Raw genomic sequence first — 72,089 nt, 5'->3', positions numbered from 1 at the left:
GTGCAACACATATATAGGCTACATACACTGCTACAGGCAGAGCCTCACGTTGTCACCAACTGTTCTCATCTCGGGTAATTGTGCAACACATATATTTTATTATTTATAAGTAATGCGTGCTGCTGATATAAATGCTGTTTAGTCTGTGTTTCAGTGACTAGTCTACTGTAACGTTATTTGCTCGATATTATGAAACTGGCAGGATCTGTAAACTACAAGCACTACTGCTAGCAGGCCTAGACTGTAGAATACTGACGTTAGCTAACCAATGCATATCACGCAGATCTTTCATGGTTTAATTTAATTATAAAATATATAATTTCATTGTTAATGTAGCAAATACTGTTACAGTGCTGTCTCTCAACAATGACATGAAAGCAGAAGACAGCTCAATAACAACTACCCGTATACTTCAAGTGGTTGTGGTTTTTATTGTGTGTGTGACTGTGTATATATAATATATACTTTTTAATCTGGGACATTTTCAAAGAGTCATCCTGTAATGCCTTCTCTCTCTCTCTCCCAAGACGGTCAAGATCTACCAAGTCTTCAAGATCTTCAAGTGGTCATGTTTGTAAGTGATGTATACAATGTTTTATTGTGTGTGTGACTGTGTATATATATATACTTTTCAATCTGGGACTTTCATTTCAACAGCTGGAAAGGGTCATCCTGTGTTGATGGATGCTACAGTATGTAGATGTGCATGACATGGACTAAATTAGAGGTCCTAGATATGCAAAATAATATTGAGAATCACTGGCCTTAGACTATCTACTAACGAATTCTCGCTCTCTCTCTTTAGGTTCATGGCCACTAATGACTTCAGAGCTTCAGAAGGACAGTATGCTGGATGAGGAAGGTCTTGGCCATGCTGCGATGGCTCCTAGAAGACAAGAACGGAGAGGTGCTGGACCTGGCTGTCAAATGGTTTGTAATGCTACAGTATTATTGTATGTAGATGTGCATGACATGGACTAAATTAGAGGTCCTAGATATGCAAAATAATATTGAGAATCACTGGCCTTAGACTATCTACTAACGTATTCTCGCTCTCTCTAGGTTCATGGCCACTAATGACTTCAGACCTTCAGAAGGACAGTATGCGTGTAGCTTATTGCCAGCGGAAGAGTGCAAGAATGCTTCCGCATTCGTCACCGCACGCCAGTACGGTAATGCGCCTTTCCTTTCGCCCCGCTCAGACAAATGCATGTAGTACATTGCAACACAACGCAGCATTTCCGCGTACATTGGAACGAATCACTTGGAGTTTGAAAGTGATATCAGAAGAAACTACTCAACCTCGGCTGTCTTTAACTAGCAGGACGCTAGTGGGCTAGTCGCTAAAATATATATCGTTTTATATATAATTGTACCAACACAGATATTAGGCAGTGCACACATTGTCCTGCAATACATACAGTGAATGCACAGCTACATTCGCCATATATTTCTATCGCTGCTGCGGTCTACAGTGAAATGCAATATTATTATTATTATTATTATTATTATTGTAAAGATTATCATTACAATCGCAGCCTGGAGAGGCAATGTTACAAGTGTACGAGGGTTGTGTGCAAAGAGCACAGCCTCTCAATTTGCACAACGTGCACAAAATAATAATTGTAATGATCTTTACAATAATAATAATATTGCATTTCACTGTAGACCGCAGCAGCGATAGAAATATATGGCGAATGTAGCTGTGCATTCACTGTACATGTATTGCAGGACAATGTGTGTACTGCCTAATATCTGTGTTGGTACAATTATATATAAAACGATATATATTTGAGCGACTAGCCCACTAGCGTGAAGGGGCTCCTTTCCTCAGAGCAGCCCGCTTGTATCACCACGCTCGGCGCTGCTGCGATGGTGCAGGAGGTTGCCTCGCTAGTGGGCTAGTCGCTCAAATATATATATCGTTTTATATATAATTGTACCAACACAGATATTAGGCAGTACACACATTGTCCTGCAATACATGTACAGTGAATGCACAGCTACATTTGCCATATGTTTCTATCGCTGCTGCGGTCTACAGTGAAATGCAATATTATTATTATTGTAAAGATCATTACAATTATTATTTTGTGCACGTTGTGCAAATTGAGAGGCTGTGCTCTTTGCACACAACCCTCGTACACTTGTAACATTGCCTCCAGGCTGCGATTGTAATGATAATCTTTACAATAATAATAATAATAATATTGCATTTCACTATAGACCGCAGCAGCGATAGAAATATATGGCGAATGTAGCTGTGCATTCACTGTACATGTATTGCAGGACAATGTGTGTACTGCCTAATATCTGTGTTGGTACAATTATATATTTTAGCGACTAGCCCACTAGCGTCCTGCTAGTTAAAGACAGCCGCGGAAATGCTGCGTTGTGTTGCAATGTACTACATGCATTTGTCTGAGCGGGGCGAAAGGAAAGGCGCATTACCGTACTGGCGTGCGGTGACGAATGCGGAAGCATTCTTGCACTCTTCCGCTGGCAATAAGTTACACGCGGACAGTATGCTGGATGAGGAAGGTCTTGGCCATGCTGCGATGGCTCCTAGAGGACAAGAACGGAGGTGCAGGACCTGGCTGTCAAATGGTTTGTAATGCTACAGTATAAATTATTGTATTACATCACACTCACCATCAATGACTCCACCATCACCCCCTCCCCCCTAGTCCGCAACCTCTGTGTCATCCTCGACCCCACCCTCTCATTTGACCCCATGTCCGCTCCATTGTCAAAACTTCATATTTTCACCTCCGCAACATTGCCAAAATCCGTCACTGCCTCTACCCCCTGCTGCTGAATCCCTCATACACGCCTTCATCTTTTCCCTCCTGGACTACTGTAACTCCCTCCTCACTGGCATCACCTCCCGCTCCCTCCATAAACTGCAGATGGTCCAAAACTCAGTTGCCCGCCTCCTCACTAACACCCGGTCCCGCGAACACATCACTCCTGTCCTCCACTCCCTCCACTGGCTCCCGATCAAGGAACGCATTAACTTCAAAACATTACTCCTCACCTTCAAAGCCATCCATAGCCTGGCCTCACCCTGGTCTTAAACTTTTTACACCAAGAGAACGGTGGGGAGAGAATATATACATATGATGGGGAGAGAATATATACATACAGTGGGGAGGAGACTGTACATTAGGAGGGGGTGGTTGGGAGAGAAATATACATATAATAGACAGTCTCCTCCCCACCGTATGTATATATTCTCTCCCCACCATATGTATATTTCTCTCCCACCCACCCACCCCCTCCTAATGTACAGTCTCCTCCCCACCGTATGTATATATTCTCTCCCCACCATATGTATATATTCTCTCCCCACCATATGTATATTTCTCTCCCACCCCCTCCTAATGTACAGTGTTCTCCCCACCGTATGTATATATTCTCTCCCCACCATATGTATTTTCTCACCCGCCCACCCCCTCCTAATGTACAGTCTCCTCCCCACCGTATGTATATATTCTCTCCCCACCATATGTATATATTCTCTCCCCACCATATGTATATTTCTCTCCCACCCCCTCGTAATGTACAGTCTCCTCCCTACCGTATGTATATATTCTCTCCCACCCCCTCCTAATGTACAGTCTCCTCCCCACCGTATGTATATATTCTCTCCCCACCATATGTATATTTCTCTCCCACCCACTCCTAATATACAGTCTCCTCCCCACCGTATGTATATATTCTCTCCCCACCGTATGTATATTTCTCTCCCACCCACCCCCTCCTAATGTACAGTCTCCTCCCCACCGTATGTATATATTTTCTCCCACCCCCTCCTAATGTACAGTCTCCTCCCCACCGTATGTATATATTCTCTCCCCACCATATGTATATTTCTCTCCCACCCCCTCCTAATATACAGTCTCCTCCCCACCGTATGTATATATTCTCTCCCCACCATATGTATATTTCTCTCCCACCCCCTCCTAATATACAGTCTCCTCCCCACCGTATGTATATATTCTCTCCCAACCGTATGTATATTTCTCTCCCACCCACCCCCTCCTAATGTACAGTCTCCTCCCCACCGTATGTATATATTTTCTCCCACCCCCTCCTAATGTACAGTCTCCTCCCCACCGTATGTATATTTCTCTCCCACCCCCTCCTAATATACAGTCTCCTCCCCACCGTATGTATATATTCTCTCCCCACCGTATGTATATTTCTCTCCCACCCACCCCCTCCTAATGTACAGTCTCCTCCCCACCGTATGTATATTTCTCTCCCACCCACCCACCCCCTCCTAATGTACAGTCTCCTCCCCACCGTATGTATATTCTCTCCCCAACGTATGTATATATACCGCCATCTTTCTCCCGGGTTGGTGTGATCACATGACTGACAAAGCCGTGCAGTGATAGGCCAGAAGTCAATTCGATTGCATCCAGGCTCGATTGCTTATCCTGTCTGGGTAGCCCGGATGATGGTTTTTTACATCGAATTTTATACACCGCAATTATGCATCGAATTTTTTTACATTGAATTTTATTATACATTCGAATTTTTTACATTGAATTTTTATTTCACATAGGTAAATTCGGAGCAAAGAAATTCAGATACATGATTTTCAAAGTAATTATTTTCAATGCTATAAATTCGGTGTCTGAAAAAATTCAGATACATTTTTCAAAGTAATTATTTTCAATGCTATAAATTCGGTGTCTGAAAAAATTCAGATACATGTTTTCAAAGTAATTATTTTCAATGCTATAAATTCAGTGTCTGAAAAAATTCAGATACATGTTTTCAAAGTAATTATTTTCAATGCTATAAATTCGGTGTCTGATAAAATTCAAAAATCAGATACATGTTTTCAAAGTAATTATTTTCAATGCTTTAAATTTTGTGTCTGAAAAAATTCAGATACATGTTTTCAAAGTAATTATTTTCAATGCTATAAATTCAATTCAGATACATGTTTTCAAAGTAATTATTTTCAATGCTATAAATTCGGTGTCTGATCAAATTCAAATACTTCTGTCACTCATTTGCTTCCATACTGGCTCTTGTTGTATTTTGTTATCTTGCTTTCCTTCTCTCTCTCTCTCTTCTCTCTCTCTCTTCTCTCTCTCTTCTCTCTCTCTCTCTTCTCTCTCTCTATCTCATACTCTTCTCTTCTGTCGTTGAATTTGTGGTTCGTTCTTTTTATTTGCCTTTTTCACTTTTCGTGTAGGGCAGTGAGTGGAAGTCCCGTCCCCTCCACGTCGGGGACCAGCACGCCTCGCCGTGGCCGGCGACAGCTCCCCCAGACCCCCGCCACGCTACGCCCCCACGTCACCTATTCCCCCGTTGTCCGTAAGGCTATGCCCACGCCTCCTGGGGTCCCCCAGGGGCGCCTCCCGGCCCGGCCCCCTGGCGCTTTTCTCCGGAGCCCCCCCCCCCAGGGGCCTCCCCCTGCCGGCCCCCCGCCACCCCACCATGGCTCACCTCGTCAGGGTCGCCACCCGCCACCTCGCTGGGGTGACGCGGGAGGAGCGGGGTCTCCATGGAGGGCGACGATTGCTTCTACAACCAGGACTACGAGCCACGCCACGAGCCGCCCGCCTATGAGCAGAGCCCCGCATAACATTGGGGTCTTGTGCTTGGCACTCCGAGCATGGCACTAACACTGTCACGGTTAGGAGTTTGATTCCTGCTGGGGCGACCCGTTGTGAATGATGTATACAGTCATTCCAAAGCACTTTATGTCCTAGTAATAGAGCTGTGCTATAGAGATGCTGTCATTCATTCATAACTAAACCAAAAGACATTTATAAACAACGTCTTACTAAATGCAGGCTTTCATTTACAACTGAACGGCCATATCACTCGTTTTTGTATTAATTCTCCTAAAAAATTTTGCTAAGCTAGACTAACATGAAAGTTTAAGTGAAAGTACACACTTGAGTAAAAGTCAAAGTTTCTACTTTTAAATGTACTTAAGTAGTAAACAGTGAACTTTTTTTCTGACTGTCTATATTCTTCTGATAGCAGGTGTTTAATCAAAGATCCCCTGTGGGAGAAGCTGTTGCAGGGGAACAATGGGTTAATTTCATTGGAGGCTTTGTCGTTGGGTTCAGAGAGGAGGATGTGATATTTTTTTGTTAATAAATGTTTAAATATCTATTCAAGTTGTCATTTTTAACTGGAAAAGGTAGCATGTATGGGGGTAATTGTTACTTTACTTGATATTTGAGCTTCACTGCAGAATGGTGTATATTGTGTACAATGTGCACATACACTGAGAATATATTTCAGTGAGGTAGGAGACGGCATGTAAACTTCTGAATTGTTCAATGCGGGACATGCCAATACTCCATTGGTAAAGGGAAGGGTCCTTAAATATGTGGCATTGTATTACTAATCAACCATTTCCTACTGTATTTCCGGTAATGTATGGTCATAGGCAGATAGTGGAGTAGCTCTGGCAGAATACTGGGTACACAGTAAATTCCGCAAAATAAATTTGACTCAAACTGAGTACATTTCACTCAAACTGAGTAACATTTCTTTACTCAGTTTGAATCAAATGTACTCAGTTTGAGTCAAATGTACTCTGCGGAATTTACTGTGTAGTACCATTGCATTGGCAGTGTCGGCTAGGCTTCGGGCAACCAAACCTGGCCCAGTGTGTGTGGGTCGCATCTGGGCTGCTTTAGGCAACCGGACGTTCACCGCTTCCGGCAACCCCGGACATGGCCCAGTGTACTCGGGCCGGAATCGGCCAGTCAGTCATTGCCGCCTACTCGGCCGATCCGGACGTTCACCGCTTCCGGCAACCCCGGACCTGGCCCAGTGTACTCGGGCCGGAATCGGCCAGTCAGTCATTGCCGCCTACTTGGCCGACTCTGGCAGCCGGACTTGGGCCGACTAATTTCTTCCGGCCTGCCGGATACAGGCCATTAATGGGCCGGAACTTTTTGGCCACCTGGGCGACCTCAAAATCCAACACGGAGACGCCTACTTTTGTGCTGCAGCCAACAGAGCGATCTGCCCAGACCTGTCCTATGTGCAAAGGTAGACGTTCGTTCAGTTATAAACTACAGTATAAACTATACATTTTATGCAGTTACAATTACACCAACTAAAATTAGTGTTCTTTGCCAGATTATTCGCAGCGGAGTACAGGGTCCAATTTGGCGCCCAGAGTGGCCCGAGTATGGTGGAAGCCCTCGGTCAGCAGGTGGACGCCTACAACGCCATGTGCCAGGACGCGTGTGCTGTCATGGGAACCTCTTCTCGGGGAGCCCCATTAATTGCGCTGTGCTCTCCTCTCATGAAGAAAGTGCACCACCAGGTATTCTGGCTATCTTTTTCATGGTGTTCCATTTAAGTAACTAAGTAACACACTAACTAACACTAACTATGCCTGCCTGCCTGCCTCTGTGTGTGTCTGTCTGTCCGTCTGTGTTTGTCGGTCTGTCAGCTGAAGCACAGTGGCGAACTCTGCTTCATTGATTCCTCCGGCAACATGGATAGGGAAAATATCAGAGTTTTTTTGTTGCTGACGCACAGCCCTGCCGGAGGTCTACCATTGGGGATCTTCTTGTGCCAGTCTGAGGACGAGGAGACGATTTTTGAAGGGCTACAGCTGCTGATGAATCTGATTGGAGAGAGGGCCTTTGCTGGCAGGGGAGCATCAGGCCCACAGATCTTCATCACAGATGACTGCGCGGCAGAGAGGGGAGCCTTAGGGAGGGCATTCCCACAAGCCACTCTTCTCCTGTGCTCCTTCCATCTGCTACAAGCAGTATGGAGATGGTTGTGGAGCAAGGCGAGTCTGGTGGCGTGCAGAGACAGGCTAACTCTGTTCACTGTGGTTAAACAGATGCTCTACTCCAAGGAGACAGCAGAGGTGGACAGGCTGTACTTGGCGGCGAGAGAGCACCCTGTTGCAGTCAGGTTAGTGCTTAGACAAGTTTGCTTATGTTTAGCTGTACACAGACATTCCCACAATCACACAGCACAGCAGTCTTGCAAATTCGGTACAAGAAAGTCAGGAGGCTTGTGTTTGCATACTTCATATATGTGTCTACCTCTCCTTGCTGTCATTACATCATGTATGTGCATCTTCTGTGTTTGTTTCCTTATTTGATCAATTGCAGGTATGAAAAGTTCCTGCGGTACATTGAGCGCCTCTACAGTCGCAGAGAGTGCTGGGCACTCAGCTACCGGGCCGCGCGCGGTCTCCTCACCCGGGGAAATAACACTAACAATTATTCGGAAGCAGCGATGCGGGTCCTCAAAGACGGGATCCTCCAGAGGACGAAAGCCTTCAACCCATGCCAACTCTTGGACATCATGACCTCGAGGCTGGATGTCTACTATGAGGCCCGCATTGTGGATGTTGCCCTCGGACACTGGATGGCGTACCAGAAGAGGAGATTCCTTCCCCAGGATAGCGACATCATTCCATCTCAGATCCAGCAGGTACTATATCAAATGCATACTTTTAGAGATTACTGCAGTAACCAGTGCAGATTTAGCCATTGTGTAATGTCCCTTATTACATGGCGTTTTCACATTCGCCGAAATGCTTGCTTGTGATTGGTCAATAGCCCCCGACAGCGGTGAATTATTTTTCAATAACCACCGGTGATTATTGTTTTTCGCAGCTGGAGTAATTAAGCCCCACTGACACACACTGTTTCAGTGCAGCCAATCAGACACACCTGCCGGGCTGCCCGCGATAATAATAATCACTTTATTTGGGCTGACAGAGCCACAGAACAACTGCGATTTGTAAATGAATTAGGTATATTGTTAGTAAGTTAGCCATGTAATAAGCGGGATAATGTATAGCTATACTCGGTCATCATCGCAAAAGAATTGACCTTCACTGACGTTTAAAACACCTCGCAGAGGCGGCTCGGTATTTTAAACTCTGTGTCGGTCAATTATTTTGTGACAATGACCTCGTAGCTATACATTATCCCTTACTTGTATGACTTATGATTTGTATAGCTTGGGGACAACAGGTACGAGGTGAAGGGCTCAGTGACGGAGCCATACATCGTGGACATGGAGGCGGAGCTGTGCTCATGCCCGGCAGGACAAACTGGGGCCCCCTGTAAACACCTGGCAGCAGTGGCCAAGTTTTACACTGTGGATATGTCCAGCACTTTCCTCCCCACAACTCCGGAGATGAAAGCAACACTGCTCAAATTAACATCAGGAGGTAAAGCTAATACCTTTCTTTTCACAATAATAAACCATAATAGACCTTTCCTACACTGAACGCAAGTCCCGCCCCCCATTGTTACTGTTGCTTTTGTTGTGGTGGGAGTGATTACAATGCTTAGATATCGGAATCCAGCTTTGGACCATTTGAACTTGACCTCATCCTCTAGTTGTGATGGCCACACTGTCATGTCTTCTTCTTATATTCTGTATAATACTATAGGAGGAACCGTCTCCTTGGACTTCCTTCAACCCCTGAGACTTGCTCAGCCAGCATGCCAGTCATTCCAGGGTAAGTAATACCACCCTTGCACACACACACACACACACACACACACACACACACACACACACACACACACACACACACACACACACACACACACACACACACACACACACACACACACACACCATAAGATGTGACATACTGTAGTTGTTGAGTATGCGGTGTCTTTGTGTCAACAGAAGCCATCGCCATCCCTGGGCCAAGCAGTATGCCGATGGACCAGCTGCAAGACACCAGCGGTCAGTTATGAACTTGTCTTTTTTTGTCTGTCACTTTCTCTCACTCACTCACTCACACACACACACACACACACCATAAGATGTGACATACTGTAGTTGTTGATTATGCGGTGTCTTTGTGTCAACAGAAGCCATCCCTGGGCCAAGCAGTAGCAGTACGCCGATGGAACAGGATATCAAGAAGATGATGTCAGTTATGTGGCAACACAGTCGCGACCCCCTCTTCACTGCTGGACTCGCGGCCATGTCAAAACAGTTTCTGCTGCTGACGAGAAACCCTTCCGCATTGTCGTCAGCCTACCACACATTCGGCAAGTCCGGGAGCCTGTCGACGAGGGCTGGCGCATTACGCCGAGCTGCAATGCGGCAAGGCCCGATCATTGGCTGCCAGCCAACTGCAGTGGCACGCAGGAAGTTGCCAGCCGGCTCAAGGAGGCGAGTTCAAGCTGGGCGACCTGCAAAGCGACACAACCTGAGCGCGTCGGTGGCTTTGAACATTAGTGGGGCAAAAAAACATTGAAGCTCAGTCTCCCAGTCCCTCCACTCTGCAGTAAACAGATATAGAGTGTCTGGTCAGTAACATGGGTCTCCCAGTCCCTCCACTCTGCAGTAAACAGCCATCACTGATATAGAGTGTCTGGTCAGTAACATGGGTCTAGAACCCACCTCTACTGTAATAGAGTTGCAGAGGTTTGAACACACTCAACATTGATCCAAAGTTGTTTCTGTCAGTTTTCTATCTGGGTTGGCAGTCCAAACTACAGAGTTGAATGGAGAGCTAAATTCAGTAATCCCCTGCTCCTGTAAATGTGTCTTCATGGTGGTTACTGTGGTTCAACAGTTTTTTTTTTTTTTGTGACCAACTTTTTATTTTGTCTTTTTTTAAAACAAGTTCAGAGGAAGGACATTCACATCAGCATTTCATATTAATTCACACAGTGGCATAAAAAGTGTCTTTTCAGTATATATTGTCCGTCAGTATATTCATATACTGTGTAGCCTGCCTGTTGCAGTTGTGACAGTCTTTTCCTCCGTTCTGGCGGTCCTGTGGCTGCGAGACAGCCCAGGTCGCTTCTTAACCCCACTCCCAGCCCCCCGGGTTTGCATAGACATTTTAGGAGAGGGGGAAACCTTGATGCATACATATATAGGATACTCTTAATTAGAAAAGAAATCATAATTATGTTTGTTAGATAACCAAGTAATAGGGAAAAATACAATACAATTTAGAAACAACCACAACAAATTATAGCAGTAAACAGAAAAGGAAAAGATAAATGGAAACAACAGCAACATGATTTTTGTTCATTCTCTGGTGTCAAGGTACAAGTGTTCAACCTAGTGGAGTACTGATTTTACCTTCTGGGCCGCAGTAAGTAATATTTGGATCGATTCTGTCCTTGCTCCCTGTGCTCTAGCACTGGATGCCTCTAATCTCAATACTTCGTAGAAGGACAGTTTCCAACGGTAAATATTGAGACTATGGGGTGGTTTCCATCTCATTACGAGCATTTTCTTTGCTGCCGTTAAACCGGCCAGAAACACTCTCTTTTTGTGAGGTGTTAATTTTAGAGATGAATCATCATTTAATAATAAAATGTGTGGCAAACAAGGTATGTTTATCTCTGTTATATTAGTGAGAAATAATGCAACCTTGGCCCAAAAAGCGAGTACTCCTGGACATTCCCACATCATATGTATGTATGTTCATATAACTTTTTGCGGACATAAAGCACATAGAGGACTTTGTAATATTTTTATTTGACAGAGTTTCCTGGGTGACAGATAAAATCTGTGTATCATTTTGTAATCAGTGTGATAATTGCTGTACTTATGTCTCTATTAAAACTCCCTTTCATAATGGCTTGTTGGAACATCTCGAGTAGTAATGGACCCAACTCTTTCCAAAAGGTCAAGTACAGCTCCGGTGGGATACCATCGAAACCTGGTGATTTCCCCTGTTTCATTTCTTTCAGTGCATCGTAAAGTTCCTCCAGGGTAAAGGGAGAATCCTTTTACTGTGGTTCAACAGTTTTAGTAGCAGTGCACAGAACAAGAGCATTTAGACCTTTTACTGTGGTTCAACAGTTTTAGTAGCAGTGCACAGAACCAGAGCCTTTAGACCTTTTACTGTGTTACTGACATGAAGATGGAACACATTTTTGTTGTTAATATTATTTATATTACTGGTAGTTCATACAAGACTTTCTTTGTAAAATGTGTCATAATGACTGTAGCATTTGTGTGTGTGTAACGTACACTGTAAAAAATTAATGTTTTTTCACAGGAAATTCACTATTATTTTACAGATTACTTTTGTTTTTCTACTTTAAGTGTAAATGCCATACAAATATAGTAAATTACCTTTTATCAAACTATTAACCATTAAATAAAGGTTGTAATTCCTTCATAGTTAAATACAGTAGAGGTTGCATACTTCATTATCTAAAGATGGTAAGTTAGAGTGTTGTGTTCACTCATAGTTAAAGACTGTAGAGGTTGAGTACTTCATTATCTAAACATGGTAAGTTAGTTAGAGTGTTGTGTTCAGTCAGACAGTAGACAAGTAGAGGTTGAGTACTTTATTATCTAAACATGGTTTGATTGATTGATTGAAAAGTTTATTAACAGATTGCAGAATGGGTACAGTACAGTACAGCTCAATACATACAATTGTTAAGGGGATGCAGACCAGAGAAAGACTTGTCTTGTTTACATCAGGGTCCCCCATTTTCAATTCATATATGACATACATGACATACAAATAGACAGTACTGCTACGCCTATACATTTATGACATATCAGATTTGCAAATACAGTACTGTTTGTGATACAAAAGTGTCCAGAAAAAGGAGTGTATATACATTTGGCGTAGAAACTGTACATTGGTGAGTTAGAGTGTTGTGTTCATTCATAGTTAAAGACAGCCGAGGTTGAGTAGTTTCTTCTGATATTCCATAGTAAAGTACACGTTAACGTTACAATGTGTTGTGTTCACAACACTGTTTAGTTATAGACAGCTGAGGTTGAGTAGTTTCTTCTGATATTCCATAGTAAAGTACACGTTAACGTTACAATGTGTTGGGTTCACAACAGCGTTTAGTCCGACGACGCGTCGCGATAATATACTATATTCGCGAAGTACACGTTAACGTTACAATCGTCGCGGTAATATACTATATTCCATAGTAAATTACACGTTAACGTTACAATGTTGCCTTGTGTTCACTCATAGTTAAAGACAGTTGTGTTCACTCATAGTTAAAGACAGCCGAGGTTTCAAGTGATTCGTTGCAATGTACGCGGAAATGCCATAGCATTTGTCTAAGCGGGGCCTGAAAAGAAAGGCGCTTTACCGTACTGGCGTGCGGTGACGAATGCGGAAGCATTTTTGCACTGCTTGCTTGTCATTAAGGAAGACGCAGCCTGTTCGCCTCTTAAAGGCACAGTGCCGCATTTTCCTTATTTCCTTGACTCTAGTGTTTTTGTGTTCTCCCCTGTTCCCCTCTCCAGTGCCCCTGGTCCTGGTCCTTGACATTTAGCCCTGGCCCTGTCCTTTAGCCCTAGTCCCTTAGCCTGTTCGCCTCTTAAAGGCACAGTGCCGCATTTTCCAGTTTTCCTTGACTCTAGTGTTTTTTGTCTTCTCCCATAAAGGGACTGTTCCGCCTTTTGTTCTATAATAAAGATTTGCCCTGTTTTGGCTTACTCTCATACCTGTCTTGTGTTGTGCGATTGGGGTCGGTTACAAACCATAACAAGCCTGGATTCAAACATCGGGTTAATTGAATCTGGATAATGGGACTTTTGATCAATTTAGTTGAACCAGGTACGGGGATTAGGGCCCTCTATGTGTTCATTGTGTTCAACCTTTGCTGACTGTGGCTATCATTTTGCATCACATGAGCTTCAATGTGTACATTTGATCAGAGATTTTTGCAACATGTGTTTTAGCAAGACAAAATGTGTTTAGAGTTGTGAGAGAGGAGATTGCGTTTTGTGATGTTTTGACAAATGGGGGCTAGTTTTATTGAATGTGTTTAGGGAACTGGTCATGTCATTTGGTTTAGGGTATTGGGTTTTGTGCTTTAGCAATCGTGAAAAACTGTACTACTTTTAATAACAATTTTTGACCGCATACAATTATGCGCATATGTTCTATGTTATATGTGTAAATGTGGGCCTAAAGTCAAAACTCGACAATACTGAACCTGAAAAAATATTTAAGAGCAGATTGTTTGCATGATTAACAAACAATGGTTCGAAGGTCCGTTCAAAAAACCCTGCCGAAGTTCGAATCCCAAAAACAGGCTTCAGGGACAGCTCTAGTGTGTTGATATTGTAGTGTGTGTGTGTGTGTGTGTGTGTGTGTTTGGATGTTGTAGAGTGTGTGTGTGTGTGTGTTGATGTTGTATAGTGTATGTGTGTTGATGTTGTAGAGTGTGTCTGTGTGTTCTGATGTTGTAGAGTGTGTGTGTGTTTTTGTGAGGATTGGTCCGATTCCGCACACTTCCAGGTACCAATTGTGTTTCAAATCAGCTCGGTGGAGCCCTTATATACTCTTGGGTTCTGAACGTTCGGTGTCGGGTCGTTTTGGGCTTACCACTAGCTGCTGCTTGTTTTCCTCCCGTGTTGTACCTCGTCTGTTTTCTCCAGGACGTCTATGGAAGTCGCCGCTGTTGCTCCTCGCTGCCATCCGTTGGATCTCTGCCTCGTAGACCGCTTTGCGCAATTGCAATTGGAACGTACTTTTTGGATACTCTGTTTTTCCTCGCATTTTCCTGGACTCGGGACCTTTCTGTTTTTTGTGTGTTTGGGTAACACTGAAGAGGAGCCGCTTGTGTTAGTACTGGACTCAGCTAAACAATTCTGCACTGCCTCGTTTGCCATACGCCCGTTTGTTGACATTTCTCTCTCTCTCTGTTCCTTCCCGAGCGGACCTCCAAGTAGCTGCAGAGCCGCAGAGTCAGAGGCGCAATGCTACAGTGCCGTCTCTGCTCTGAGCCAAGCTGCGGAGCCACAGACAACTCTGCCCAAGAACATTCTCCCTTTGTGTTTTTGTTGTTTAGCTCTTCTCTGTTGTTGGAAATAAATACGCCCTGGTTTTTGGCTAACTCTGAACTACCTGTCTGTGCCGTGCTGTTGGGGTTGTTAACAAACCATAACAGTTTTGATGTTGTGTGTGTTTTGATGTTGTAGACTGTAGAATGTGTGTGTTTTGATGTTGTAGTATGTGTGTGTGTGTGTGTGTGTGTGTGTGTGTGTGTGTGTGTGTGTGTGTGTGTGTGTGTGTGTGTGTGTGTGTGTGTGTGTGTTTGGATGTTGTAGAGTGTGTGTGTGTGTGTTGATGTTGTATAGTGTAGTGTATGTGTGTTGATGTTGTAGAGTGTGTCTGTGTGTTCTGATGTTGTAGAGTGTGTGTGTGTTTTGATGTTGTGTGTGTTTTGATGTTGTAGACTGTAGAGTGTGTGTGTTTTCATGTTGTTGTAGTATGTGTGTGTGTGTGTGTGTGTGTGTGTGTGTGTGTGTGTGTGTGTGTGTGTGTGTGTGTGTGTGTGTGTGTGTGTGTGTGTGTGTGTGTGTGTGTGTGTGTGTGTCTGTGTGTGTGTGTGTGTGTGTGTGTGCGTGCATGCATGCGTGCGTGTGTGTGTGTGTAACGGGCATCATTATCAACTGAGTAAATAACACATTTTATTCTGTGTTAATTACAAGTTCAAGTTCAAGTTTCAAGTTTCTTTATTAGTTGTCATAGTAAAAAATACAGAATACTTTTCCACTAAATGCTTTTTTCTGTATGAGCTCCTGGGAGTGTGCTAGATAAAAATAGATAAAAAGTATAAAATAGAAAGTCAAAAGTATGTAAACAAAAAGTGTTCAGTCAATATACATAATATATACAATATACAATACAGAGTAAAAAAAAGGTAACAGTGAGTTACAGTACAATACGGTATATATGCAGAAATGGGATGCGGTACAACTTAGGGTAAGGTGCAATGAGGTATGAATTGTAGTTTATACAATGGCATGCACATTTCTCGATTCTGATTGGCTGAAACAGTCAAGTTACACGTGGGTATTTGTTATAACGATAGGTTATGTATATAACCTAGTTATATGAGTACTGACTGAGCGTCCTGCTCTTCGCCATCGAGATATACCTCATCTCCAGTACCTAGTGTACTCCATCAACGAATAAAAACAATACACCCAGCACCTGCCAGGCCCCGCCCTAGTGATGTACTATATAGCACTAGGCGTGGTCACCACTCGCTCTTCCTCGGAAAAAAACGTTTCCAAAGAAAAGTTTCCCCAAGGGACCTCAGGGCAAGCTAAGAGCAGGACGTTCAGCCAGTACTCATATAACTAGGTTATATACATAACCTATCGTTATATTAGTCGTACTGGCGAATCGCGTCCTGCTCTTCGCCATCGAGATATGGGGACAGAGCAGACGCGAGGACCAACAAATGCACCCCCGAGGACCCGAAAGCCCACATCAGGGGGGAGGGGAGTCCCGTCACCCCATCCTTCCTAATGAAGAGGGGGCGGCAGTCAACTCCACCCGAGTGCGAACAAGAGGGAACTAGAACCTCTTGAACGCACAGCACAGGCGGAACCACGTGTGACACAACACATCCCACATGTGGCCCACACCCACACACCCCTGCTACCCCACCAAAGGACGGGAAGCAGGAGAGGTTCCAGACCTCAGAACCGCCTGGGAGACAGAACCCCCGGTCATGTCCATGAGGTAAAACCTTACAAAGGGACCCGGTGAGGACCATGAAGCCGCAGCACAGATATCCTCCACCAAGGCCCCACCCAGCAGGGCGGCAGAGGCCGCCACCCCACAAGTGGAGTGCGCCCTGACGCCCCCAGGGGGAGCCAGCCCGGCCAACGTGTAGCAAAGGGTAATGCCCTCGCACAACCAATGGGACAGGCGCTGTTTCGACAGTGCCTTACCAGCACGAGAGCCACCGTAACAGACAAAGATCTGATGGGTAGCCTTGAGGCCCTGAGTACGGCTGAGGTAAATCCCCAAAGCCCGGACCGGACATGACAGGTGAAGGCCCGCCTCCAACTCACTAGCGTGAGGAGGCGGATGAAACGCCTGAACCATAATATCCCTGGAGCGGAAAGAACTCCGGATATTTTTTGGCACGAAGGCTGGATTAGGCCGCAGAGTGGCACCGCTATCAGAACGAATAGACAGGCACCGAGAGAGCACAAAGCTCACCCACGCGCTTAGCGGAGGTGACGGCCAGCAGGAACGCAGTCCCAAAGGCCTTGCTCAAGAGGCTCAAACGGGGCCTCGGACAACCGACGAGGACCAATTGAAGATCCCAACTCGGAGCCAGAGAACGTTTCACCGGCTTAAGGCGCAGAGCGCCAAGCAGTAAACGCTTCACAAGAGGGTGGCCTTACACCACTCTTGGAAAATATGCCACCTACCCGCGTAACCCGCGATAGTGGAGGGAGCATGCGCGTTTTGGATGGTACCAACCACAGAAGGATCCATCCTCTCCAGACTCACCCTCTCACCAGCCAAACCATCAGCGGCTGGCCCAGCACAGGGAACTATCACAAAGACCTGTGCGCTTGAGAGAGGGCCCGCGATGACCAAGGAACAGGCCACAACGGGGCTACCAAGAGCTGGATCAGGACCGGGAACCACACAGCTGCGCAATCAGGATCAAGGACCTGCGCTCCTCAACGTACCCACCCCAACAACTGACCTAACAGATGTATGGGGGGAAAGAACCCCAGGCGGCACGGCATCGGTCCCAGACCTGCCTGACTATGGCCGGACGTAATCCCCACCCGTCAGGGTGAGGACCGCCCCGCGACATTACACCTGTACCCACATTCACCCTGCCGGGGATGTGGAGAGCCCTCAGGCCGCGCAGAAGGAGAACACCCATAGCCAGCCGCCCGCCGCCCGGTGCAGACGGGGGGAGCGTACTCCTCCCTGTCTGTCGATATACGACGCTGACGTCGTATTGTCCGTCCTGATCAAACACCGTTTGAGGACCAGAAGGACCGCTTTCAATACCAACACATTGAACGTAGCGCAGACCGGGCAGCATGGCTTGCCAGCTGCCCCCTACTGCGTTGGCCCGACGCGTCTCCAGCGAGGGAGGCATCGGTGAAAAACATGATGTGTGACAGCCTACTGCCCATGGGGACCCCCCTGGTGAGGACCCCAGGCCCTCCCCAGGGGGCGAGGTCCCCCAGTATTGACACGGGAACCTTAGCCGCTTCCACTTGCCTCTCACCGGGTCTATTTCCATACTGGAAAAGAACCACCTCCGTAACCTCCTCCTGGGGTGAAGAGGAGGCCAAGAGGGACCACGGAATGAGCAGATGCCATCATACCGAGCAGGCGTATCACGGACAGCGCCGTAACCGTCCTAGGACGGAACCTCCCGTGCGTGTCGACAACACGCTCTGAGAGGGATGCCCATGGCACTCCACCCGTTGACTGGGAAGAGGAGTACTCTACTTCCAGTCTACAGCAACCCCAGGCTGGTAGGAAACCTGCCTGGTATGAGACCTGAAGATCCACCTTGACCGCCAAGGACCAGACCGTCGTCAGGGCAGAATACACTTCATAACCCCTGACGACGCAGAGGCCCCAGTGCGGCCTCCACACACTTGGTGAAGATGCGGGGAGCCAGAGAAAAGCCGAACGGCAGCCTCTGGTACTCATACGCTAACCCTGCAAAGGAAGCGTAGGTAAGCCCTAGGATGGAAGATCGGGGATGCGAATACGCATCCTACAGGTCTATGGAGGAGAACCAGACCCCCACCTGACAGTGTTCAACAGGTAAGAGACGATCCAAAAAATGCTGAACCTTCCCATGGGACAGGTCCAGCATGGGTCTGACACCCCCCCTCCCGATTTCTCAGGCACCAGAGAACACCGGGAGGAAAACACCACGACGATGGCTTGCTTCGTCCACAGAGATTGGATCTCGTTGACCAGAGCTGTCACTGCTGGTGACCCTGACAATAGGGTCTGTACCAAACCCGAAAACGGGTGGGGTTGTGTAAATACAAGTCCCCGCCTCAGCGTTCTCTCCATCCACCTCGACATATGGTACTGCTGTAGCCATATGTGATGACACTCCCAACGCACCCGCCGCCATGTGGCGCAGGTCCGCTAGGAACTGTAGATAGGCGGCCCGGTCCCACCCACTGTGCGTAGCCAACCCTGGACCCGTGCGAGCAGAGCATTCCGTGTCGGGACATCTGACCCTGACACTACCCACGAGGCAATCGCACCCAAGGGGGGACCCCGACAGAAAGGGCCGGTTTGATACGGGGGAAGCTGACATCAGTCTAGGTGACAAAAGCTCCCCCACTGAACACCCCTGCAGAACATGCTGAGGAGTTGTTCTGCAGCCGGACATGCAAGGTGTGAGGCCTCATGGGTTCCTACACACCATAGCCCTGCAGTGATATTTCTACCACCCAAATCACGCGCGCCTGCGAGACCACTGCCAATCTTTCAGGAGTGGGAGGCACCAACATGATACCCAGCCTGGCGAAGGCGAGGTCGGGGAAGCCCGCACTGTGTGCCTCAAAAAGGTTTCGAGCCCCCCTGCTGACAACACTTGTAGTTGACAGACGTAACACCAGGCTCAACCAAACACAGCTTATGGTGTGGGAGCCGCTTGACAGCACAACATTCTCACGGACAGACCCAGGCTCAGCCATCAACTGGGTGTCAGCCCCTGTCCCCATGAGAAGCTAAACGTGGGGTCGCATGCACTTCAACGAAGGCTCGCGGCCCGCAGCCAAAGGAAACAAATCAGAGCCCCTTTTCCGCTGATGTTGGGGGAGGGAGTGATCGGAGAGCGGGCTGCTTGCGGCAATGACGGCGACGGCTTGTATATTCCAAGCCGAGCTCATCCAACATGGCCAATCCCTCGGCCGCCAAGGCTGTCGGCCTTGTGGACACCTGTTGATTCAACGCCCAGGATACCTCTGGCGGGGGAAAACATGGCCGCCTGTCGAGGGCCTCGCCATAGCCGCTGACGAGGCTGTGCTCTCACCTCAAGGCCCCGCCACCAGACAACATTTTTGACAGAAAAAACAGCAATTCGAACACAGTTACTAATCGCTGCCAATTCTATACCGTGGCGGTACAGGCTTTAGCAGCCCACCAGCCACTCGCCGGGCCGACCCACCTCATGGCGTCGGCCGGGCTGGGCACTGTTTCAACATGTCAAAAGCAAAGGACTGATGCTAACACGGAGCACCAGTAGTGGTTGCAACCAGCAACCTCCACTGTTGTGTGCACCATGAAGGGGTTAATGAATAAATGAACTAACACCACGAATATACTGTAGAATGGGCTAGCCCATGCACACAACGTTAAAGGGATGCGGACCAGAGAACCAGTCCCACGTTCATTCATAATATTCACAAACAGCACACCAGCCCTAGACCTCAGCCCATTTACCCATGAAAAGGTAAACAAAGCCCCCCCGCAATACTCCCCCAGTAGACACCGATTGACCGTCAGCATGAATGGTAAAGAGGAGGGAAGACTGTAGTGTAGACAGACATTCCCGCAGCAGGGAGACAAAACAGAAACAGTAGCCCAACATAGCATAGCGTTAGCCGCACGCTCCAGGATAACAGGGAAAACAACAACATTTACCCAGGTATCCCGCCGCTTGCGCCAATATACAACTCGGTTGTCTCCCGGGACAACTCGAGCACATCACAAACGCCAGCATTGTCATGCCTAGTGACATCCCACAGCGGGGAACAGTAGAACAGTGACCCAGCATTATAGCATTTAGTATTAGCAGCGCGCTCCAGGACAGCCTGGGAAACATCCACCTCAGAGGGACGTTTACCCAAACATCCTGCCCCTGGCGCCGATATACAACTCGGTTGTCTAACAAAACAACAAGCAGCATTACTAGCACCAGCGATAATGCCTAGTGGCGCAGGTCCTACCTTGTGTGAGGTAGATTGATAGCTACACCTCACACGCCGTCCCTCTGTCTGCTGTCAACAAGACGAGGAGACTACAGACTCGACGCTGAGATGCATCGAAATGCATCCCGCTGCTTGATTAATTGCAAAAAAAAAAAATTAGCAATCAATCAATCAATCAATCAATCAATCAATTCAATAATCCACGCTCACTTAAAACAGCACACCTCCCAGCTGCTTCTATAGAAAGTATTCCCTCCTATAGGGCAAAGAAAACTTCATTTTTTCCCCTATAGGGCAAAGAATTTTTTTGTTTTTGTTTGACCTACTTTCTATAGAAGCATCTAAGAATGAAGTTCTATAGAAAGTAGGTTAAAAAAAAGAAAAGTTGGATGTGTTAGTTTGTTGGATGTCTTAGTTGAAAGACAGTTGGATGTGTTAGTTTGTTGGATGTCTTAGGCCCTGTTTAGACGGAAACGCTAGCAGGTGAATCCGCAAAAATATTTTTTCGGATGTGCCTTTCGTTTATACGGAAACGGCGTTTTTACGGGGTGAAACCGTAAAAAAGTGAGACCACCTTCCAGTGTGGAATTCCTAGAAACGATAAACCTTTGCGCTATCATCTAAACTGCATAAACCGCATAAAACGATGACGAAAGGGTTGTCAAGGCTCTCGTCGCGCGTACTGCTTACATCACAGGCATGCGCCAGTAGCCTAGAAGCGTAAACAAAGCATGTCTGATTCTATCCATGGCGATCACCTGAAGGCTACATTGGCAGTACTTTTAAATACACAAGAATCTGTCCCGCGGCTATCACAACTATTAGTACTGGACCCACTGTCTGTGAGTGACTCTGCTTTGGTCCAATCACATTCCCCACCCACAGTCTGCGAATCAGAGGCAGAGTAGGGCGGGTCTTCACAGCACGTCATGTGACATATGCGCCAATCGTGTGACAGTGGGGCTCCGTCGTCTCGAGTCGTTACAGCGTCGTCTGCACGCAGAATTCCATCCCAAAACCGGAGTCTAAACGCAAAATTAAAAGTGAGACCGCAAGACGACTTTTGCGGTTTCTGTTCAGACTCTCTCCGTCTAAACGTAGCCTTAGTGAGAACAGTTGGATGCACTTCCGAGCTGCTTCCACATGGAGGCAACTTCTCTTTTCTTTTTTTTTGGAACTACTTTTTCTGCGGATGGTTTTTTCAGGAAATCTTCAATTAATGTGTGTTTATTGTATAGCAATAAGGTTGGATGACATCGGCCATTGTATAAAAGCCATTACACCACGTGCAGTCGTGGGTTATGAGAATTAGACCATGCCTAGGGGGGTCTAACGACCCTCGGCTGCGCCTCGGGCCTAACAACCACCCGTAGGCATGGTCTAATTCTCATAACCCACTCCTGCGCGTGATGTAATGCTTTAGCACATCTCTTTACCAATAAATATAAAGTGTGTTCAATTGTCTAAAGTGAGTAAAGTGGGTGTTACGGTGCATGTTCATTTAAAGTGAGTGTGTACGTGTGGATGTGTGTGCTGTGAGTGTAGTTGATGTTTTGTTACATAGTGTCATTGTCGTTGAGCATCCTGTCGTTGACTCCTTCTGAGTCTCTCTGTACTGGCCATGAGACTCCGGTATCGCTTGCCTGACCGCAGCAGTTCAAAGAGGCAGTTGTTTGGGTGGCTGGAGTCTTTGATTATTCTCTTAGCCTTGCCCCTGCAACGCTTGTTGTAAATGTCCTGGAGACATTTACAGTCCAACAGTCCAAAATCCCCCAAGTAGAGATATGTATTTATTGGTATTATTGCCTTGGGATCAATCAGCATTATGTCTAATGGAATTATGTGGGCCTCCAAACTCCATAACACATATTTCCAAGAGCTCAGCATGGGGGAAACAACATGACAGATACAAATACCACACTGACCTTATCCAGCTTCAGACTTTCATCCTTTTCACCAGAAATAACTGTTCATTACCGCTTTAATTTGACACTCCAGTGGCTTGTGGCTTAGTGAACTTCTCGTTAGAAAATCATAATTAATCGTAGTGGTGTGTGTGAGAGAGATAGAGAGAGAGAGAGAGAGAGAGAGAGAGAGAGAGAGAGAGAGAGAGAGAGAGAGAGAGAGAGAGAGAGAGAGAGAGAGAGAGAGAGAGAGAGAGAGAGAGAGAGAGAGAGAGAGAGAGAGAGAGAGAGAGAGAGAGAGAGAGAGAGAGAGAGAGAGAGAGAGAGAGAGAGAGAGAGAGAAGGAGGGGGAATGGTGTTCTTGTTAAAACAGTAATCTGTTGCCCTGTCTTAGTGAACTTCTCGTTAGAAAATCATAATTAATCGTAGTGGTGTGTGTGAGAGAGATAGAGAGAGAGAGAGAGAGAGAGAGAGAGAGAGAGAGAGAGAGAGAGAGAGAGAGAGAGAGAGAGAGAGAGAGAAAGAGAGAGAGAGAGAGATAGAGAGAGAGAGAAGGAGGGGGAATGGTGTTCTTGTTAAAACAGTAATCTGTTGCCCTGTCCTACTGTATATGAACATGTGGAACTGTAGTTAAAAGTACATAATTATTCAGCTGGCAGGACTAAAGAACACAATTTTCCTAGAATATCCTCCCCCACACTTTTCCAACAACAGGTTGACAAACTCAGCAGCACTGCAGCTACAGAGGAACTAGATAGATGGAATTTCATTTGAGAACATCATCAGACCGTGCAGATTGATTGATTGAATGAAAGTTTTATTAACATATTGCAGAATGGGTACAATACAGTATGGCTCAATACACACAATTGTTAAGGGGATGCAGACCAGAGAAAAACCTTCGTCTTGTTTACATCAGGGTCCCCCATTTTCAATTCATAATGAATTGTAAGTAAGGGTGCAACTTGCTCCGTGCAATCCATTCTTTGTGGATCTTAAGTGTCTGGCTCAAGGACACTTCGCCTCGCTTCCGGGAGGAGCCGGAAACCGGGAACCTTCCGATTACCAGACGACCACTCTACCTCCGGACCCACTGTCGGACAAGATGAACTTCTAAGTCTCTAAACCTTGTCTTTTCATTAGCCATTTCTGTCCCCGGGACATTACATGTATAAATATGCATGAAAATTAACTGTCGAATACATTTGATTATTAAGCAATAATAAGAGTCCAATTGCAAATTTAAGAAATATAATTTTAAATATTCAAATAAATTACCTAGAACACTGAAAAATAGCCTAACTCTACACTTTACCATGAAATATAATAATTAAAATCCTTCAGAAATCGTATTTTCTTTTTATGTGAAAATCCCATTTCCCATATCCCATTTCTGCTTTGTATAAATCCTATTCACAAAAAGGCCCTAATATATTAATTCAAATATACATTCTAGTTGTGTCCCCAGGTTTCTTTTTATTTTCTTTCTCTGAAAAAGTACAACTTGCATGCATATATTTAGTAATATTTTGTAAAGAAAATTGTTTTAATAGTTAAATGTGTATGTTCTAAGATTTAATGTTGAAAAAAGCAAAACGTTTCATTTGGAATACAACTAGCAACTGGCACTCGTTCAATAGATTATCTCACATACAGTAGCTGTTGCAATCCTGCATTTATCTTGACAAGTAAGCATTTTGTTTATGACAGAATAAGTGTGGACATCAATGTTAAAAGTACTCTGGACTCCTAATGTACTTCACAATGAAAAGATGTTAAACAAAATCTTAAGTACTCTAAAGTTAAGTAAACTAAAACTACTTTGGCGCATCCAGATTGTATCCAGATTGATTTTTAGAAACGTTAGACCGCAACAAACCACATGAAATGATCCAAACCATATCTGGAGGTGGTTTGAAATTAGATTCCAATCTGATTTCTACAGGTGCGTCTCAGTCCGGACACTCTGGCCGCTCAAAAATAGGATTTCAAAGTGTCTGTTGACTCACTTGCAACCCAATTGAGATAGGCTGGTGATTTCTCGACACACAAATCCCATCTGATCACTTGCAAATAACAAAATGATTTGAGAAACAAACAAGATTTGCCTGCAGTCTGAATAAAGTCATAGTTCCATGGAATGAATATAGAATATAGAATATCAGGCCTATAAATTACCTTATTATGGCCAAGTCACACGGATCGGGCCAAATCCTCTCTTTCCAATGGCAGAGTTCAATCTGGATTTAGTATCACCAGGCTCCCCTGACAGAGCAGCAAAAACCGTGAATGAAATCTACTGTAAGTACAGTTACTTTTTTATGATGTAAATTGCTCCACCATTTTTCATCAGATTGCAACACGTTTTTTAGCTAGACGTTCAGAGAAAGATAAAGAAACTGGAGAAGGGTCGGTGTCATGGAGTAAGGTCGCACATCACAACTACTCCCCTAACTTTTACAAACTAACACTTTTAATGCCCTCACTAGTCTTTGTTTTTCTTCTTTTAATTGATGATTTCGACAGTATAATACTCTGCTGTTGACATAACAAATTACCATATAATAAATGAGTAGTTTGATTATGTCTTATGGTGTATATATGTGGAGCACTTCTGTGCTATATGTATATATATTAACTGAGGGGTTACAAAACCCTGACTGTATTAAAGATTGTGATATATTAAACCACTACTAGTTATGTACTTTAATTACTGGCCAAACAGTACATCAAATATTGATGGTGAACACCCACACAAGAATACGGCATTGACACATAAATTATATTGGAGGGTTATTTATTATTATTAAGCAACGTTAGGTTACAGATTGAGAATTAGAGTCGCGCTTGTATGGCGAAGAATATACGTAAAGTCAGTCAAGAGCATAAGTCAATGAGAATAGTAGGAATACTATGATGGGTCTAAGCGGACGCCACCTGTGGTATAGCAATTATATGGGCCACACCGGTACCAACTGGAGACACTGGGTTCCCTCCGGGGTGTAAAGCCGGGAGGGGTAGAGGAATGTTCGGGTACCCAGTCTGAGTCAACGAGGAATAAAGAGGCTCCAGATACAGGAGCCGGTGCTTGTACTCCCTTGATCAGCAGACAAAAGCAATAGTTGTAATCCAATATGCTCGATAGCATTGACGACAGCTAGCCAGCCCCTTCCAAGAGGCGGGCCCGAGTGGTGATCCTCACGAGGTTAAATCCCAAACGACAGTGGAATCAACGGTGCTCTTCTCCGGTGGTCACGGTCCCAAAGCAATATAATCCAACCAGAAATGGTTCTGCAATCGCCGGTGCCGATTCTCCTGTGCACTATACTTCACATTAAACTAGGTCGAACTTGACGTTACTTCACTAAACTCTGACACTTTTACTATTCTATTCGCACACGTTCTTAGACGCAAGGTTGCTCACTTCACTGCACGTTGACTCGTGGTGAAGGCTGTAGGTTACTGAACTGAAATTACGTTGAACTACTGCTGTTTACACCTGCACCGTATTTATACTTAAGTGACAATCTAGTACCAAACCTCAGTTCTTGTCTGGTATTACTACGCTGACTCTGGGCATGTTCTGACATGCCCCAAACTCGCCCATTGCACCTGTCTGAGTGCGAGACTGCCTGGAGCCTGGGGGCACTGTCCAATAGGAGAGCGAATATTACTCTGGTCTGTACGCAGGTAAAGGGATATTCCGTGTATATATATAAATAATATACAAAGTATATCAAACGATACATATATATATTCAGTTTAATCTGGCCCTTCACAACAATATATATATATATTTTTTTTTGTACACCTAGGGTGTTACACTCCCAGACCAGCCCAAGTCTGGGAGAGTCAACACCACAGACACAGTGTGAACAATGCGTCTCACTGTCCCAGACAAGGAACAGACAGTATGAATGATGTGAACAATGGTCTCATACCACCCTCTAGTGGTCACCCGCAGACGGTGCAGGCCAGCACAGTAACCATGTTGTTGACTAATGTATTGAATATAATTAATAGTATGATTAATGTGGTGTCATGGTGTGTGCTGTTAACTTTCACTCCCCTTGTTTGATATGGGTTCCCTGTCTGGTTGTGTTTTGGTTTATGCTCTTGTGTCCTTGTGGTTGATGTATTGTTTTAGACTGGCTTGCCAGCTGTGGTCAATTGGTAATTAGTCTTGTTATTTAAGTGTGGGTTGTCCTCACCTGGTTGTGGAGTCATTCCTCCTTAATAATAATAATAATAGATTCAATTTGTACCGCACTTTATATTCGCGAGAATCCAGACCCGGCGCCATGGGCGGGCATTAGGGGGCCGGGCCCGCCCACAGAGTCAGCTGTGCCCACCCTGGTAAAAAAAGATTTAAATTTTTAATTTCTTTTTTGGTTAATCAAAGTCAACTATCCAAATCCTTAGTCGGGGACAGCCCTAGTGGGCACTGATGTCAACAACAACACTACTGAAGCTAGCACGGCACTATGTGAGAATTAGTTTTCTACCCTCAAGAACGTCTTTACAGAACATCGCCTTAGTATGCTTCATCGACGTAAGGCAAATTTAATTCAGTTGGCATTTGAGAAGGACTTAACAAAACGTTCAGGAATAAGGAGATTTCACTCTGTCCCCAAGCGCCGCTTGCCGCTCTACTAATGATGGTGAGTAGCCTGTGGAGGAATTGTGTTTGCTTTTTTATGCACCTTATTTTTGTCAGTTCAGTTCAGTTTTCAGTGAATTCAGAAGTGTTAATTATATGGAGACTTTTCAAAGATATGGAATAGAATAGAATAGAAATGTATTATCCTGAGGGAAATTTGACACTGCAAATCACTCAACATTAAGCATTTAGACAGAACAAGTCACGAATAAGAATAACAAAACAAATGGCCTAAGAATAGAATAAAATGAAATAGAATAAAAAAAAATAGAATAAAATATACAGTAAATAAATGAAGTAAAAATATACTGAAGTCTACAGTAGGTGTAATATTGCACAGTGCTGTTTAAAAAGTAAGAGTCCAGGAAGATGGTAACTGTCACTCTGTGCTCAGTGATGCAGTGAGGCACAGTGATGCATTCTATAGTCTGATAGCTGTCGGAATGAAGGACTTCCTGTGCCGTTCAGTGCTGCATTTAGGTAGTGTGAGCCTATAACATGCTCCTCCTGTCAGCCAAGTCTGTGTATAGTGGGCGGGAGGGGTTTTCCCTGATGGCCTGGAGCTTAGCAAGGCTCCTCCTCTCCGCCACCCTCACTAGAGTCCAGCTCCACCCCAACCACGCTACTGGCCTTCCTGACCATCTTATCCAGCCTGTTTGTGTCCCCTGCTCTCAGTCCGCTGCCCCAGCAGGTCTGTTATATGTAGCAGGGTGGATTATCCCTGCTTCATGGGAACTGGGGTGCACGGTCACTAGGTAGCGAGACACAGTAGAACTCTGGCCAGCTGCACCTCCGGCTTTGGGGTCAGGAGCGTCAACTGGAGGCTGGCAGTGGGAGTGTATGAGGCCCAGGATTTACAAACCTAGTCCGGTACTCCGGTCTTCCTCCCTCTCTCTTGGGCAGTCAGCAGTACTCCCCAACACGCCCTCACTCTCCCCAATTGTCCCCTAGCACCCCCCCACACCTAATGACCGAATGGTAAATAAATAACTTGGTTCCCCCCGCAAGCAGTACCCTCCCTCATTAACACCAGAAACCTTACAATGGAAAAGGGAAGGTTGAATAGGAAGGGGTTAATAATGGATATATTATCCGCATCAAAGGGTTAGAATTAGACTCAATAAAAGACACACACACCGTGCTCCCGTTCAGTCTGAGTGTTATTATATCAGGGGCCTAGTTACAACATTGCTACGTCTGGTGATTATTGCACCATGGGTATCATCACACAATGCTTACAGTCTGGTAATTATATAATTACACCTAGGCACCAAGTGCTCTCACGGTAACCGGACTAAGTGCTGTCCACTGTACACAGACTAAGTGCTGCCCACGTCTGGGCTAAACACAGTATCCACCTTCCCTAAGGGTTTACATATACTGCTCCAGGTCGGTAATATGGGGAAGGAAGGGGGAACATAGGGGAGGAAATAGAAGGGTTCACCGAATGGGAAATATTAGGAAACACACATATTATCACGCTCAAAGGAAAGGAACGAAAACAAAAGAGTGGGCCCACAAAATACCAGTAAAGTCCTATCTTAATGCCGGCATATATTGTTTGGGGTACCCCTATGGAATGGTAGTAGCAACGTTACTTTTGCCCGCAGGCTGCACCACACTGTGTACTGTATAATAACTCGGGAGCATCAATGCTCATTTCTACTCATCCGAAATGGCCGCCTCGCCACGCCACTGTTGTCCGGGAGGCAAGATGGCGCCGAACGCTCTCGGTGAGGATGTTAGCAGGCGGAGCTGGGCAGAGAGGCAGCGCCGGCTGAGAGCGTGTGCTGAGCGATGACGACCCCTGCTGGACGGGACAAACTCCCGTAAGCTGTAGGCAGCCGGGTGCAGGTCTGGTTGAAGTCAGCCGGAGCAGACTGATTGCAGGCAGCCGGGTGCAGATCTGGTTGATGTCAGCCGGAGCAGAACGGTTGTTGGCCCACGCTTGCCTCGGGGCTCGTACTCTATACCGCACACAGTAGCTACTATAACTCGATTGTTAAGGACTTTGATACTTGGTTAGCCGCACGTTACTTATACCGCACACAGTAACTATTATAACCCGATTGTTAGTGCCTGGCTCTGCACTAATTGTTCACACACTATCGCCGGTACTGCTAGGATATCGTGTCCACTAGCCAGTACTTCCTATCACCCGTTGCTATCTCACAGGGCCCTCTGGCATAACTTCAGCAACAGGGCTCTCCAGAGCCCCCGTTCGTTGCGACTGTTCGTTGTTCAAGTTCACTGCCGAAGAGGTTCTCTTTCCGTCTTCCGCCCCCATATATCACGTTCCATCTCTGTCCAACACTCTCTGTCAGATACCGCCCCCTGCTGGTCGCGCCTACTAGTCACACAGGGAAGGATGTTGATCATGGTCCAGCGATACTGTGTATAGTCCATACTTCAGTCGATAGAAGGAAGAGAAACTCATATCATTGCTCGTGGGAATATCAATAATGATGTCTTTGTGTACAAAGGGAATATAAAACACCAGTCAGCAGTCCTGAATAATATACAATATTTTCAGACTGCTACATTTACCCCCACTTTGAACTTGCTAAGTCCTCTGCAAGTTAACAACAACAACCAACGCATGCATGAAAACGGTCCTGAGACCAACAGTTTCACACATCGATTGACACTCGTACCTTATGCTAACAGTTTCACACACTACTTCATGAGCTGGACACACTGTTCAACAAACACACTCTTGAGCACGTAGTCCTGGCGATACCGAACGGGTAGCCGACCTCTGGTGCTCCTGTGGGGCCGGGCTGGTTCCACTCTGGGGGGTTCCACTCCCCCCACCTCCGACTCCATGTCGGATTCTTCTGCGTCTGTAGGTGGGTCATGGACCACGGCCTCGCCCTCCGGGGCCATCGGTGGACCGCCCGCGGCCTCCTCTTCGACTCCGTCTCCGCCTTCCTCCCCCTCTTCTCCTGATGGGATCGACTCCGCGTCTGACCCAGCGTTCGCTGCCTCTTCCGGGACGTCCCGCACGGGCCTGGGGTGGTTACACGCCCTAGGATGCGGTTCTCGGCGGCACCCGAAAGCATCTCCACTGTCTGATTCGGACGAGCTCCGCAGCGCCACAGGGGTCTGTCGAGGGGCTCTCACCCTTGCTTCTGGGTCGGAGGCTGGAAACGGACAGGTCTTGAGCTGGTCTCGATGCACGGTCCTCTCGGGGCCCCCTGTTTCGGGCCTGACTGTGAACACGGGTGTCCCTTCGTGGCTCTGCTTCACTACCACGTACGACGTAGGCTCCCACTTGTCCTGTATCTTGTTACGGCCCCGGGTTCGGTGGTCGCGTATCAGGACTCGGTCCCCCGCCCGCAGGAGTGCACCTCTGCTCTTCCTGTCGTAAATCCTCTTGCGGCGATGAGACGCCTGCTTCGCCGTGGCCTCAGCGGCCTCGGCAGCGGCCTTTAATCGCTCGTGATGACTCTGTACCCACTCGTCTAGGTCCCCCGCTCCCTCCTGGATGACGTCTCGGCCCCCCAGGACATCTCGGGGCATTCTGGCGTCCCTTCCGAAGAGCAGGTAGAAGGGGGAGTACCCCGTGGAGGAGTGCACATGGCAGTTGTACGTGAGTACCAACTCGGGTAGGTGCTCCTTCCAGTCTCGCTTCTTCTCGGCGGGCAGACTCCGCAGCATGTCGTGCATTGTCCGGTTGAACCTCTCACATTGCCCATTCCCCTGAGGATGGCGGCGGCGGTGGTCTTCGCCGTCTGATCTTTGGTCGGTATGGCAATAGTGAATCTGGTGAACATGTCGGTCAGTACCAGTACGTTCTCATAGCCACCCACTGAACTTTCCAACACGGTAAAGTCCATAGCAAGGACCTCCATGGGGGCTGTCACGTTGGTGCAGGTCATCAGGGCCTGGGCTTTAGGAAACACGTCCCGGGCTAATGCGCATCGCTTGCATTGCTGCACCCATTTCTTCACTCCGTAGTGTCCTCCATCTTCGTGTTGGGTCTCGTAGATCCTCCGTCGCAGGGCCGTGGGCACCACCAGCTGCAGAACCTCCTCCCCGTCCTGGGGGTCACTGACGCGTCGAAACAGTACTTGTTGGTGCAGACGGAACCGCTCCCACTGCCCGTATAACTTGCGGAGTCTCGGGGTCTCCCTCCTTCAACTGTACTTTGGTGGGAGGGACTCCCCGGGTCACTGCCCGCCACACCGGACCCAACTCGGGATCGTCCGCCTGTAGCTGCCGCATTTCCGCCCAGTCATACCCGCTGTTCCCTTTCTGTGTCGCTATCCGACAAGCGCTGGCGCTCGGGACCTCCCATGTCTCGGTCGGTCTCTCGGGGCCTAGCAGGGCCGTACTTCTTCTGCTGGGACCAGGACGTAGCCATCGCGGGCGACTGAGGCGGGGGCGCACAAGGAGGCGGTCCATTCCGGTAGACCCTGACGGGTGTGAGTGCCGGTCGCGGGTATTGTTAGGAAGTCTTTTTCGGTGTCTTCTACCTCAGGTTCGGTCCGCATCGGCATGCGAGACAGGGCGTCTGCGTTCTGGTTGAGTCGACCAGGCTTGTACTGGACCACGAAGTCGTACTCTGCGAGCTGAGCGTTCCAGCGCTGCTCCACTGCTCCCAGGTTGGCCGTACCTAGGTGCTTCAATGGGTTGTGGTCGGTGATCACGGTGAACTGGGCGTACATCAAGAGGTCTCGGAACTTCTCAGTGACTGCCCACTTCAGGGCGAGGAGTTCCAGCTTGAAGGCACTGTAATTTTTGTCATTCCTTTCGGACCACCGCAGACCTCGGCTCGCAAAGGCGATGACTCGCTCCACGCCCTCTTGCTTCTGGCTCAGTACCGCTCCCAGTCCCAAATAGCTCCCGTCTGTGGTCACTATGAAGGGGAGTTGGAGGTCGGGGTAGGCCAGCACCGGAGGCGTCAAGAGACACTCCCGCAGATGATCGAAGGCCGTCTGACACTGCAGAGTCCACTTGAAGGCCTCGGGCCGGCCTTTAGCGAACCCCTTCTTTTCTTTTCCCATCAGGGCATGCAGGGGCTGGGCCACTTGGGCGAAGCGGGACACGAACCGCCGATAATAGGACAGGAACCCGATAACCTGCCTCACCTCCTTCGCTGAGCGTGGCGCTGGCCAGTCCTCCAACGCCTTCACCTTGTCGGTGTCCACCTGTATGCCGGCTGCGGAGACGACGTGTCCCAGGAATTTGACCTCGGTCTTCAGAAGGAAGCACTTTCGGGGCTTGAGTTTGAGCCCATGTTCCCGCAGTCGTCCAAACACCAGGTCCAACTTCTGGCAATGGCTCTCGAAGTCACGGGCGAACACTAAGACGTCGTCTAAATAGACAAGCAGGACGTCGAAGGCCAGGTCTCCCAGCACGGCGGTCATCAACCGCTGAAAGGTTGCGGGTGCGTTACACAAGCCGAAGGGCATGCGGGTCCACTGGTAGAGGCCGAAGGGCGTCGTGACGGCTGTCTTCTCTTGATCCTCTTCTTTCACCGCCACTTGGAAGTAGCCAGCGGTGAGGTCGAGTGAGGAGAAGATCTTGGCCTGCCCCAAGTCGTCTAGGGACTCTTCAATACGAGGTAGGGGGTACGCATCTCGGTGCGTCACGTTATTGAGGCGGCGGTAGTCACAGCAGAACCGCACGGAGCCGTCCTTCTTTATGACGATCACGGCCGGCGACGCCTACGGACTGCAGCTCTCTACTAGCACCCCCTGGTCCACCAGGTCTTGTACGTGCCGCTTCACCTCTTGAAACACGTGAGGCGGTATTCGGTGGTGTCGTTGCTTGACCGGGGATGCGTTACCGGTGGGGACGTAGTGAGTGACCGTGGTTGTGTAACCGTAGTCTCCGTCGTCCACGGAGAACACCGCCTTGTGTTTCTCTAGCACTTGATTTAGTCGGCTCACTTGGGCCGGCATGAGATCTTGCAGATTCGCTTGCACGGGCACGGCCAGTCCTCGGACCCTTCCGTACAGCTCCACTTCTGGCGGGCTGTCTCGAGCCTCAATCGCCGTCACTCGGACGCCTCCGTCTACTTCCTCCACGGTCACCCTCTCCTTAGGCCGCACTTGACGGGGACAGTGGAGCTCCGCCAGCCTGGACCTGGGTCTGAGCACCATCTCAACGTCAGTCGGGTTCAACACCCGCACCGGCACTCTTCCCTGTCGGGCGTAGGTCACCACGTTCGCCACCAGCATTCCGGGGGGCAGGTTAGCACTTGGCATGTTCTCTAGCATCACGGGGCGCCGCATCCCCACTGTCGTCTTGCAGCGGCCTGAGACAATCACTTCGCTGTGTGGGGGAATAACCACCGGCTCTCGGCCGGCCACTTTGACGTACCCCATTCTTCCCGGGGCGGTACACTCTCTGGCTTCTTGGGCCATGGTGGTGACTATACGGCGGATGGCGATGCTCTTAGCGTCGACCCGTCTTCGGCTCGCCAGGCGCATCCCCTTGATTCCTCTGAACAGGCCGTCTACCCCGCCGAGCACGTTCATGCCCAGAAGTCCCTGGACGGCGTCTCCTGGTGCCACTCGGGCAGGGTCGTCCTTTAGGATGAATATACATTTACCCACAAACGTCATCTCTAGGCACTTCACTTCGGCGTATAGACACCCCACCACCGGGATCTCCAACCCGTTGGCGGCGATGAGGGTGATCCAGTTGGAGGGGGTCAACCTCGACCGCGGAAAGTGTCTTCTGAAGTGACTCTCGTTCATGGTTGTGACTTCGGCGCCTGTATCGAAGAGGCAGCGGGTCTCGACCCTGTCGATCTGAACGTCTAGGGTGAGGCACTCCCCGTGCACGTCCTGCGTCCCAATGCCCTCCGTAGCTGAGTCGGTGACTCCGGCTGCGACGGCGTCCACTGCTCTTCGTGGCCCGGGCCGGTACCCTGTCGGGCCCGGAGCTTCGGGGGCGGGGTTAGCGGCTAGGCATGGCCCGCGGGCTGAGCGGGGACAATCCCTGCTGATGTGGCCCGGCTGATTGCAGGCGTAGCAGATCAGCCTGCCCTCTTCATCTCGGCGGGGTGGTTCCCGTGTGGCGGCGGTCGCGTCGTCTCGGCGTCGCCGCCCAGTGGCACCTCTCCGGGGCGTGTCACGTTCCTGTTGGAAGGCCAGGAATAGTTGCTCTTGGCGCGCACCTAGCTGCTCCTGTCCTGCCTTGAGCTGCTGAATAGCTTCCTGCAGCGCGTCGACGTTCGGTGGGGCCTCCCGTCTCTCCGTGGCCGCGGCGTGTACTAAACCACGGGGGGAGCTCTTGTCGGAGGGGAGGACCAGCTCGTCCTCCGACCAATCGATCGCCGCCTTCAGGACTTGAGGAAACGGCCTTGTCGCGTCCTCTCTCATGTACTTCCGCATTTCTCTCCTCAGGGCCTCGTCTCTGAGGCCTATCACAAACCGCTCATGTAGCAGGGCGGCGGCGTCGGCAACCTGTGCAGGCGCCCGACGTCGTAGGCGACGGATTCTCTCCTGCAGGTCGTAGGCGAACTGGCGCACCGTCTCCCCGGCGGCCTGTCTTCGGTCAAAGAACTCCCCCAGGCGAATGCTGACCGGGACCTTGTCCCCGTAGGTTTCTTCAAGGAGCGAGAACAGGGCTTCAGTGGACGGTTCCCTCTGTCAGGAAGCGTACCGTCTGTTTCGCCTCGCCTTTGAGGTGAAGCTGTACGACCTCCGCTTGTTCCTCCTCAGGTATTCTACTGGCACGGAGGTGGGTCGTCATCACCTGGATCCAGTCTTCTACTGGCGGTTCCCCTCTCTCCTTTTCCCCTCCAAATTCGCTGCACTTCCGCTCTCGTTGGACGTACACCACCGGGAGGGACGCGGGAGGAAGCTGTTGGAGCACGGCCTGTGCCCAGGCAAGCGACTCTTGGCGTCGGGCCTGCTCTAATTGTTCGTGCTGGTGATCCAGGACGCCTGCCTGGTCTTGGAGTTGACCCTTTAGGAACTCCACCTCGGCGGTCAAGGTCTGCACCGTCTCGGCTTCTCTTCCTTCCTCTTTGAGCGGGGACGGCGAGTCATCTCTTTGCTTCACCCGGGACGGCCCGGCTTTGGCCTCCGGCTTCGGGGTGTCGCTGTCTGACATCTTAGGTCTCTTGGTCGTCACTTACGAGGGAGTGGAGTAGGATGTAGATCCTGTTCGTGACGCCAAATGTAGCAGGGTGGATTATCCCTGCTTCGTGGGAACTGGGGTGCACGGTCACTAGGTAGCGAGACACAGTAGAACTCGGGCTAGCTGCACCTCCGGCTTTGGGGTCAGGAGCGTTAAACGGGAGGCTGGCAGTGGGGTGTATGAGGCCCAGGATTTACAAACCTAGTCCGGTACTCCGGTCTTCCTCCCTCTCTCTTTGGCAGTCAGCAGTACTCCCCAACACGCCCTCACTCTCCCCAATTGTCCCCTAGCACCCCCCCACACCTAATGACCGAATGGTAAATAAATAACTTGGTTCCCCCCGCAAGCAGTACCCTCCCTCATTAACACCAGAAACCTTACAATGGAAAAGGGAAGGTTGAATAGGAAGGGGTTAATAATGGATATATTATCCGCATCAAAGGGTTAGAATTAGACTCAATAAAAGACACACACACCGTGCTCCCGAGTGTTATTATATCAGGGGCCTAGTTACAACATTGCTACGTCTGGTGATTATTGCACCATGGGTATCATCACACAATGCTTACAGTCTGGTAATTATATAATTACACCTAGGCACCAAGTGCTCTCACGGTACCCGGACTAAGTGCTGTCCACTGTACACAGACTAAGTGCTGCCCACGTCTGGGCTAAACACAGTATCCACCTTCCCTAAGGGTTTACATATACTGCTCCAGGTCGGTAATATGGGGAAGGAAGGGGGAACATAGGGGAGGAAATAGAAGGGTTCACCGAATGGGAAATATTAGGAAACACACATATTATCACGCTCAAAGGAAAGGAACGAAAACAAAAGAGTGGGCCCACAAAATACCAGTAAAGTCCTATCTTAATGCCGGCATATATTGTTTGGGGTACCCCTATGGAATGGCAGTAGCAACGTTACTTTCGCCCGCAGGCTGCACCACACTGTGTACTGTATAATAACTCGGGAGCATCAATGCGCATTTGTACTCATCCGAAATGGCCGCCTCGCCACGCCACTGTTGTCCGGGAGGCAAGATGGCGCCGAACGCTCTCGGTGAGGATGTTAGCAGGCGGAGCTGGGCAGAGAGGCAGCGCCGGCTGAGAGCGTGTGCTGAGCGATGACGACCCCTGCTGGACGGGACGAACTCCCGTAAGCTGTAGGCAGCCGGGTGCAGGTCTGGTTGAAGTCAGCTGGAGCAGACTGATTGCAGGCAGCCGGGTGCAGATCTGGTTGAAGTCAGCCGGAGCAGAACGGTTGTTGGCCCACGCTCGCCTCGGGGCTCGTACTCTATACCGCACACAGTAGCTACTATAACTCGATTGTTAAGGACTTTGATACTTGGTTAGCCGCACGTTACTTATACCGCACACAGTAACTATTATAACCCGATTGTTAGTGCCTGGCTTTGCACTAATTGTTCACACACTATCGCCGGTACTGCTAGGATATCGTGTCCACTAGCCAGTACTTCCTATCACCCGTTGCTATCTCACAGGGCCCTCTGGCATAACTTCAGCAACAGGGCTCTCCAGAGCCCCCGTTCGTTGCGACTGTTCGTTGTTCAAGTTCACTGCCGAAGAGGTTCTCTTTCCGTCTTCCGCCCCCATATATCACGTTCCATCTATGTCCAACACTCTCTGTCAGACACCGCCCCCTGCTGGTCCCGCCTACTAGTCACACAGGGAAGGATGTTGATCATGGTCCAGCGATACTGTGTATAGTCCATACTTCAGTCGATAGAAGGAAGAGAAACTCATATCATTGCTCGTGGGAATATCAATGATGTCTTTGTGTACAAAGGGAATATAAAACACCAGTCAGCAGTCCTGAATAATATACAATATTTTCAGACTGCTACATATATATATCCGTTCAGTCTGTTTTTGTATAAGTGAATGTTCTTAAGATAGAGAGAAATTAGATTTTTCAATTGCCTCTCTGCTGTTTAGTTCAGCACCGTGGGCAGCGCCAAGCAAGCCACAGCGCCGCTGTCCCAGCTGAAACGTATATTTTGATTTGATTTGATTTGATATTTTTTATTTTCGTGTCTTACATACAGATGTATGCCCAGCCCATATGGGCTTACAAGACACATAACAATAAGTATATAATAATATACTTTACCAATTACTTAACAAATGACATAGACCAAGATGGCCATAAAAAAAGAAAAATACAAGAAAATACAATAAAACGTAATATAACACAAGCTGTACTCAATGTAAATAAACAGAAAAACAAGGTGAATTCAAATACAATTATATAGGATACAGTGTGTTTTGTCTCAGGTGCCATGCCTTCTCCAAAAATCCTGCAAAACCGAAGATGTCCTCCACAAAAAAACAACTCAACATACAGCTCTCAGACTGCCAAAACAAATCTGGGTTTGCAATTTGAATTTTTTCAAATAAAGCCCTCCTCAAAGTGGTGTACAAAGGGCAATAAAAAACAAAATGATATTCATCCTCCACCACTCCCAGATCACACAGAACACACAACCGCTCCTCCTCAGGTTTACCCTGGAATCTACCCACTTCCACAGCCAATGGCAGGGTGCCAGACCTCAACTGGGCACACAGAGACCTCCGTCTTCTCTTTAAGTTTAACATTACATAAGGTTCAGTAAAATACTCATTTTTAATTGCAATATATTTTCTAAGTTTAGGTTTTTTCAAAATCTCCACCTTCCACTTATCCTGATGGATTGTTGATAATTTTGTTTTAATTATGTGAACCTTACACTGCAAATTGTTCATAAAAATCATACTCAAGTCAGTAGAAGAAAAAATCATAGACATCTCTCTTGACCAGGGATGACCGTGTGCTCTGTCCCAATTAAAAATCTTTTTAGTCACCCTGCCATTTGGCAGCTGGACCAGGCGGTTCCATAACCTCACCATTTCACCCTTTTGCTTGACCAAGCAAGAATCCCACCCCATGTCCCCTTCTATAGCCCCTTTTGGTGTGTATTTATGGACTCCTAAAAAGTATCTTATGGCCCGGTTCTGGATCGCATTACATTCAGGAGCATCATCAAAACCCCATACTCCAGCAGCATAAAACAAAACAGAACCCACCATTGAATCAAATAATTGTGTATATGTTGAAAACCCAAGGTCAGTGCACACTTTCATTTTATAAATGAAAGGGAACCTGTGTTGAAAAACCATTGTGCCCCCCGAGAACATTTTATGTCCCCCCACTAATTTGTTTCTGCAGCCTGGTCTGCGAGAATCTCAAAGTGCTACAAGAGATATAGACAAAAAGTTAAATGAATAAAACAATTAAAATGAATAAAAACAATTAAAATGACTAACAACCAATGAAATGGAAGAACATAAGAGTAAAATAAAATTAAAATAATAATAAAATGAATAAAAGTAAAAATAAAAGTAAAAGAAAAATTCAGGCAAAAGCCTTGTTAAAAATAAATGTTTTTAGGCCCCTTTTAAAAGCCTCGACGGATTGTGGTGCTCTCAGGTGGATGGGGAGAGCATTCCATAGTCTGGGTGCGGCAGAGCAAAAGGCGCGATTGCCCATGGTGTGCAGCTTAGTCCTGGGGGCTTTGAGGAGGTAGGCTGTGCCGGAGCGGAGGGAGCGTGAGGAGGACTGGAAGGTGAGGAGTTCCTTGAGATAGGCAGGGGCACCACTGTGTATGCACTGGTGAGTGAGGAGGGATACCTTGTACTCAATCCTGTGTTCCACGGGGAGCCAGTGAAGGGATCTGAGGGTGGGGGTGATGTGATCATATTTGCGCACCCTCATCAGGATCCTAGCAGCGACATTCTGGATGGTTTGCAGTTTTTTAATGCTTTTACTAGGGATCCCGATGAGGAGTGCATTGCAATAGTCCAGCCTGGAGGAAACAAAAGCGTGGACGAGTTTCTCGGAATCTGCCAGGGTGAGTGAGGAACGGTTATTGATGTTTCGGAGGTGAAAGAAAGATGTCTTGCAGAGGTGTTTGATGTGTGTTTCATATGTGAGGTAGGGGTCCATTTTCACGCCCCCAAGTTGGTGACATGGGTGGAGAGGGGAATGTCCTGACCGGAGAAGGAGATGGTGGTGATGGTGGTTGACCGGACCTTGTTACCTTGTTACCTGTTCCTGTGATGTCTTTGTCAAAACGTCGTCCTTGCCCTGTAGTTGTGTTCTGTCTAAAGTAAGTGTATATGTTCCCCGACGTGACCAAACCTGACGTAATGCGGGGAGATACAAGTGTCAGAAAATGCGGAAATGTCTAGTACTTCAGAAAATCGAAAACATCGAAATCTTGCTTTTTTGACTGCTTTGAAATGGCATTGCTGTGTTCCCTTATTTGCCTGTATTTGCAAACTTAAATACAACTTGTAAATGTGTTAATTATTGTTAGATAGTTCAACAGTATTGTCTCTCAATACTGTGGAAAGACTACAGGCGAGGGCTTTACGCTGGGTGGTCTGTCTGCGCGTGCTTCATGCATTAATCACAGGTACTTAACGAGGTGTTGAAACACACACAAGGACACACGCTCTCCTTTCTTAGCAGAGAGAAGGACAATGTTAATACACTTATCTTAATGTTATAAGTTATAGCAACTTAACTTGTGACAAACGCAGTGTCTATATAAAAAAGACCTTCATCAAAAAACGCAAGTCGGGACTCGGGTGTATTGTCATTAAACAACATTAAAACACATTTAGAATGTCACAAATTTTATGAGCGAACGAATTTTGTTCGAGTGAATTTATTGCAACCTAATGGCATAAGAAGTAAATTCATTCAATAGGGAAACTCAAAGAAAATAACAAACAACTATGTATTATCAGGTCAGGACAGGCCGCGGAGTGATACCAAATGCATTCCTTTTCATTCAGAGCGAGAGAGGGGGATGGATGGTGTGTGTGTGTCGCTATTTATATAAGTATTGTGTCCTCTCATCCACTTCTGTCAGCAGTGCACTGTGACTGCACACAGCAGATACTATCTTTGCTTCGCTACTAGAAGGCGAGAGCCGCGTCACAGTTATCAACAACAAACAGTGGGAGTTGAGGAGGAGAGATGAATAGAATTGATCAACTGGCTAACGCTAGTAGCCTCTGGCTAACGCCAGTTAGCCATTCAGCTAACGCTAAACTACAGTGTCTAATTAACTAACTAACGTGACTCTGCAACACCAGTTCCATTAGTCAGGAAATGGGGGGGGGGGTATATTGAAGACGCTTGACATCAGGTTCAAAGATAACTTCACATTTATTGGCAATTCGTTTCTTTTTTATATCGCTTCCTCCAGGTTCCAACTGTGTTGACAAAATGCAATCCTGGTGTGGTCAGCTACGGTGCATCAGAACGCTCAAACTCAAACGCGCTCTCTCTCTCTCTCTCTCTCTCTCTCTCTCTCTCTCTCTCTCTCTCTCTCTCTCTGTGCACATGCGTGTGGATGGTGGAGCGGGTGGTTTGAGTGTGGGTGCTGCCGAAAGTTTGCGGAACGCGTGAGTCTTTCTAAACTTTTCCTATCTTTATGTTGTTTGTCAAATTGTGAATTGGACTGGGGTTTATTTGGCTGGTTGTGTGTTGATGGTGGGCTGGTAGTGTTGTCAGTGTTCGCTTAGGCAGCTGTCTGCTGTCGCGGTGGCATGGACTTCACTAAGCTGACCAGGAAACATGGGTTCAAAGTGGCGCCGGCTTTTCCGTGTTCGGTGGAAGACTGTAGTCTAGCTGTAGCGGGGATAGTGGGAGCTGCAGCCGTTAAGTCAGCAGCCCGTATGAATGGGGGGATTGTAATATTCTTAGATGATTTGATTAAAGTTAATCAACTGATAACGGACGGTTTGATCATACATGGTACTTTTGTATCTGTGTTGCCGCTCACAACTCCGGCAAAAAAGGTGTCATTGGCAAACGTTCCTCCGTTGGTGAGCGATGATCTGATATTGAGGGAACTCGCAAGGTTTGGAAAAGTGGTGGCTCCTTTGAAAAAAATGTCTTCAGGTTTCAAGGCACCGGAACTGAAGCACGTGGTTTCTTGTAATGAACAGACGTGATGATGAGTTAGATCTTAATTTTAAGGTAGTAATAGACGGGTTTGAGTACATTATCTTTGCGACAACACAAAATATGAGATGTTTTGCGTGTGGAAGGGAGGGGCATCAGAGACAAGCGTGCCCTGGGGAGGGGCCGAGCAGGGGGGAAAATGATGGGGAAGGTGCGAGGACGAAAGGAAGAGCAGCTTGGGGTGGGAATCGAGGGGTTGAGGGGGGGGGGGGGACAGGGGATGAGGGGTAGTGGGGAGGTTTCTGAGAAGGTTTTTTTACCAGATAGAAGTGATAAGGGAATGGAAGGGGTGGTTTCGGCGGGGATTGTAGCACGGGGAAAGAATGGTGGAGATGATAAGGTGGGGGGGGGGGGGGTGGTAGTAGGAGCTTGTGTAAACCAAGACGTGTTGGATAGCCAGGTGAAGAGTGGAATTGTTGACATAAGAGGGACAGATGGACCTGTTGAAGAACAAAGGCCAGATGCTGGGGATGAAAATGAGGGGGGGGGGGGTCGTGGCAGGAGGGATTGCAGAGGTGGCAAGGGGACCTGTTGTAATATATGGGGCAGATGGACCTGTTGATATACGAAGGACAGTTGCTGGGGATAAAAATGAGGGGGGGGGGGGGGTCGTGGCAGGAAGGATTACAGAGGTGGAAGGTGGACCTGTTGAGACACGAGGGACAGGAAAAGGGGATGAAAATGAGGGGGGGGTGTGGTGGCAGGGAGGTTTACGGATGAGGGGAGTGTACCTGGGGTGGCTGTAGCTATTGAGGGAACAGGGTCAGAGGACTCAGTTGAGGGGGTCAGGGTGGAGGAAGTAGAGGATATTGATATGGAAGAGGGGGACGGCGGGATGGAGGTTGTTAGGCAGAAGAGAAAGATTGGAGTAGTTGGGTTGTCAAGCTCACAAGCTAAGAAGACAGGTGTGACGGAAGAACTCGGCAGTACACAGAGTACACAAGGGAAGTCATGGGCGGAGATGACCTTGGATGACAGTGAGGAATATGGGAGCGATGATTCTTCAGAGGGTGCTGCCTATTCATTGGATGCAATGAAACTGTTTTTACAGGTGACAAAGAACAGGAAGGGAGTAGAGGTGGAAAAAAAATTTCAGATATGGATTTGTTTGTTTTGAATGCAAAGAAACATATGAGGTTTAAAGGAGAAGGTCGTTTTGTTGACACAGATTTATACAGGTTGAGGAAGGTTGTGCAGAAGGTACTGAAGGGCCCCAGTATGGTGGGGGACGGAGTGGAATCAGTGTAGTGTTTTTTTTTGTTTGGTTTTCTTGTTTTATTTTTTGTTTTCTTCCAAATGAGAGTTTTTTTATTGACGGGACTGGTGTGTTGTCACTTAGGACTGGACGTTTCATGGTGTCCTGATGCTGAGGCCTGGAGGCTGAGACTTTTGTTGATCATCTCATGTACTCGTATACATTTGTGGAACTTTGTAAAAACTGGGAGTATGGAGGATTCAGAGACAGGAGCGGAGCGTATCGTTTTCATGCCCGATGGGAAAGCCACGTCGGACTCCTTCGGCAAACCTTTCTTCAGAGTTGTCATGGGGGATGTTGTCTCTGCCGTCTTTTTATATTACCGGCACCGTTACCTTGTTCAAGGGTTGGAAGGTATGACTGTGGGGCTCGACACGTTCTACAACGGTATAAACATTTTACTGACTCAGCCTCGGAGGGTGATGGTAAAGCGGACTTTGCTGGTTGTTTTCTACCCTATGTTCGGAATGGGTTTCATCAGGGTTTTGAGCTCGCGACTCGGACTGCTCGATGGGAAGTCACTGGGGGCTGCCAGTCTCCGCACGGGGGAGTGGGAGGTGAGGTTGGAGCGGCATCTGAACCAGGAAGGAAAAGGCGGCCTCGGACGGGGAGGCGAGGGTTACAAACTGTCTAATGAGGATGCCGGTCCAGAGTGCATCTCGGTCCCCCTGCTCTGGTTTCGGCCCCTGACATCATCAAGGCCATATGATATATGACTGGTGGACGGTAGGGGCATATGTGATAAGGCTGAAGGAGGAGGGTCGGCTGAAGAAGCGGCCAGTTTTATCCACGATATAGGTGTTGACTGGAGTCTGTCAGACACGCACAAAGGCCTGTTGTGTTGTACCAAAAGGGGAAAGGTGAAGATAGAGACGCTCTTCTCAGGACTAAGGTTTCTACAGTGCCTCTCCGGTGTCTCTCTCGTTGATACACCCAGACTTTTGGATCGTTTAGAGTTTTTTTTCTTTCCATATGGGGGAAAAGTTCTAAGTGACAATTTGGTTCAGTTTAAGCAGTGTTGATTTGTTTTTTGTGGTTTTTTTTTTTTGTGTGTTTTTTTATTATTTTAATGTTGAACGTTTACGTTTGTGTGTTTTTTTTATTATTTTAATGTTGAACGTTTATGTTGCATCTTGTGTAGTTTTAGTAAAAAATAAAGTTTTTTATAAAATCAATAAATCTCTCTCTCTCTCTCTCTCTCTCTCTCTCTCTCTCTCTCTCTCTCTCTCTCTGTTCAATGATTTAAAGTGGCCAAATGTTACAATATAAATACTAATTGGATAGTTGATGATAAACATTTAATTTCATTATCTGAAATATTATAAAATCATTAAGTCTGCTATAAGCCATTATCCCTTTGTGTGTGATTATTATTGTCTTACAGTAGTGTGTATATACATTGTGTGTGTGTGTTTTTAGCTAAAATGGATAGAAAAAACAGTACTATGCAAAAGTCTTCTTAGGCACCCAAGAGTTTTTAGTCTTACAGTAGATTATTTAATTTTTAATAATAATATAAGCTGTATAAGGATTACAACCTCTGGCATACCATCAAATTGTATCATTATTTTGCATCGTGTTGAATTGCATCGTATCGCCCAGAATCGCCCGATGCTTCAAATGTATCGTTAATGTATCGTATCGTTGGCACCGTATCGAGATGCGCATCGCATCGGCCTCAGTGACGGAGATGCACATCACTAATACATAATGATACAATACAATTTGCAAATACTTCAACTACACACAACACAATCACACATGCACACACACACACACACACACACACACACACTAGACTATACTCTCATGTCACCCTTCAAATCATTCTCATACAATACGTTGGGCTTCCTCCCTGGTATAATTTGTGAACAGAATTTTTTTTAAACTTCCTCTTTAATATATTTATAGATTGACTGGATTTGATCTCCACCTCCAGATCATTCCACAAGGTAACTCCACACAGAGAAATACACATAGCCTTCCTGGTTGTTCTTGAAGATTGCTGTTCCAGTTTGAGTTTCCCTCTAAGGTTATATCTTTGAAGTCCAGCTCTCTCACAGAACAATTTCTGTATTTTGTCAGGAAGGCTGTGGTGTATGACTCTGTACATGAACTGGGCGGTTTTGTAATCCACCAGGTCCTTTAATTTCAGGACTGAAACTTTTAAAAACAAATAATTTGTATGTGCTCTATAGTTCTCATTGGTTACAATCCTGATTGCTCTTTTTTGGAGCATAACCAAAGGAAGTAGGTTGGTTTCATAGGTATTTCCCCACACCTCAACACAATAATTCAGATATGGAAGGACCAAAGCATTATATAAGATAAACGAAGATTGTACATAATACTCAATGCTCTCAAACTGAACCTAAGCAAAACAGAATTGCTCCACCTGCCGGCCAAATCCTCCCCCCTGACCGACCTTTCCATCACAGTCGAGAATGCAGCTGTGACCGCGTCCCCGACCGCCAAGAACCTTGGTGTTGTCCTCGACGACCAGTTGAACTTCTCTGCTCACATCGCAGCGACAACCAGAACCTGCCGATTCCTCCTGAGCAACGTCAGAAGGATACGCCCCTTCCTGACAAAAGAAGCCACCCAACTCCTCGTCCAATCAACAGTCATCTCCCGCCTCGACTACTGCAACGCACTGCTCGCTGGCCTCCCGGCCACTGCCACTAAGCCTCTTCAACTCATTCAGAACGCAGCGGCCCGCCTGATCTCAAACCTACCGAAGTCGGCCCATGTCACCCCACTTCTTAGGGACCTGCACTGGCTCCCCATTGCTGCACGAATCCGCTTCAAGGCCCTCGACCTAGCATACCGTGCGGCAAAGGGAACTGCTCCCGCCTACCTCCGGTCAATGGTCTCTAACTACACACCCTCAAGACCCCTACGCTCTGCATCTTCTGGCCGCCTCAGACCTACTCCTATCCAAGCTCCGGGAGGGTCATCAAAGAGAAGTCGCCTATTCTCAGTCCTTGCCCCACAATGGTGGAATGAACTACCCACCCCAGTTAGGACAGCCGAAACACGTCCAATCTTTCGCCGTCGACTAAAGACACACTTCTTCAACCATTATCTGAATTTAAAAAAAAAAAAAAAATCTAACCCTAACTAACCATACTGTCATGCACTTGTCCTAATAAACTAACCTACACTGTAGCACTCAACACTTTGATGAACATTGTTACTCAGCTGATAGAGTTGTGCTCTTCCTGATGGCTTGTCGTACAGAACTTGTAAGTCGCTTCGGATAAAAGCGTCAGCTAAATGACTAAATGTAAATGTAAATGTAATGCTCTTACATGGCTTATGTGAGTCTTCCAACACATTTTTTCATTTATGATCACTCCTAAGAATAACTCAGTTGCTGGTGTTTGTGAGGTTTTATTGAGTTTGTGAGAAGATTGGATCAGTTAACTCTTTCACTACCACACTACAGAAGGTTAACTCTTTCACTACCACACTATCATGACCAGTGATGCCGGTAACGCGTTACTAAGTAACGCGTTATTGTAGTCTGATTACTTTCCCCCGAAAATAGTAATCTAACGCGTTAATCTTTAAAAGCCAGTAATCTGATTGCAATTACTTGTCCAAGTGGCTGTGCATTACTATTTCGTTACTATCTCATCATAAATTCATAATGCAGGCGGAATGCAGTATTTTATTTCGTTTTCGACAGTCAAAAATACATTTTTGAGCTGTTTTTCTTATTTGGGAGTGACGTGGTGTGGCAGTGAAAGGGTTACACAAGAATGTGTCCTCGCGGCGTGACTGGACTCTCTGTCTGTGAGTGACTCTGCTTTGGCCCAATCACATTCCCCATCCACAGTCTGCGAATCAGAGGCAGAGTAGGGCGGGTCTTCACAGCACGTCATGTGACATATGCGCCAATCGTGTGACAGCAGTGCTCCGTTGCATTCGTCTGAGAATTCCACCCCAAAACGCTTGTCTAAACGAAGTGAAACCGCAAGAAGACTAGAGAGACATTTATAAAAACAATTTAATAGTTACAGTTGATATAATTGAATAGTTCAGCCTGCATTTGTTAGATGTGAATGGATACACTGGTTTTGTAAAACCACTGGCTGGCTGCTCTAATGCTCTCCCACAGTTCTTCAGGTGGGAGAACACGAGTGACAGAGAGAGGGGAGAGAGACACACACACACACACACACACACACACACACACACACACACACACACACACAAGCACAAGCACACGCACACACGCGCGCGCACACACACACACACACACACATACACACAGAGAGGGAGAGAAGGGATTATATTATAATAATAATAATAATAATAATAATTATTATTATTATTATTATTATTATTATTATTATTATTATTATTATTATTATTATTATTATTATTATTATTATTATTATTATTATTATTATTATTATTATTATTATTATATTAGAGATGTAGGCTGTCTGGGTGGGGTTGGAGAGAAAGAGGCATGGGGTGAGAGAGAGAGAGAGAGAGAGAGAGAGAGAGAGAGAGAGAGAGAGAGAGAGAGAGAGAGGGGTGAGAGAGAGAGAGAGAGAGAGAGAGAGAGAGAGAGAGAGAGAGAGAGAGAGAAAAGCTCTTATTTGCCAGATTTACAGTTAATTTACATGTTAAAGAGAGACTGATTGTATGTTTATAGAGAGACATTTATAAAAACAATTTAATAGTTACAGTTGATATAATTGAATAGTTCAGCCTGCATTTGTTAGATGTGAATGGATACACTGGTTTTGTAAAACCACTGGCTGGCTGCTCTAATGCTGTGAGCATCATAGACTGTTGCTTTACCATACTTGATGGTACAGAAGCTGAAGCACTAGTTTAACAATTTACGTTATGTGCAGAGAAACAAGTTAAAAACAATTTATGCACTTTCAATAAAGCGTTTAAAAAAAACTGTTGGGGGAACGACGACGACTTCGTAACCTAGTTACTTTCAAAGTAACTAAGTTACTCTGATAATCAAGTAATCAGTAAAGTAACTTGGATTACTTTTTAAAGGAGTAATCAGTAATCAGTAATCAGATTACTTTTACAAGTAATCTGTGGCATCACTGATCATGACTTTGTGTGTTTACAGTGCCACAAGACAGAGTCATTGACATAACAAAAGAGCCTGACGCAAGGTCTTAACACAATGGGGACTAGCCACGAGTTAATACGTGTTTCGAATCCATTCGTTGTGGACCAGAAGCACGTATTAACCGTGGCAAGTTGTTATTGTTTTATTCCATATTAATAACTGGATCAAGATCGCCGATCGACTCTGCAGATCTACCCGACTCTGTGGAATCTGCAACATGCAATACCGGCCAGATCCTCTTAGGGTCGCCATCGCTCCACTGCAGTATCATTGTGGGCGAATGTATTTTTTTAGGCTCGCCACTAGGGGCGCTGGGGCGCCGCCCCCCCTGGTTAACCCTGGTTAAAAGAGAGAAGAAGAAGAAATATTTATTTTTATTTTTTTATAGCCCTATAAATAATATAAACATGTTTAAAATGAATAATATTTACTCATTTTAAGTATGTTTGTGTTTCCAATGCACAATATAACGTTAATATATCAAATATAAATAATCGTTTTCCTGAACAGGAAGTGACTCACTGTCTGATAGAGAATACGTTCCATTACCGTAGCCGCATTTCTCCTAGCCGCATTTCTCTCGGGCTAGACGCAATATCGCTTACAGTGGGCGTGCACGCCTTGCACTGGTTTCATCGCTGTATCCGTCGCAGCCAATCAGTGCGTAACGCGATGTGCGTTGAAATATGATGTATTATGATGGAAGCCGGGCGCGATTTGAAGCGGTCTTAGCAAGCAGCGTCTATAATTTCCGTAGCCGCATTTCTCGGAGACGCTCTCTGATTGGCCGACGTCAGTTTTTTCCGTAGCCGCATTTCGCGGAGACGCTCTCTCTGATTGGCCGACGCTAGTTTCTGGTTAGTACTGTAGATAGTTACTCTATGCTAGCTGTTGTGTTGTTGTGATGCAGCTATTTGTCTTGACGACAAGTTCTTTCGACGGTTAAGCTTAGGCATTCTTTCAAAGTTGGTTAAGGTTAGAGTTTGTCTTAGAGCAGGGCGATAGGAACGCCAGGTAGTTTGCAGGCTGTTCGACGCGGAAATGGGCAAAGACACAGCTCGTCACTCACACAGTACTTGTTGGCTAACAACAAGAAGCTATATATGGATGCAGTGTGGACATGGATGGACATCAACACAGTCTGGACAGTGGAGTGGATATAGTTTATCAAGCCCTTCTGCCTGTTGGACCACTGTGCGTTTCAAGTTCAACTTAACAAGGTAGAGTTGCGATATCTCTCTCTCTCGCTCTCTCTCTCTCTCTCTCTCTCTCTCTCTCTCTCTCTCTCTCTCTCTCTCTCTCTCTCTCTCTCTCTCTCTCTCTCACTCTCTCTCTGATTGTGTAGGGCATATTGGCTGCATTTGACTGACTGTGATCATATATTGATTGATGGCAATGGTGATAGTTGTACCTAATTAAATATTCGCCAATGCGTGGTACATGTTTGCAAAATGTTTGGTATAGCGCCCCCCATGGAGAAGAATGTACCGGCCGCCACTGGGTCACCCGCAGACGGTGCAGGCCAGCACAGTAACCATGTTGTTGACTAATGTATTGAATATAATTAATAGTATGATTAATGTGGTGTCATGGTGTGTGCTGTTGTTAACTTTCCCTCCCCTTGTTTGATGTGGGTTCCCTGTCTGGTTGTGTTTTGGTTTATGCTCTTGTGTCCTTGTGGTTGATGTATTTATGGACTTTCGGACCAGAATCCGGTTTTTCGGGTCTGTGTGAATGCGCGTCGAACTCGGTCCGCGGACCAAGCAGGCGAACTCTAGTCCGCCTGAAAACGTAGGTCTCGGTTCGGCTTCATCGAACCAAACGCGAACCAAATATAGGAAGTGATTATTATTACCACTGCTCGCAGCACTCACTGCAAAACAAGCACACTGCATCTAATCTCTCTATCTATCTATCTATATATGTCTGTGCATCTTGGGAAGAAGGAAGAAAAAACGCGGTTTATTATTATTACCGAGGCGCGCGGCTTATTATATTATTAAAACAGCTACTTGTGGGCACTCATAAAAACACCGTGGTCTACAAGTTGTTTAGCGAAAGGATGGTGGTAATGTGCTTCAATAGAACAATGGATCAATGCCATGTCAAAACTCGGCTCCGCTGATCTGGAGGGCTCCGCAGTACACACACAGACACATACACGCACGCGCGCGCACACACGGGATCGCAGCCACACACACATTTCCACTGTCCAATAGACAAGCGCCCTTTTTGACCGCGTGACATTGTTCAGAAGGTCTCGGTCCGCCTCACAGATATCTGTGTGAAAGCAGGCGAACCAAATGAAGAATGCAACAATGTTGCAACTTCACCCCCAGAACCGCACCGAGTCCACCAAAACTATATGTGAAAGCGACCTAAGTGTATATTAGTTTTCTGTTTTATTGCCCTTTTATTTTGTGTGTTCAGTCCATCTTCTGGTTAGGTTTTGTTTTGTATTTAGAGCCAGCGCGGCTGTGCCTATTGTTTGTGCTTGAATGTACATTTGTCACATTGCTAAGTAAAAGCTCTTAAATCGTGACCATCGTCTCCTGCCTCATATCCCTGCTCACTCTCGTCCTGCTGCCTTGGGTTCTACCTCCACCCTCACCACCATACCCTGTCGTAACACTAGGGGTCATGTCTGCTTCATATGTGACCCTGCCCAGCGATTTGTGCCACATGTCTCCATTTTCATCTTCCAGATTGTGAAACTACAGAATGTAAGCTTTCAAATGATGTGTCATACGTTGAAATCTGAGAATGTTTATAGAATGTGTGCCAATTTGAATCTTGTAAAACAGTTATTTTTCTGTTTGCTTTAAGGCGAGACAGCACCCCCTAATAGGGAAAACAAATATTTGAATAGATATCACTATGAAACTTTCCCAGTTTGTTAAGTACATATAAACTAAGAAAAAATATATTGCAAGTTTTCAGAATTGTATGTTTATATATGCAAATGAGGCACTTCTCCATTAACACTTTCTGTGCCAAAAACGTTAAAAGTTGTTATTGGGCGACAACCGTTGAGTGCCAAACAACGTAAAAAGTAGTTTTTGGATCGGTTTGCCTTATTTTCGATATTTTTATTCATTATTCATCCAGGGACCTTGGTGTTACCATAGGGAATGAGTCTGAGATCGCCAAAGTGCAATACCGGCCGCATCCAGCTAGACGGCGGTATCGAGCACCTTTTGAAACCTTATATCTTGGCCTGTGTAATGTTCAAATATCTTCGGGCGCACTTTTCTTTGTCAGGCGAGTCGAGCAATTCTCCCGGTTGCATTGAAGCGTGTTAATTACTCCAGATCCATATGTTATGTCATGGACCAAAAAATACCAAATGGACATCGGATGGAGCAGATGGCGATCAAACAATTGGAATATTATTTTTGGAATACTCCCGATCACAGGTAAGGATTATCAATCAATTCTGGCTTGATTGTGCAAGGTTTTCATACCGATCCAGCTGATCAGCTTTTTTAGTGTTCAATACAAATGCCGTTACTGGCAATCAAATAATCATAAACGACCCCCCCCCCCCCCCCCCTTTCATGCATTCATGATGAAACATAATAGCTATTATATACATTTGATTTGGGAATAGTAATGTGTCCAGGCAAGAAACGCCAATGCTTATAGTAGAATTGACGTATAAGGCTATTACTTATCCAACATGGATAATGCCAGATTCAAAAACTTGGTTTCATTTTGTTGATACATTCAAAACTAAACTTCTTATATAGGGGATTGTGGCTATGTCCTCTTGTCAGCCCATACATCAGGAAATACTGTCTACATAAAAAAAATATATTTTTTTGCCTAGTTTTGGTATAAAATGTACTATAAACCTGGCTATGAATGATATATCAACAAACCCCTCCATACCGAGAAGCATAATATGGATGGGAAGAAATGTGGAAAGTTGGCTGTGTGTAGGTACTAGGGAAATGGTGTTCCAAAACTTTGTGTGTAAGTAAAATGCATAAAACTAGTTTTTCAGAAAACAAAGTTTTGTATTGTAATTGTGATCTATGGACACAATCAGACAAAATGAAGTAAAATAAACAACTAAATGTGTGTTATTGACGTTTTATTGTCACTAGTTTCATAGAAGACATGTTTAGGAAGCAAAATATAAGAAAATCTCAATATCGTTGAAAAAAAGAAAAAAGGCGATTTTGGGAGGTACTGTCTCGCCTTAAGCTCTGAAAATGCCTCTAGAAGAAAAGGCTAGAATTAACACCTCTGCCTGTTTCTGCTTGGCGTTAACAATAGCCGCCTACAACCGCCCAGCCACTCCCCTCACTGAATAGCATTAACATACAGTATTGTCAGTATGTGCTGGCAGCCATGGCTGTGAAAATAGCTTAAACCTGTGATTTTTGCACTGGCCAACAGCATAACTAGTAATAGTAGGTAAGGGATATGTACAGATATAGATATAGTATCGACAGGTATGTAAAAAGGATTATATTACTAATAGTAGTTAATAGGTAGTAGTAATAATGAGGTAAAATAAAATAGTAAAAACAGTTGTATGCATCTTAACCTCTTTAGCCCGAACGGTCCGTCGGCAGACCGCAGATGACATCACGTCATAAATCCATGTCTATAGACTGTATGGATTAATGTTGCGTTTTTCTTTCAAATGTAGCCAAGCGTAAAGACCCTAATCCTGTCAAAACAGCGTTTTTCTTGTCTGGTCATTTTAGCATGGTGTTATTTTTTTTTTTTTAAACACATTTTTTTATTAACATTTATAGACAACCAACACTTAGACAATACTTACAATGACATCAATAACATAACAGTACATTAACATGGGCCCCTTGAATTCGGCTGCGTTCAGCCTACCAGACCCCCATGAGAGGGACCCCCCCCTCCCGCCATCCACCCCTAGAAATAGGGTTCCCCCACATCCCAGGTCCGTCCCATGCAGGGCCGAGCACTCAGCGACACGGGTCCCTTGAATTTAATTGGGCCAGGCTCAGTAGAGGGGCGAGGGGTGGTACTCCCCCCCACCGAGCCAAGCCCGCTACCTCCCATGTCACCAAGCACCCCACCCCACGCACAATGTCCCCACAACATAAAGGACCCCCCTCTCCCGGGCCAAACCGCGTAAAACGATGCCCCCCCCCCCCGACCCCCCCCCCCCTAAGCTAAGCCCGCAGAACTCCCCATTATCCCAGGCCAATACGCGTAGAGCCGGGCCCCCAGCAACACGAGTCCCTTGAATCAATTGGGCCAGGCCCAATAGAGGCGAGGATAGGGGACTCCCCCCCACCGAGACAAGCCCGCTACTTCCCATGTCACGAGAGCCCTACCCCTACCCCACGCACACCGACCCCGCAACACACAAGACCTCACTGGGCAAAGCTCAGCCGCTCTGACCCCCATAAGAGAAACCCCTCCCTCCCGCCCTCCTCCCCAAAAAACAGAGCCCCCCCACATCCTGGTCCACCATGCGCGGAGCCAAGCACCCAGAGTCTCCACCCGCCCCCGTCTGACCGCCAGGCCCCCGGCCCATGAACACCCCAAGCCCAGGCCCGCATAAGGCCAAAGCACCACGGCCTCAATGGCCCCGCGACCCCAAGCCCGGTGTCCTCCCGGCCCGGTGACCAGACCGCCCCAGCCACAGTGGCCGAGGGCCCCAGGAAACCCCACCCCACCCATACCGATCCCACAATACGCAAGGCCCCCCCTCTCCCGGGGTCAGACCGCCGGAACGATGGTCCCTCCCCCCGACATTCCCCCCCACTGAACTCAGCCTGCCCACCTCTGTACCTCCCATGTCACCGATGTCACTATATACATTTATGCTAACATGACTTAAAAATAAAACTGACAACACAATATGAAAAGGTTAAATGTAAATAAAATAAGCTATATGATTAGCACTTTTTGCCACCGTTGGCGGTTTGGAGGGGAATCAGCTCTCCTATTGGAGAAGCCCCCCGCCCTCCAATAGAGATACCCCCCAATGGAGATTCTCCAAGCCTGTCTTCTTGTCCAACATTTTTGAATTCTTGTCCTTCACAAATGTCCATGTGCACATTTAAAGCAACTGCTATTCTAACATAACTCAGATTCTAACATAACTCAAAGAAAAAATACAACATTTGGCACTCCCATGGTATTAGAGGATCTTAGTCGTTTCCCTCTGTTCCCCGTTGGAAGGGTAAGGAGTAATGGTGAGAGGGCTCCCCCTAGTGGCGAAAGTGCGCACTATATAAGTCCAACATTCGTTCTGTGGACGGCCTCAGAGCTCCCAGTCAATGTTCTGAATCCGTCTTTCTTATGCTCTTGTTCATTTGTATTGTGTGTCACGTGTAATCCTGTAGTTCCTTCATAGCAGTCCATTGTGTATTATTCCCCAATATGTTCCTAATCAGCGTGTCCCTTTTTAAAATAAATTTCAATACGTGTGTATTGTAAATCATAGTGTTAATTATTCCAGATTCTGGTGTTATAGTTTTATACTTCTTGGGGTAACTGTTCAATTATCTTTCCTCTGTTGCATCTATTCTCATCCCCAGGTCCCTGTGTGTATTGGATACTTCCCCACGTTGATTTTGTCTTGATTTGGATCACTGTGTCCTTTCATGCCCCTTTCTCGTGTCCCTTTGTCATCCTTCACAGTTGATCTGCTCTTTTCCTCCTCCCGTCCTCCTCTCCTCGTCCTCGTCTCTCGGTTCTGGTCCACCTGCGCGCCCCCTCCATCCTCTGCATCAGCGTAGGCCTAGGCGGTAGGCCTCTCTCCTACCCCTCCCGGCACCTTCCATCCTCCTCGCACCGTGTCCCTCGCCGCCTCCCGCACGCTGTTGGGACCTGGTTCCTTTCTTTTTCTGAATTTTCTTTATATCTACATAGCTCCGACGTTTCCTTGCCACCTCCGTTGGATTTTTCAGTGTTACATTGTATGCTCCGCATTGCTCCTAATCCAATTTGCGTGGTGGCCTGGTTAGCTTCTATGTTAGCTTGTAAACTAGTTTGCATGTTAGCCTGTAGCTTTTCTGCATTTACAATCAGCGTCCCGCTAGCTTGTTCTACCTGTTGCATCATTGCCTTGTGTTGAGTCTTTTCCATCAGTGTATATACTTCATCTGGGGTTGCTTTTCTTTCATTTGTCCTCGTGTTCATTCTTCCTTCTTTCTTTTGTCCTCGAATCTTCAATTTTTATTTAGTTTTGAATTGTTTTACTTCCTTTTTTATATTCATTGACCGGGAACTCTTTCATGTGGCTGCTCACCTGAACGTCGCAAACCGGAAGTCAGCATGGTGTTATACACCGTCAAAGATGCAAAGAAAAATCATAATTTATATTCTCCTTTGTTTCATCACAATTTACTCAAGCCTAGTAACAGACACAATACATTCCCTGAGATGCATAGATGTCCCTAGATACCAAGAACATGCAAATGGACCTTGTAGAAGTGGAGCAATCTTCCATTTACTTAAGTATGTATTTTTAGGCATATTTTTCAAAAAATAGGGCTAGGACTTAACAGGTTAAAGTATCTCCTAGAGTCATTATGTGGCCTGCTTGTCATTAGCCCACCGCAGATGCATTGCAGTCGTACGTCACTCTCCACATTCCATTCAGTTTCATGTGGAAATTAACTATAATATTTCAGTTTTTTTCCCCTCCACGCACCAAATACTAGAAATACTAGAATTACTACAGACACATAGAATAGAATACAACTTTATTGGCCACACAAGGTGAAATTTGTCTTTGTTCCATAGCATTTCAATGGAAAAAAACGCAGGAATACTATAGTAATTCGGCATACATTTCTATAATATTACACTACATGAACACTATAGTATTATGCATACATTTCTATAATTTTACACTACATGAACATTATAGTGATTCACCATACATTTCTATAATTTGACAATACAGGAACACTATAGTGATTCACCATACATTTCTATACACTACAATGAACACTGATTCACCATACATTTCTATAATATTACAATACAGAAATACTATGGTCACTACAATATTTCTGTGGTAAATCGCTATACTGCGTATGCAAAAACAAACAAACAAACACAGCAACACTATAGGTTTTATTATAATACATTTTCTCATGGGTTTGTTTGCATGGCCATAGACATGCAGTATTTCCAAAGCACATTGTGCAAAGTTGGCAAGGACAGGGAAAGAACAAGATGAATATTATATCACCGGCATTAACTCAATCTCAACAATAATGTCATCAGTATTATAGTTGAGTCAATGCAAATGTACATTCGTGCTTTGTCTCTGCCTCTATCAGTACCACTGTATGTATCTCACTCTCTCTCTCTCTCCCTCCTTCCTTCAGGTATTTTCCTTTCCTCTCTCTCTGCTGCCTAATGATACATGTTAATTGTTTTTAAATGGCTTTTTGATGCTGGTTTGTGATTTTCTCTCCCTTCAATTCTATTATATCTGTTGGAGCATGGCGAAGAGAATTCATACAGAGTGGTCAGAGGTACAAATCAATACACCAAAATACAATAGCCTTGACATGGTGCCTGTGTGTGTGAGAGAGAGTGAGCGTAAGAGGAGGGGTTCATTATGTGTTCCAGTATTCAGGCAACATAGGGAGGAGAAAATTACTTTAATGGTGTCACAGGTTGACAGGAATTGTTGTCCGTTCTTTCAAGAGTTTTTTATAAAGACTGTGAAATGACATGTTTTCATGGATTTACCTGCCCTCTGGAATTAGCCTGTGTTTTCCCCCATAGCTGTGTGCCCAGGACTGTGATAAGTGACTGAATATTGAATGAATTCCCACAATGAATCCAAAAGCCCTACAGCTGTGCCCACTCAAGCTATAGCATCCTAACTATTGCCAAGCGAGTTTAGCTCCAAACCCCGCCCCATAGTGTGACAAATTGCCATGGCCTCTGATATCGCGCTGTGATTTGCTGAGATGCTCTCCATGCTGGTTTCCCTCTCTCTACTGTTCGTCAGCATCAAGCTGTTGGTTAGAAGTTAACGTTATGTTTTTTTTGTTTTTGTTTTTAAATGTGCATTGAAATAGCGAACTAGCTACTTCATTGTCTCAACAGATTTACATTAGGGGCACTAGCGTAACGTTAGCTCCATCATCGGTGCTACTGACAGGGTCCACTGACTGTCTCCTGTAAAACAGCAACGGGTATGAAACTTCTATATGTTCCTTGAAGTGTTATCGAGACAATGAAGACAACAAGTTGGAGACTGGACTCAAGTTTACTTGGTTGACATAGAGACGCTCATACATACTGGTGCACTCTTATATATCGTTCCGGGTTGCACACCGGCATTATATGGTACCTACTGCATATCACTACATCCCCCCTGTTTAGCAGCATCGCCCCATATAATTAGCGGAACACTCTTATGTCAATAGTCCACTGAAATCACATCACCAAGTGCAAATCCTCCCCCTTATTTAGGTTTACATTCACCCCCCAAGACCATAATGATAACAAAGCACCAGAGTCCCCATGATGACCCAGCCTTGTGCTCCTGGTGTTGTTCTGGCCCTCTGTGTTATGTATTGGGTTGGGTTTGTCCCAGGGCGATCGCCGTACTCGCCCTGTATATGTACGTGGTGATTGCGCACCTGTGGTTGTTATGGTATTTACCTGCTATCAAGTATAAAGCCTTGTTACTGAGTACCTCCGTGTCTGTGATGATTCCTTGTTATATTACCAGGATCAGATATAACAAATTGGCGACGAGGACGACGGAACTGCACGGCATCCTTGGTCGAAAGAAAAGTGGGACTTTGGAAACTAAGTGGAGGACATTTGGTTGCCATTAGCAACGGAGCTAATACGTGTACCCTGAGCGGCTAACGGAGCTATGCGGCGGACTGGTAACGTTGATGTGTGTGTGAATGTCGGATCTAGACACAGACAGTGATAACAGTACGGACAAACAAGAAGTGCATGTCGTAACAAGAACAATGGCTGGAATATTGGGGAGTATCGGCCCCTTTGATGAGAGCGTGGAACAATGGAGTTCATATACGGAGAGATTTGATTTCTTTGTGCTCGCAAATGACATTAAAGACATTAAGATTGTGCCCACGTTTATGAGTGTGATTGGGGCAAGGACTTTCAACATTCTACGAAGTTTGGTACGACCGATAAAACCGGGGGAAATGACATATGCACAGATTGTTACTGCATTGACGGGACACTTTTCTCCTAAACCACTCCTGATAGCGGAACGGTTTCGGTTCCATAGGAGGAATCAAGAGGAGGGGGAAACTGTAACAATGTTTGTAGCAGCACTTAGGAAATTATCTGAACACTGTGAATTTAATGAGGAATTAAATGACACCATCAGGGATAGACTTGTGTGTGGACTGCAAAGTGAGGCAGCACAAAAAAGACTGTTAACAGAACATGGGCTCACCCTACAAAAGGCCATTGATGTCAGTGTGTCAATGGAATTGGCAGCCAGGGAGGCACAACAACTGAGTGCGTCTGCCAAAGTGCATCAGGTTTTTAATGTAAACCAAAGATAAATGTCAGGACAGGGCATGTGTTTTCGGTGTGGCAAGCCAGGGCATCAAGCGACGGAATGTTGGTGCAAGGAGTTAGAGTGCCGGGGCTGTGGCAAAAAGGGCCACATTGAGCGGGCATGCCGTAATAAGAGGAGCGAAGCACCGTCGCAGCTCAGACAACCTAGGTTTCAAAAAGAGGCATTCAAACCTAGGACCAAGAAAGGCGTATACCAGGTGGAACACAAGGCTGTTAGTGACTCCTCTGACGAGGAGTATCCACTACACATACTAACTGTGGCGGGTGGGTCTAGTGGCTACTGGGTGTTACCTTCGCTAGAGGGGAAACCAGTGCGTATGGAGATAGACACCGGCGCGGCGGTGTCACTGGTGTCAGACAAAGTGTATCGACAAACACTGAAACACCTACCACTGCGGCCAGCCCGAGTGGTGCTGAAGACATATACCAGAGAAGCGGTGGCCCTAAAAGGGGTCACAGAGGTCAAAGTGGAGCTGAACGGACAGCACGCTAAACTACCACTCTATGTGGTGCATGGTGACTACCCCTCCTTACTGGGACGGGCGTGGATGGAGAAAATACAATTGGACTGGCCTGCGGTGCGACTGGTGACACAGGGGGACACAGGGTTACCCGCAATTCTTAAGAAACATGCTGATGTTTTTAAAAAGGAGCTCGGAAGCATGAAGGACATTACGGTGAAGCTGAGAGTTAAACCAGGCAGCACACCTAAGTTCTTGAAAGCGCGGCCAGTGCCCTACGCCATCAGGCCCAAGGTGGAGGCGGAACTGGATGCTCTGGTGAAAAGTGGGGTGCTGGAGCCAGTTAGCGTCAGCGATTGGAGTACCCCCATCGTGCCCATTGTAAAAAAGGATGGGGAAATAAGGGTATGTGGTGATTTCAAGACTACATTGAACCCAGTGCTGGAAGTGGAGAAATACCCCTTGCCTCTTATCGAGGACTTGTTCGCTGGCCTGTCTGGCGGTCAGAAATTCAGTAAAATTGACCTCCGCCATGCGTACCTGCAGATGCACGTGGATCAAGACTCCAGAAAGTTTCTGACGGTTAACACCCACAAAGGGTTGTTCAGGTACTGTCGGTTGGCATTCGGGATAACCTCAGCCCCTGCTCTGTTCCAAAGGGCGATGGATCAGATTTTGTGTGGGTTGCCTCGGGTACAATGCTACCTAGATGATATCCTAGTGACGGGGAAGGATGACAAAGACCATCTTCAGAACCTGGATGAGACCCTGCAGAGGCTGCAGGATTATGGACTGAGAGTCCACAAAGGGAAATGTGAATTTCTTCCGTCTTCCATCGAATACCTCGGCCATGTAATTGACGCTGCAGGGCTGCACAAGGCTCCTTCAAAGACTAAGGCCATTGTGGAGGCTCCTGCCCCCCAAAATGTGGCCCAACTCCGTTCATACTTGGGACTACTGAACTATTATTGACGATTCATGAAGGGTCTCTCAACAGCGCTGAAGCCGCTGCACCAACTGCTCTGTCGGGAGAAGCCATGGGCCTGGACTGAGGAGTGTCAGAAGGCTTTCGTAGCATCAAAAGAGACGCTGCTGAGGTCAGAGGCCTTAACGTACTTTGACCCGGCATTGCCGATACAGCTGGCCTGTGACGCATCCCCATACGGAGTAGGGGCGGTTATCTCCCATATCATGCTGGATGGGGTAGAGAAACCCATTGCTTTTGCGTCCAGAACACTGAACAAGGCTGAATCAAATTACGCTCAAATAGAGCGTGAAGCACTAAGCATCGTGTTCGGCATACTAAAATTTCACCAGTACCTTTTCGGGAAACGGTTCACACTCCTGACCGACCACAAGCCACTCACGACCATACTAGGTCCGCATGTGGGCATCCCACCGCTCGCAGCGAGCAGGATGCAGAGATGGGCATTGCTCTTGTCTGCCCATGACTATGCAATTAAATATCGGAAGTCAGAATTGCATGGTAACGCAGACGGCCTCTCCAGGCTACCATTACCTGTGTCAAAGCCAGGCCCGGGTCAGGTTGACATCTTTTATTTCAGTCAAGTGGAGAATGCACCAGTCACCGCGCAACAGGTGAGGAGGGCCACTAGGAATGACCCAGTGTTTTCACAAGTAATGGACTCCATCGTAAAGGGGGGGAGAATGAAGGACACACCCGAGCTCAAGCCTTTCATCTCTAGACAACATGAACTGTCGACTCAAGCTGGGTGCCTGCTCTGGGGAAGAAGAGTGGTCATCCCTCCTTCGCTGCGTAAGTCCATGCTACAACAACTTCATACGGGACACTGTGGCATGGTCCGTATGAAAGAAGTCGGACGTAGCTATTTTTGGTGGCCCGGGCTGGACAGCAACATCGAAGAAAAGGCTAAGACATGCCCCACCTGTCAGCGGGTCCGTAATGCACCCCAGCCTGCACCACTACACCCCTGGGAGTGGCCAAGTGAGCCATGGAAACGGCTACATGTTGATTTTGCTGGGCCATACGAAGAGAAAATGTTCCTTGTGGCGGTAGACGCCCACAGCAAATGGCCCGAAGTGGCAATAATGAAATCCACAATGGCTGAGAGGACCATTGAGAAACTGGGGGAAATGTTTAGCCGTTTCGGGTGTCCAGAACAACTGGTGAGTGACAATGGGCCCCAATTTATCTCTCAGGAGATGGACACTTTCTTAAAGGTCAACGGAGTTAAACACATTAGATCTGCACCCTACCAACCAGCAACTAATGGGTTAGCTGAGAGACTTTGAAACACAGCCTAAAGGCGTCACAGGGACAAGGTAGTCTCCACCAACGCCTTCACGGTTTCCTCTTAACCTACCGGAACGCCGCACACGCAACCACCAAGGCATCCCCAGCAGAACTGCTCCTTAAGAGACCGCTGCGCACCAACCTGGATCTTCTCAGTACCTCACTGACCTCCTCCACCCCTACACTCAGTCACGGTCCCTGCGATCCACGGACACTGGTCAGCTCTCCATCCCCCGAACCAGACTGCGGACGTTCGGGGACAGAGCTTTCAGTGTGGCAGCTCCCACCCTCTGGAACTCCCTCCCCGCAGAACTCCGCACCACCCCAACTCTGGACTCATTTAAAAAACTGCTCAAAACCCACCTCTTCAACCTGGCCTTCAACCCCTAACTTTCTCACTTTATATGTATGTGTTGTGTCTGTCCACTATGTTTGTTGACTTGTTATCTCCCCCCCCCCCCCCCCCTTATGTAAAGCGACCTTGGGTCCTCTGAAAGGCGCTATATAAAACGAAGTATTATTATTATTATTATTATTATTACCAGAGGAAGCAGAAATTGTGTGGCATGAACAGGATAAGCAAGTAAGAAGAAGAGCATTGAGAGCCAAGACCAGGGCTTTCAGTGCTGGTGACCACGTACTGGCACGGAACTACCATCGTGGACCGAAGTGGGTGCCCGCCACTGTAGTCCGACAGACAGGACCGCTGTCCTATACAGTACAGACAGACAGCGATCTGGTGTGGAAACGGCACACAGAGCAGTTATTGGGGAGTGTAGAGACCCCTAGGGAACCCCAATCCACTGCTGGAATTACAGAGCTGTTTTTGAATGACACTCCAACTATGCAGCCGGTGTCAATTGACTTACCTTCCCTGGAAGAGCCTACAGTGGCCTCACCCACCCAGGAGGGTGATGATGACGCCGACACCCCGGCACCAAAGTCCATGCCACCGACGCCACAAATGGACAGTGGTGACCGCCGATATCCAAGTCGGGAACGGCGGCCACCCATTCGTTTGGATCTATAGACTTACCTAAATGAAAGACTTATACAAAAAAAATAAACTGTAAAAAAAAAAAAAAAAAAAAAAGTCTGTGTCCAAAATGGGAAAGGGGGAGAGTGGACTGTTAGATTTTTTGGAATGTTGTTGACCGGGCAAATGAAAAAGAAAAAAATATATATATATTATTATGATGTTGTATTGCCATGCGGGCTGTTGCAACTTAGGGGTACCATTATGCTAAGTGGGGAGGAGATGTTATGTATTGGGTTGGGTTTGTCCCAGGGCGATCGCCGTACTCGCCCTGTATATGTACGTGGTGATTGCGCACCTGTGGTTGTTATGGTATTTACCTGCTATCAAGTATAAAGCCTCGTTACTGAGTACCTCCGTGTCTGTGATGATTCCTTGTTATATTACCAGGATCAGATATAACACTCTGTAGTGGGCATCTTCCGTGCAATAATGTGTGCTCAGGTCACATAGTCTTTGTAAAAATCTGGTCTGTTCACAACCCTCCCACATCTTGTGCGTCTTGGTCCTGGGCTATTGGGCACCTGTGTAGTACAGGGTGACATCGTAGGTGTTTCCGGTGGGTCACTCTGCATTGTAGGTGTTTCCGGTGGGCCCTCGTGGGTGTCCTCTTGAAGCTGTGGCACAGCAAAGTGTGTCTGTGTTGGACTTCTCTGCATCTGTGGGATGTATAGCTCACGCAGGTGGCTCCTGCACCGCCTGACCTGGTTGCCATTTGGTGTTTGTACAACATAGCTTCTTGGCTCATTGCATTTTTGTACAATGATAGCTGGATGCCATGTCCCTCTATCCTTGTTCAGCACAGTCACATGCTGTCCGGGGCAGAGTGGGGGTAATTCTCTGCGGCAGCTGCGGTCGTGATGCTCTTTTAGGTCCGCTGTTCTCTGTTCCATGTGAACCCTATGCTCCTCCCTGCCTGTTAGGATCTCGTCTACTCGGCCAAACAGTGACAGGTACATCTGCATTTTTTGTGCGACTGCATGGCTAGACACATTAGGCATTTCATCCACCAGTGGATATTTGGAATACCTGTCCACAGTCAGAAAGAACTGGCGACCTTTGACCTCAAATAGGTCAGAAGCGATAGACTGCCATGGTTTGGATGGTATGTGGTGTGGGTGGAGAGGCTCTTTTGGGTTTGCATCTTGATGTTCCACACACACTCTGCAGGATCTGCACACCCTTTCGATGTCATCATTCATTTTGATCCAATAGACCAGGGGTGGCCAACCCGCGGCTCGCGAGCCGCATGCGGCTCTTTGCCCGTCAATGTGCGGCTCTTCCACCCATAATTTTTTTTTTTTTTTTTTTTTTTTTTTTTATGTCACTCATTCCATAAGGACGTAGAATAAACATTTACAATTTTTTTTTTAAATGGTCCATTTGCATGTTCTTGGTATCTGAATCTAGGGACATATATGGATCAGTGTCAGAAATAGTGTGTCTGTTACTAGGCTTGAGTAAATTGTAATGAACCAAAGGAGAATATCAATTCTATTTAAAAAAAAAAATTATCTTTGACTGTAAATAACACCATGCTAAAATTTACCAGACCTGAAAAATCTAAGCAAATGAATAAAGGGAAGATGATTAAACAGAAGGTTTTGTAGATACAGTACTGAATTCTGCCATATTTTTTATAATGTAAATTTCTCCACCATTCTTCATCATATTGCAACACCGTTTTTTGCAAGACGTTCACAGAAAGGTAGAGAAACTAACTGCGTTCTGTTTTATGGCAATAACGTTCAGGTTTGTGGGAGATAATCCCAAAAAATAAGAGAAATTAAAAAGTAAATCCAGAAGTCAGATGATTGACAGGGGCTGGTGTGAGCTGGGTAGGGTAGTTTTTCGAAATTTGAAAGCCCTGAGTCTCTTCCTTCAAAAGACTACACTCACTTTTGGCTGTGCCACTTCCTCCTGTCAATATGCGCCGGTTTCCGACTCAATGCCCTGAGATTTCTATAATCTTATATTTCACTAATAACAGTTAAAATAATTGGTAAACAAACATAATGCTGAAAATATACACTTTTACTGTATATCTCGGGCTTAAGAGGTTAACCCTGTGAGGCCAAATTAAAAAGAAATTAGCAACTTCAGAGGCCAGAGGGTGGGACATATAAACACATTTACTATCAAATAGCATTGTGAGGCTGAACAACAGGACCAATTGACTATACATGTGCTTAAAGGGGAACTATCTTATAAATGGCTTTTTTCAGTGTTTACCATTGTTTCTTAGCTATGTGGACTTATATTAATAGGATATATGTCTCTAATTCTCATATTGGCGAATTCTTCCAATTCTCCTCTCACAATATTCACCCTCACTGAACTGAGTCATCTGAAAATGTGCATATCTGTGACGTCAGAGATTTCTCAGCTGCATAATAATGTGGCAGTTGATGTGGCAGTTGGCACCAGGCCACACAGTGGTTGGAGCCCAGCCTCAAAACGGCTTAAGATCTCGAGGTAGAAAAATGCGGTTTTTGATTAGAAATACAAAACAATGCATTTTTTTTTTTAGACCTAGGTGTTCCATAGACTCACAGGAATTGTGTAAAAGTGCCCAAATAGTGAAAGAAATAGTAAAATAGTTCCCCTTTAACATTTTTTAAATAAACATTATTTTTTTAAATGGCTAAAAGTGATTTTGTAATTTTGCAACCGTGGGTCTCACAGGGTACTTTTAACCCTGTGAGGCCCAAATAAAAAAGACATTAGCAACTTCAGAGGCCAGAGGGTGAGACCTATAAACACATGAAGGGTGCCGTGACTGAAAAAAAAGGTTGAGAAACGCTGGTATATGGTGTGGCTCTTTGTGGTACCACAGTAATTTTTTTTGTATTTTATTTTTTTATTATTTTTTAAACAAACATATAAACAAACATGACAACACACGATAAGATATACAAGCATTAATTGTCAGGGCACATCCAATGAGATCACCTTTTAGTTAGTTGTCTTATATAAGATATACCCATAATACCTGTTATCTAAAAAAAAAAAACCTACACACATATGCTCAGCTCGAACCCCCCCCTCCCGGACCCCACCTTGAGAAGTACCTCCACTATCCCTCGCACCTAACCAGACACTACCATTATAAGCTAGCTTTTATTCTCTCCACCACTTATTTTTATTTTTTTTATTGGTCTTTTTCCCCCTCCATTTTCCTCCGATTTTCTCCCATCCCAATGTTAGTCGTATGCCAATTCCCAGTCCCTTCCTGGTCGCTGCGCTTTACCCCCCACAGTCAGATCATTTTTTTGGGAGAGTGGAGGCTACCACGTGCTTCCTCCGACACACGTCCAGCCAATCACCGCTTCTTTTCACCTGGCAGCGCGGATTCTCATTGAGAGGGCGTAGCGTGTTGGAGGACCACACTATCCCCCTCACGTCCAATCCGCGCTTAGCAGGCGCCCCGACCGAACTGTAGGAGTCGCTGTTTACAACGACCCGGACCCACCCCGCCAGCTTCTCCCACCCTCTGATACAGCCAATTGTATCAGTGCAGACGGCCAGCCAAGCTGGTGACAACCCCGGAGCTGTGAGCTGGATTCGAACAGGCGAACCAAGCTCACAGCTCCGGGGCTGGTGACGAACGCAATCTCCGCTCGACCACCTAACCGCCCCTCTCTCCACCACTTCTAACCACATTGACATTTTGGATTCATTGAGACCCAGAATTCTTGCTGTAGATATTTCATGGTAAATTACATCGAGATATGTAAGAAACCAAACTTTACGGCACATTTTTTCCGGTTGAAACCAGCGTGATGCGATCAGCTTTTTGGCTACTGTGATACCCGATAAAACCAATCTCTTTAGCTGTGGATTCACTGCAAACTCAAAAACATCATTCAACAGCAATACCGAGGGGTGTACAGGTATATTCCAAGATACGAGTTTTGATATTTGTTGGGTCACATCTTTCCAGAATGCCTTAACTGGTGAGCAGTCCCAATACATGTGCATAAATGTCCCTACGTCCCCATTTGTACATTGGGTGCATTTGGAATCTTGTTTGAGCCCCATTCGGCACAGTCTTATAGGAGTCAAGTATGTCCTGTGAATATAGTTAAGATTGATTTGTTGATGATCCGGGTTCCTTGATGTAAGTCGGACATTTGCCCAGGCTCCTTGCCAATCAAAGTCATTTTCCAGGTCTGGTATATCCCTCCTCCAGACAGAGTCAAGTTGGAGGGTTTCATACGAGGACGTTAGTAATTGATGATACAATTCTGAAACAAAACCTCTCGATGTCTCTCTTGCGTAGAAGAATTTGTGGTATCTGTGGTGTTCAATTGGTCTGTCTAATGGAACACCGTGAGACTTCAAACATAGCTCTAACTGTTTGTGAAAAAGCCATGTGGACTTGGTGAGATTAAATTTTTTGCGTATTTCTTTATCACTACAAAAACCCTGTTTGTTAAAAACATCCCCTAATGAGTGTATGCCTTGCTCTTCCCATATAGGGAATCTTATAGGTCGTTTTCCAATTAAGAGAGCATTGTTATTGAATAAGGGAGTATGATTGTGCCATTCTTGTGGGTTAGGATTATTTTTTTGTGATTCACGCCATATCCGGATCGCATGAGTAATTATGGGGCCAAATTTTCATTCACAGTGCTTGATTGGTAGTTTAGTGTATGCTATGTCCTTCAGTCTATGTGGGGCTACTATGTTTTCTTCTATTTTTCTCCAAGATGCTAATGCTTGGGAGTCAAACCATGTTGTCAATGGACTTAATGACTTGGCTGTGGAAGTGGGTAGATTCCAGGGTAAACCTGAGGAGGAGCGGCTGTGTGTTCTGTGTGATCTGGGAGTGGTGGAGGATGAATATCATTTTGTTTTTTATTGCCCTTTGTACACCACTTTGAGGAGGGCTTTATTTGAAAAAATTCAAATTGCAAACCCAGATTTGTTTTGGCAGTCTGAGAGCTGTATGTTGAGTTGTTTTTTTGTGGAGGACATCTTCGGTTTTGCAGGATTTTTGGAGAAGGCATGGCACCTGAGACAAAACACACTGTATCCTATATAATTGTATTTGAATTCACCTTGTTTTTCTGTTTTTCTGTTTATTTACATTGAGTACAGCTTGTGTTATATTACGTTTTATTGTATTTTCTTGTATTTTTCTTTTTTTATGGCCATCTTGGTCTGTCATTTGTTAAGTAATTGGTAAAGTATATTATTATATACTTATTGTTATGTGTCTTGTAAGCCCATATGGGCTGGGCATACATCTGTATGTAAGACACGAAAATAAAAAATATCAAATCAAATCAAATCAAAATAATGAGTACGCCTTAAAATATAGGAAAAAATCTGGAAATGCCATGCCACCATCTGCTTTATTTCTCTGTGCGGTGGATCTTTTTATACGTGGTGGTTTGTTATTCCAAATAAATTTGTATGTGGAGGAGTGTAATCTTTTCCAGTAACCCTCTGGAGGGGGTAATGGTAGCATTGAACAGAAGAAGTTGATTTTAGGTAGTACATCCATCTTAACTATTGATATCCGTGCTTGTACTGTGTTTTTAAGTTTTGCCCATCTATCAAGGTCGTCTTTGATTTTGTTTTGGATTTTTGTGTAGTTGTGCTTCACCGTTTGTCTTATGGTAGGGAATATTTCCACTCCCAAGCATCTGAAATGTTTTACCATCGGTATCTGTCCTGGGAGGGTTGTATCTTTTTTTGCAGGGGTGTTAAGTGGAAGGAAAGCCGACTTCGGCCAATTTATCTTAAATCCCGATAAATCACCAAAGTCCTCAATCAACTTGAGCAGATGAGGCAATGTGGTGTTGGGGTTTTTCATGAACAATATTACATCGTCCGCATATAAACACATTTTTTGTTGTGTGCCCTTGATTACGATAGGTTCTATGGATTGGGATTGTCTTATATATTGTGCTAAAGGCTCTAATGATAGATTGAACAGTCCGGGACTAAGAGGACAACCCTGTCTGGCAGAGCGTGATACCGGAAATATTTCAGAGATGATTGTGCCTGTTGTAATCATGGCCGATGGGTCTTTGTATAATACTTTAATCATATCGATGAATCCTTTTCCTAACCCCATCCTTTCTAGCACTGCCCACAGATACGACCATTCCAGCCTGTCAAAGGCCTTCATAGCATCCAGGGACAGCATCGCCTTAGGTATGGTGTCCTCCTTGTCGGCATCAAGTACGTGCAGTATACGTCTTATGTTCTCAGTGATCAGGCGGCCTCCTATGAAGCCAGTTTGGTCCGGGTGAACTAAAGACGTCATATGCTTTTGTAATCTGATGGCTAATACCTTAGAGTACAGTTTGATATCTGTTCCGAGGAGGCTTAAAGGTCTATAACTACCGCACTCGTTGGGGTCTTTGTCTTTTTTAAGGAGGACTGTTATGAGTGCAATATTGTCATTTTTATGGAAGTTCCCCTCCTTGACTGAGTATAAGATCATATTTAGTAATAAGGGGCCAATTATGTCCCAACAAGAAAGGTACATTTCTGATGGGAAACCGTCTCTTCCTGGAGCCTTACCACTTTTCATTGCGGTTATGGCCTTCTTGAGTTCCTCTAGTGTGATCGGTATTTCTAACTGTTTAGCGTCATCCTCTGAAAGTTTAGGGAGAATAATTTGATTAAGAAATGTGTCCATTTTGTTTTGATCGAAGGTCATTTCTGATTTATATAAGTCGGAGTAGAATACTTTGAATGTATCGTTTATTTTTACAGGATCTGTTACAAGTACTTGTTGTGCTCTAATGGTAGTTATATCTGCAAATGTTGCATTAATTCTTAATCGCATGGCTAATAGGTGGCTGGGTTTGGAACCATGGGAGTACTGCTGTTGTCTTGTGCTGCGTATTTGTATTTCCGATTGTTGTCTGTATATGGCATTGATCTCTATTTTTAGTACGTTAACTTGATTTTCTAGTTGAGTTGAGTTGTTGTATTTCAGAGAATTAAATAACGTTGAGTAAAGCGTTTCCAGCTCATCCAGTTTTGTGCTTTGATTCTTGCGCATTTTGGAGGAAAAGCTATCCGTGAAGTCTTTGATCATTCCCTTTACCGACATCCATATTATTCTGGGGTCTTGCACCGAGTTTGCATTCTCCCGTTGGAATACTATAAGAGCTTCTTTGAGTTGTGTAATGAATTCCTTGTTGTTAAGCAGCAACGAGTTAAATCGCCATCTTGGGGCTCGGGAGGATAGTATACCAAATGTACCTTTAAGGAGTAAATAACAGTGATCTGATAGTGCGTTGGGTATCATTTCCACTTCATAATTATCAAATAGTCTCTGTGATGCAAAGACATAATCTATTCTGGATAGTGTATTATGTCTCGCAGATCGACAAGAGTACTTTCGGGTCGTGGGATTAAGTAACCGCCATAAGTCATTTACACCTGTAATCTTTGACCAATCCTTTAATGCCTTCGATGAATTCTTTTGTTCGCTGGAAAAGGCGAGGTAAGATTTGTCCATCCTTGGGTTCCAGATGGCATTAAAATCCGCTCCTATTATAAATGAGTAATCGGGAATGTCTAACATTGCATTGGTTAGTGTAGTGAAGAAATCTTCTTCGTACAAATTTGGGGCGTATACCGCTATCAACGCTATTTTCCTGTTCTTATGTTCAATCTTAGTGTTAATGTTCAATCTCATCAGACCATACTCCCTTTAGTACAATATTCAACTTACGTTTAACGACTATTGCTACACCCCGAGTTCTCGTACCAATAGAGGAGTGACTGATATTATGGTATATGTTGTCCGCTAATTTATCTATGTCTTTCCCTAGAATGTGTGTTTCGCTTAGCAGAGCAATGTCCACATGTTCTTTTTTCATCAGTGTGAGCACGCTTTTGCGTTTGAGTTGGTTATTTATTCCCCCGGTGTTCCATATCATTATATTCAAACTAGCCATAGTCTATACATGTTGCATTGTAATTTTTGGTAATGCTTCTAGAGTGCGAGGCAATAATAGATATACATCCCACTAGTGAGGTCCCGTTGAGAGCCGAGCTTAAAAACATACATATATACAAATAAAAATCCCCTACCCTTCCCTCCCACCGAGAGTCGTACAGGATTGTGTTCCATGAACACAACCTTTGCGTATGACTCCCTCCCTTGCACCACCGGATATCCCAGAATGATCCAATTATCCTTAACATTCCTATGTATACCATAGGATCTAACACTCTAAATTCTACCATAAGTAGAATGTCGACTGTGGCTTGGCCACTTACCCGTAAAAAATAAATAAATAAAAATTTAAATGAGATAAACTAAAAATAAAGACCAAAAATAAGCTTCAATTGTCATGCCCTAATCACTTACATTTTATATGAACTTGTGTAATTTATAGTAACCCATGAATAATATGAAGGTATTGAACTGAAGAGAGAGCCTCAATAAATCAGAGAGAGCGGATGAAAAAGAAAAAAAACAAGTAAAAGGAAGAGAACATTAACTTAGATATTAAAAGAGCATTGCTATGCTTAAACATCTAAAGTATAAATTGGAGAAGTAGTGAAATTATTTCCCATTAATAAAAAACAGTTTTTAAATACTTATATGCAGCATTTCCCCTGACCGGGGTGGGCGATGATCGTTGTGTAGAGTGATCTTTCAGCCGGCCGGCTATGATGGCTCTGTGGTTCTGCATCTAGATAGCTGTTGATTATTCCCCCGAGGGGCTTCTGGTAGAGTGAATGACCACGTATTGCTGATATTCCAGAATGCTCCATATATCAAAGAATGCTTCGATGTTCTAGATTATTCCAATATGTCATTTTTACATTGTCTGAATGTTCCAGTATGTTCTGGAGTGTTCCAATCTTGAATCCAATATGTCCGCAATAATATAAACACGTCGGGGAAAGCATTCAAAAACTCTGAGCACGTAGGTCTCTTTGTCCCAAATCCTCGGTTATTAAAGATTGTACTATATGGTGACCTTGCATAACTGAGATTTAAAAGGCCATTTATACACTATTCTGCGTGTTGTTCAGACAGGAATTTGGCTGCATCTTCAGGCGAGTTGAGGAGAACCCTTGCTCCTTGTTTGTCGACAATGCGGAGTATTGCAGGGTATATTAGTAGGGGTCTGTATTTCCCCAGGTATAGTTGAGACATCACCGTCTTGAACTTGGCACGCAGTTCCACTACATCATGACAATAATCTTCAAAGCAGTGTATTGGTACCTCCATGTATTTCAGATTGCCTTTCATCCTGCGAGTTTCACGAATAATCATTTCTTTTATTCTGACTTGGCGCAGGATAACCAATATCACTCTGGGCTTAGCGTTATTGTCACTGGAGCGGGGTCCCAATCTGAAGCACTGATCCACCTCCGGTATTTTAGGAAGGATCCCTGTTCCCAAGATTTTCTGTAATTCTGTGGCAAACTCTTCAGGGTTTGCACATCTCACTGATTCGTCCAGACCGACAATACGAATATTCAGCTTGCGTTTTTGATATTCCATCTAGAATATTTTGGCTTTCTGTTCTTTATTGATTCGCGTAAGCTCCAACGTTATTTCGCTGAGCTCCGTCTTGATTTCATTGTAGTTCCCCTTCATCTCAGCAGTTAGGTTAACTTTGTTAACCTCTACTTCATTGTAGATGCGAGTGAAATTGATTTCGTGGGCTTCCATTACTTTCTCCAGAGCCTCGGTGCGTTTATTCTGTGCGTCGGCGTCCGCTCTCAGCGCATCAATTTTGCCTTCAATAGATTCTTTAATAGCATCTACTTTTTGAGTTATTATCTTCTCCGACAGTTGTGATTGGAGGATCATTTCCTTCATTATTGTCTTCCCCATTTCCTCCATTTTCCGGATGATATGTTCGGTATCTGCGGAGGTGTTTAATGGGGTTGAACTTGAAGCGGCCTCTGTCAAGTCTATATTTCCTGCTGTCCGCTGTACGAATCCTGGGTCCCGCACAGTCATTTTTTTGTGGCTCTTAGTCTCTGACTGGTTGGCCACCCCTGCAATAGACACTTT

Source organism: Notolepis coatsorum, assembly GCF_963971535.1.
Source record: "Notolepis coatsorum genome assembly, chromosome: 5".
In the NCBI taxonomy this organism is placed as follows: domain Eukaryota; kingdom Metazoa; phylum Chordata; class Actinopteri; order Aulopiformes; family Paralepididae; genus Notolepis; species Notolepis coatsorum.
This window is presented reverse-complemented; position numbering follows the sequence as displayed.